Below are 72,089 nucleotides of genomic sequence, written 5' to 3'. Positions count from 1 at the left end.
GTGAAAACAGAATTTAAAAACTAGCTCTGATACCACCAAAACATGTCACACCTTACCCCTCTGTAAGGCATAACATGATCCCGTAGTATACCTAATGAATTACCAACTCTGTCTACTGATAACCTATTAAATACACTACAAGGGATTTTAAAAACTTTTCTTACTTCTTTTACAGTGGTGAGCACTATTTACAGGTGTTAAAAACCTTTTTGAACTGAAGTGATAGAACTAACACATTTGAATTATTTGGAATTTCTGTAAAAAAAAAAAAAAAAAATTTTGGCAAAGTGCCATCTGTATTTTGGATAAAACAGTTCTTTAGAAAACCTGTAAAAAGCACTTTAATATATATTTCCAAATCTCAACTCCAACATATTTCTCAACTCAAATCCATAGTAATTTTTCAAAGACTGAGATAAAAGAAATATAATATAAATTTTACAAATCAAAATATCTCATAATTTACTTTACAACTTCAATGCACAATTTTAATTTACAACTGCTCAAACCAAGAACAATATGTACATACAGTGGTTATACATTACAGTACAAAATGCAAAATGTGGTATACTCGTTATACCCGATAATCTCTCGCTGGATGTACTAGCAGCCTAATCTGCTGCCTACTGCGTCTATCTACTGCGGCAAAGATAAAAGCTATCGCTGAGACAATGACTCAGTGGTGCACAACATTAACCAAATACAACTTTAAATCACAATTCATAAGTTAAATAAATAATGGATACTTAAAACCATAGATAAATTCAAGACAATAATGTCATAAGGAATTTAACACAATATCATAATAAATTTCAGTAATCAAAACATAGTTAAATTCAAAAGACAGTGAATGTCAATAAGAATTTAAATTCCATTTCCCAATCTTACAATACGTATCAATAAATCACACACAGCTTGAAATCATGTTCCAAAGTTCAATTCATCCCAAAAGCCGATGGCTAATGAGGTATTCAATTCGTCCCAAAAGTCAATGACTAATGAGGAATAACATAGCTAGCTAGCAAAAATATGAGTACTCATTCTATTCGTCCTCAACAGGCACACACCTCAACACTTCAGCCAGAGAGGGAATTCAATTCATCCCACTAGACAAGCTAGTGAGGAATACAATCAATGTACATGATAGCAGTGGTTTCAAACCATTTACAGTGCTTTTCAATCAATAAGTATCCATCAAATATCATTCAAACAATTTTTCACAGTTTCACAATTTAAAACAATAATATATAAATAGTCATAATTTATTTCAATTGAAAATAATTCAAAAGAAATAGCTGTTGTGCACAAACCTCTGATAACTGTGTCCTGGTCTTGACTCAGTGTTTCCTTCCCTTTCCCTGAGTCTTTGCTAACTGAGAAACACAATTTGAAGTGTTTCAGTACTTAATTAAACTGTCTCTAAAGATAATGCTAGATAAGTAATTCACTTAATGCTATTATTTGCTTAATCAACCTAATATATCGACCCTCGATGCGTTCTAGGTAAATTAGGTTTTAATGTTATTAATATGTCACATTCGATAGTATTTTAGGGTTGGTACATCTTACCAAGTTCATTTCCGTGTATACTGCATTTTCTTGCAATTTGCTGGGTTCCGGGATACTAGTTTGACCTAGCCAGACGACCTAGTTCCCTCAGTTTTCGGGTTTTGGTCAAAACTACAAACTTGTATATCTATGTCTTATGGAACGCGGGGCAAAATTTCAGGTCATTCTGAGTTAGGTAGACCATGTTATGGTCATTTTACTATTGCTGGTCAAATTGTATCAAAGTTGGTCACTTTAGGTCATTTTAGGTTCGGCCAGTTTTTGGACCCGAACTTGTATCTTGCTTATGGTCATTTCTAGGCTTTGGTGTCTTCATAAGACTTGTAGATATGGGTCTTAACTATTCATGGTCAAAATTTCAGGTCAATTGGACCTGTTTTGAGTGAGTTATGGCCTAAACACTAACTGCTGCCCAAATGGTCAATTTTCAGGCCTTGTTTGCACTTAATCCGGATTTGGTCATTTTTCAAGCTACCTTGCAAGCAGAATTTTGGCAAGCTTCCTTCATGAAAGTTGGCAAATTTTGTGCCTAGTTTCACCTACAATTGGTCTCATACCAATTGGAGCCACACACTTAAAGTTATAGGCCTAAAACTCAAACTGCCTTATTGCAATTCTTGCATACACATCAAGCATCACTTTTAATACTCACCAAACTTAACATTCAAACCAATTCTGGTTGTACCACAACCTAAACATAATTTACAACATATTATAGGTCATTTTGGCAGCTTACAATTACATTCAATGTGCACCAACAAGTGCAGAATTTGTCCAACTCAATTTATAACAATTCAATCACCAATTCATGCTCATTTATATGTCCAACTTCACACCATCATTCATGCACTCAAACTGCCATAACAACCAACACATTTTAACATCATTATTCCATAAACCAAGCATGAATTCCAGCATTCTTCAAGAGTTAACAAATTGCCACAATGGTACATTTACATTCCATTAATTTCCAAGCTTTAAATTTCATTTCATATTTACATATACTAAGTATACATCACCCAAACAATTTTCTACACAATATACACTTAATCAATCATTTGATTCACCATTTACAAGCACAAATAAACTGCCTTCAAGGTGTTTCCATGGCTTCCAAAAGTACATATTCCCATTCAACATCAAACCTCAAAAATTTCTCCATAAATCAAACACCCATAACATCCTTACAAACTTTAACAAAGCAACAATCAAAAACTCAAACTTACCTATGGATGGGACTTCTCAAATCTTCACCAAAACTTCTTGAAATTGCTATCAAACTCTTCCTTGTGATGTGGGGATAAACTTTAATGAAGCAACCTAGGTGTTTGGAGGTGAAATGAAGAGGATGATGAAGCTCCTTCAAATTTCGGCAATGGAGGTTTCTAAGGCTTTCATTTCGGCAATGGTGGTCTTCAAAGGTTGAAGATGAAGTTTTAGTGGAGCAATCTGCCCACTTAATACATATTATAATCCTTAGTGGTCCACTCACATAAAATCAATCATATTTTATGTTTAAATATGTTAATTACCTAATTTGAACCCTATTTTTGCTATTTATATTAGGCACCCCTAATTTAATTTTTCATTATATTTTCCAAGTATAATATTATTTATTTTCAATGTACATTTAGGTCAAAAGATAACTCGGGGTGTCAAATGACCACAATGCCCCTGTTCGGGTTGCATTCTCGATTTTAGGGTAATATCGGGTTTTGTCCGTTTTTCGATTTCTCTCTTTTCTTTGTACTAACTATTTAATTTTTCTTTGATATTTCTAATGATATTTATACTTCAATAAATATTTATTTGAGTCCTAAAAATATTTTTCAGGGTTCCTCGCGGTCCAGGGTTAGTCAACGGTCCACGCCGTGACTTCCCAGTGCGGTCACCCATCGCTAGGGTTCTCAGCTCGTTTAACTTGGTTACATTTCTTTGCTATTATTTTTCCTTTGTTTTTCTTGTGTTTTCTTCTATTGTATTTCATTATTTTATGTCTTCTCACTCATAACGAAGTGTAGTTCTAGGCATCCTAGCTGTCCGGACAACACTGGTCACTGGAACAGTAGAACGCACTACCGAACATAGGGGTGTTACAGTGTGTCTCAGGCCTCAACCTTTCAACTAGAGCTAATATGAGATGCCAATCTAATGCAAAAAAAAACTCATTCAAAATACTCCAATAAAACTACTATCCCTTAAATAAGGAATGATCAATTCTGGAGGGGCATCCAAGTGAAAAATATCTACATGTCTTTTGCAGGTTAATACGTCTTCCAACATTGTACTTTCCCAGATGGACTCTGACTGATGAAGTCTCTAGGGTACATTTATTGTCCTTTCATTCTTATCAAGGTTAATAATAAACTTATTAATCTCTTACTATACTATATTATTACTCTTCTATTGTGAAAAAAAAATGAACAAACATTTATTGTAATTATTACTCTTATAATGTAATAATATCCATTACATTAACAAGTTTTAAAAAAATTACCAGCCACCCACCACTAACCTAAAACCATATATATATAACTCTAAAAATAAAATTTTGTATTTACATCTAATACATCAATTTTTGTTCAAATTTTCATATAACAATAATAATAAAAAAAATTATGTCAAAATAAATATTATCTCAAAATGCTCTTCACCTTACTTTCTCTATAGGCAAAGAGAGAGAAAGAGAGAGAGAGAGAGTCTGAACAAAATGATACTACAACAATTTATAATATAAAATTATTATATAACATCAACGATAAAAAAATTCTTCCATAATACTCATAAAATGCCATATATGAAAAAATGTCCATTTTTTCATTTAATTAATAAATTAAAATATTTCAAAGCAATGAAATAATTTTCTTCACTTTTCTTCTATTATTAGAAAAATGAACAAACATTCATTTTTAATTATTACTCTCCTAATATAATAATATCCATTATATTACCATTTTTTAAAAATTACCAACCACCCACCACTAAGCTAACACCATATATCTACAACTCTAAAAATAAAATTTTGTATTTAAATCTAATACATCAATTTCAGTTTAAATTTTCATATAAAAATAATAATAATAAATTCCATAAAAATAAATATTACCTCAAAATGCTATGCACCTTACTTTCTCTATAGGCAGAGAGAGGGAGAGGAAGAGGGGGAGAGAGAGAGAGAGAGAGAAAGAGAGAGAGATTGTTAGAGTGTTAAAAAAAAATATACAACAACAATTTGTATTATAAAATTTTTATATAACATGAATAATAAAAAAATTATTTCAAAATAAAAATGACCTCGAAATGCACTGCATCTTACTGTCTCTACAGGTACAGAAAGAGATACACAGAGAGAGAGAAAGAGAGAGAGTTAGAATGTTAAAAAAAAATTATACTACAGTAATTTTATTATAAAATTTTTATATAATATGAACAATAAAAAAAATTAGCTCAAAATAAAAAATACCTCAAAATTCGCTGCATTTTGCTTTTTTTATAGGCATAAAGAGAGAGAGATAGAGAGAGACAAAGAGATGGAGAGGGAGAGAGAGAAAGAGATTATTATAGTGTCAAAAAAATTATACTACAGCAATTTGTATTATAAAATTTTTATATAACATCAATAATTAAAAAAATTAGCTCCAAATAAAAATTACCTCAAAATACACTGCACCTTACTTTCTCTATAGGCAAAGAGAGAGAGAGATACAGATAGAAAAAAGGGAGGAGAGAGAGAGAGAGAGAGAGAGAGATTGTTACAGTGTTAAAAAAATTATACTATATCAATTTTTATTATAAAATTATTATTTAACATCAATAATAAAAAAAATTATCTCAAAATAAAAATTAACTCAAAATCCAATGCACTTTATTTTATCTACAAAGAAAGAGAGAGAGAGAGAGAGAGAGAGAGAGAGAGAGATTATTAGTGTGTGAAAAAAATATTACTATAGCATTTTATATTATAAAATGTTTATATAATATGAATAATAAAAAAATAACACCAAATATATTTATGTACCTTTTTTGTCTATAGTCAAAGAGGGACAATCAAATAAAAAAGTGCTGAAATTTTTTCTTTAAAATTTCTCCCCAGCAATTTACAGGGAGAGAGAACTCAGAGAAGTGTTGCAAAAATTTTTTCTATGGCTGAAGAGTAAATGGGAGATGTTTAGAGCGAATTTAAATAGCTGTGGGCAGACAAAATTGTAGCAAGACACTACCAATAATCACATCCATCTATAAAAACCCATGAGCGCATTTCAAGGTAGGCAAACAAGACCAAACATGACATGACGGGCATGCCTAACAAGGTCGCTACCTAGGGTAACGTCGACCCTTCATGCCAAACGAGACCATTCATGCCAAATGAAGGAATCATGCCAAACAAGGAAATATGTGTCCACCTATTAGCTGACATTCGACACCTTTGGTCGCTACCATAGGTAGCATCCTGCTATAGTCCATTTTTTATTTTTTTATTTTTATTCTTTTAAATTTCACGCAGTGCAAGAGATTCCTGTAGTGTGGGTCCCATGTTTAGGTAGCATCCTGCTTTTTAATATTTTTTTTTTCACACTTCAATCCACAAAAAGCTATTTAATTTCATGTTAGCACCTAGATGCTAGTCATAGTTGAGTCTCCCTCTCGCTCTTTCTACTAAGTCATCAAAACCCACCTCTTTTTGATAAATAATTTATACCTCACCCCCTTTTGATAATTTTTCTTTTAATCCCACCTTCTTGGTAATTTGCCTCCAAGAGAACAAACTAACTGAAATGCACGCCGTATAGTTTATAATATACATTTAAATTCTTGCAATATGGAACTAGCCAATAACTCATTAAGGAAACTATGCCTAAATCCCAATATAATGTCAAATAAGTCTCTCTATTTTAAAAGATATAACAAGAAATAGAAATAAGAACAAGAAAAATTGGGATCCTCAATATATAGTTGAATGACTTCGATAATTATAAGGCTTGACAATTGCTAGAGTTGGTGATTTTCTCTCATTTTGGCTAACTGACACAGAGACTTAATTCGGACTAGACTGAAGTTCATTGCTTATATTGCTTTCATCTTCTGTATTATTTGGTTCTACCATCCTCATTTTTTGATACTGTTGCTTGGCTCCTTAATCTTACTATCAGTACCATCATGTTGTCCACCAATTTGCTCTCTATCTTTCACAAGATCACCCACTTCAAATAAGCCTGCATCTGGCCATATACCACCCTTTGAATACTGGTCCTTGACATTAAAATCATCCTCAACAACTAGTCTGTTTTTCATAGGAAAAGAGTTTGACAACTTTGGTTGGTTATTAGCAAGCTGCTCCTGTTGGTAAAGGAACCCCTAGAAACAACAAAATAGAATATGTAGTAACAATGTATATCACGTAAGATTTTTGCCTAATAATTAATATTACCATATGGGCCAAAATCAATTCTTTTAATGTGGCCCGATATTAATTGATATTTACTTTAATTAGTATAAATTCTAATTATATAAGGATTATTTTAATTAAAGTAAATCATAATTCTAATTGTATAAAGATACTTGATGGATGTACTATATATATATATATATATATATATAAGCTGGTCCTCTCTCTACCCATAAGATCACACACATTCTCTTTCATAAAATCAGAGATATTAAGGTCATCTCAAGAAGGTTTTTCATAACTAAAGTTTTGTGTATGAATCAAGAAGGGTCAAAAAGAAGAAATCAGTTTATTGAATCAAATGGTCTCTCTCAACTATTACCATAGTTCAATTAAACTCCGCATCAGGTATGCTTTCTAGATCTGTGAGAATTTATTTATTCAATATCTATTATTAGGGTGATAGTTAAATTTTATGTTTATAATTCACATTATGTTTATTATTGTTATGATCTATTAAGAATTATTATTTTACATGTGGTATCAGAGCTCTAGGTTTTGAACAATTAAATTTCTCCATTAAATTTATGATGATGAACATGATATTGATGTTTTTACTTGTTATTAGATATGGATAGAATTAAAGTGTAGATCATGAAAGTTTTATGATTAATATTAATAATTAAAATAATAATAGTAACAATAATATTAAAATTTAACCCAGTTAAGTTTTGGGCACGAGGATTATTAACATGACGAAAAATCATGATATAAAGAGATTTAAGTTTGAGATCAAGTTCTCTCAAAATAAAGAGATTAAAAGAAACAAAATAATAATAATAATAATAATAATAATAATAATAATAATAATAATAATAATAATAAATTATATATTAAAGTGGCTTAATTGTTTTGGCTATGAATTTTAAACTAAGTGAAAATGTGTTTGTGATGGAAGATGCTTAAAATTAATAAATTAATTAAAGTTTTGACCCAAATTTAGTTACGCCATGAAAGTTCAGCACGATGAAGAAAACGTGTTGGAAAGAATAATTCTTTTGGGAACATGTTCTCCTAAAAGCAAGAAAAGCGAAAAAAAAAATTATATTTTCTACCCAATCTAATTAAAATTTGTAATTAAACCTAATGAATGAATAAATATTAGGTTTATTAAGATACATAATTTATATGCATGCCTTATAATATTTATTTTAGTTTGTTAGTCACCAAAGTGGCCAAACTATGAATGATATTTATATGCATAAAAAAAAGAGAAAATTATCAATTATCTATACTAATAGATGCCTATGATGAAAAATAAATTAATTGATACCCACTAGTCATCAGAACCTAAAGATGTTACCTAAAGTTAAATCAATTATTCTATGAATAGTGAGAATTATGAGAACAATAATATTTTATCAAATATATACTAGATGTCCGAAGACAACATGTATATTTAATGTAAGTTAATTATTATCCAATCAAGTTTAAAGGTATTTAATTTAGGATAATATATTATAGTATCTTCCCAAAGGAGAACTATAATATACTCTAACTATTAAAGTTATCTAAATCTATTTTGAGCATATAAATATCATATTGTAGCTATTTCCCTTCATTCGCAAGCTTAATCTGTTATTGTTTTAATGGGTTGAACTTCTTTGAATGGTTGAGCAAGTCAAGTTTCAATTAGTGTTGTCGCAAGGTATTTTGTGGTCGCTTGGAGGAAAGCTCTTCACTAAAGTGGGAGAAGTGAGGAGTCGCCACTTTAATTTTGAGGGAAATTAAAGAAAACCATTCGTGAAAATAAATTTAAAAGAAACCAGGCGGGGAAGGTGTTAGGCACCCCGCCTTGTCCCTCAATGAAGGTAAACAGATTTAATGTTATGCTCTTTTATAAACTAAAAGGGTAATTAAGGGGTTGGGATAGTGATAATGTTAATCCTTTGTGCAAAATAAAGGGATGTTTGATATTTCACTTATCTTGGGTTGCCCAGGAGCACAAGTTCGTGAGATGGCCCTTTAGTGAACAAGTGTTTGAGTGAAATTGTCTTGTGTATTGGGGTCATGTCATTTAGTTTGAATTTTGTTAAGAGAGCTCGGGCAGGGAACTTCTCCTGATCTCTAGATATATTTTATTAAGAGTTTTGAGTGGGAGATTTCGGATAAGAACTCTCCTCCGATCTCCTTGTTTTAATTTAGGCGAGAATCAGGTAAGAACTCTTCCCCGATCTCTTAGGGTGTTTGGTTTAAATTTTGATGAAGGATCTCAGATAAGAACTCTCCTCCGATCTCCGCATTTTTATTTGAATGAGGATTAGGTAAGAACTCTCCCCTGACCTTTTTAGATCGAGATTTTAAATGAAGGATCTCGGATAAGAACTCTCCTCCGATCTCCACGTTTTTTATTTGAATGAGGATCAGGTAAGAACTCTCCCCTAACCTCTTAAAGTATTGGGCTTAAAGTTTTAATGAAGGATCTCGAATAAGAAATCTCCTCCGATCCCCATGTTTTGTTTGAATGAGGATCAGGTAAGAACTCTCCCCCGACCTCTTCAAGTATTCAGCTTAAAGTTTTAATGAAGGATCTCGGATAAGAACTCTCCTCTGATCTCCATGTTTTTTGTTTGAATAAGGATCAGGTAAGAACTCTCCCCTGACCTCTTAAAGTATTCGTGACATAAGACTGAACTTTTCATCGATCTCGTATGTGACTACCTTACCCGAACTCTTTGGCTGGCTACATTCGATCTCTCTCAGTTACTAACCTGGGGTCTTATCTTGATTCCCGCTCTATTATGTTATTTCTTAGACTCGCTTAGTAGCCCGACCTTATGACTTTTCCCCTGATTCCCTATTCATTCTTTGATTATTTTTACTTATTCAAAAGAAACTATCATGTTAGGACATTGCTACTAAATTACCTATAAGTTACTTGCAGCCGGAACACCTATATTCGAAGGAAATTAAAACTAAGGACAAATAAATAACGTGAACTTATGAAGGGAAAAAGTAAACTCAAGAGAATAAATATCGGCCGGAGGGATCTACATGGGATCTTTAGTATGACTGGATTTAATGAAAATTTCGAGAATAAAAGCAAAGAAAGTAAGACGCGAGCTTTCAACAAAATGACAGTCTGGGCACTTACCTGTGTGAGGTCAAGGATATCAAACTGACTCTGGAGATCACAAGTATTGTAGAGTTGAAAGCTGGTGATACAAGGACCAATGCTTACTCCGAGATTGCAAAAACCAGGTTAAAATGCAGTTAAACCGAAGCGACGGAAACCGGGTCAGAATGAAATCAAGTTGAAAGAATAATGTGTTGATGTTGGGGTGATGAAGACGAAACTGAACGGAAATGGTGTAGTAGAGTGATAAACAAACTGAAAATGAAGGATTTCAGGGTTCGAAAACTCTCTATCACTAGAGATACTCGAGAAAACTAGTTTCTGAAGTTTCTCAATTTTCATGCAAGCTTAGAATGGCAAAGCAGCAAGACTGAATTAAATTTCAGAGCCTTTCCACTATAATCACCACCACCTTTTTTTTGTCCGTCCCTTCTACAGTATTGCATGCAGGTATTTATAGGGAATGGGTGCTACTAATGAAGGGTCAGGATTTCCCCCTTGGGGAGACGGAAGGTTTGGATTTAAAAGGACATAATCTGACGTCTGAAAATTAAAGGGAATTAAAACAGACGGCTGGGATCCTATTCAAAATACTTGTCCTTTCTCTTCTCAATCCAACGGCTCAGGATCTTGCCTGTCAGGACAGATCCAAAGGCTGGGAATAAAAGGCGTCGGACCTATCATCTGCCTTTTGATCCAAGGGCTCCGGGTTCGTCCTTACAAATATGATCAACGGTGGAGATTGTGATGTACAGAACTATCATAACTGTTTTTGGCATCTGTCAGCAATGTGGGTGATTCTACAAATGAGGCCTGCGGTGAAGATTTGCTCATGCCTGCAACGCTTTAACTACCTCGGCTCTAATTATGTAGAGAGTTATTGGAATTCATCTCATCCTCTTCGAACTTTTCGATCTCTTTGTTATGACCCTTTTCTGATCTTTCATATTGGGCCCCACATCGCTTTTCGATCTCTCCTATTCCAGAACCTTCCTCTTTATCCGATCTGCCTTAGTTAAAGCAATTAATTCTTCAGTTACCGATGCATCCGCTTCGGTTTCTGTACGCATTAAATGCGCAGGCCCTATATATATGCACCAGCAAGAAAACTCTTCCACACTTCATTTCTCCACCTTTCATTTCACCATTTCCCCTGTTCTAGCTTCTCCGGTGACAATTCTGATTATGGTGACTGCTTTTCATTTTTTTTTTACTGTTCTCTTTGCTCCTCGACTGAAAATTTATGATCCCGGTGATTGGAGAAACATGAGAATAATATCTGATGACAGTGAAGGAACCTGACTAATTTACTGATCAGGATCGAGAACGATGATCATGCCGATCTCGAATCGGTCCACCAGTATAATTGGTGTGCCGATCTTGGGCAAGAGTACTACTAATTTCAATCTTAATATCGGTGACCGCCTCTTGAAATTCATTTGGCTCCTCACCACATCGGGCGTCCCGACTGCAGCTCGGTTCTGGTCGATGACATCGATGATAACTCCACTCACCATCATGAGAGTCATAGTCACTCCATCTGAGCTGCACATCTATCCAATGCCTGTGGCTGGCTTTCTGATCAAACACATCTTTCGATTCAACCACGAGACTAGGCTTTGACATAGGTCCTTACTAGGTAGGATGTAGTACCGATCTTTAAAGATCGCCCAAATGATGTAATCTGACCTTTAAAGGTTCTCTTAATGATGTAATCCGATCTCTTGAGATCGCCTAAATGATGTAATCTGACCTTTTGGAAATGAAATGAAATTTTATTTGAAGGTTATTATTTAATTATTGCATTGGTTATTTTCCAATCTCTGATGTGCATATCCGATCTGATCTCTAACTAAATCGTCATTAGCCGATCTGCGGCCTTGAAAATTTGCACAATTCGATAACCCTAACTAGCCGATCTCATTTTATTCGATTTTGTTATTATGTTTCTGGAACTTTCCTACGACGTGTCAAGAAAGCGGGTCGATTCCGCTAACCGAAACCCCATTTGGGACTTCGTGAGTATTAAATGCTTAGACGGGTATAAATAGGGGGAGTGTTAGTCAGTTGCTCTCTTATGTCATTTTCAGCACTTTGCAAGCGACTTCAAAATTCTCTCGTTTCTTCAAGTTTTTCTGGCACCAATCACACTCCGGTAAGGGTTTTAATCCTTCTCTTAGTTAAAACTTCTCTTATTTCACTGAAAATGAGCGGCACAGAGGGTCAGGGAGCTGCGGACCCGCATTCTGTCCATGTTTCGTGGACCTTGGAAGAGGGTGACAAAATCAGATCGGGTGGTCAAACCAGCACAGCCCTCATTCCGGTAACCGGTCCGACTGCCAGATTGAGGCGAAGGGGATCTTTAAGGAGAGACAACTTGCCCATTGATGAGTTGCCCTCGGTTCTGAGGGAAACCGATCTTCAAACTATAAGCCAGGAGTACAATCTGCGGATCAACTCATTTGAACTAATCAAATGCCACGGCGATCACTAGGCCAATCACTTCTTTGATAAGGGCGATCTCATCATGGTGTATGAAGAGCAACTGAAGGCTGGGCTCCATTTTCCCTTAGACGAATTTTATAGGGCCGTCCTAAAATTTCACCATGTCTCGGTAACCCAAGTACATCCGAACTCCTGGCAGACTCTAACAGCCTTCTGGGGACTCTACCGAGCTAAGGGACTGGAACCCACAGCCAAAGTCTTTGCCAAGCTACATAGGCTCGCCCGCAGGAAGGATGATGAGTTCTGGTTCTTCCAAGCTAAGCCCCATTGTTCTCTCTTTACCGATCTCCCCTCTTCATTGAAGAATTGGAAGAATCGGTTCTTCATTTTAAGGAGCAAAGTTTGGAACAGCTTTGAGGGCATTCCACTGAGTCGGCAACATCTGGTCGCTCCGATCCCAAAAAAGATCTCTCTATATAAGGACGAAGGCGCCGTGGTGAAAGAGTTAAAGTCTCAGGCGTCCACCCAGAAGTTCTCTTGCTTTGATGCGGTGATGGCCGAACTGAAGTATTGGATGATGCGGCTAATCACTGATGAAGAATACAAGCTTTAGCTCTCTGACCTTGGTCCTGGTACCTTTTATATCTCTGATCTCTGAACCTTAGCGAACTCACTGACTTTTCTTTGTGCAGGTATGGCAGGCGGCGATGCTTCAAAAGAGAGCCGAAAGCGAAAGAGGGAGGTCTCCAGGAAGGTACGAGAAATCAAGATCGCAGCGGCATCACAGATGCCAAGGCGAGATTCAGGAGAAGCACCGGGAGACTCGTCCTAACCTTCGGGACAATCGGTCCCAGAAGTAGAGATAGCTCCTTCTCCCCCTCGATAAGAGGAACCACCACCTCCACCTATTCCTTCTAGTGCAGAAGGTGGGCCTTCTCAACCTACTGTGAGGACCCTGTCTCGAGATGCCCAGGTCCTCATTCATTCCTTGGAGAAGAATCGATCAGTTCGGGAGAATCCGGGCTTAGCCAAAGTTCTGGGAGCTTCCATTTGCCTCCAGGAAGATCGGAACAGGTCGACCCTGGGTAGCATTGACGATCTCCTAGCTCAGACGATGAGTTTGAGTGTAGAGAGCCTGGTAAATCAGCATATAATCAGGGAAAAGGCTCATCTTCTGAGGCAAGAAATTCTAAAAGTCGTCCAATACGCAACTTCTGCCCAAGCCCAACTTTCATCCGCCCATGACTATATTGCTGAAATCGAAGGTCGGATGAAATCTTATGAGGATAAGTTGGCCGAATAGGCTCGTGAACTTGGAGAAGCTCGGGCTCTCCGAACTGCCGATGTTGCTCGCCTTACCGAAGAAATCAAAGTGAAAGAAAAAGAGGATGTGGCGAGGGAAGCTGGTGCTTATGTGAATGCCCACAATGATATTCTGGCTGAGCTCAAGAGGTGTTATCCTGGGGAAGACTTCTCGTGGATGGTGGATATGGCTCCTCAAGATGAAGAGGAGAGCGAGGAGGAAACCGAGAGAGAGAGAGACTGAGCGAAATGTCAATGTACCTGGAGAATAGGCTGGGGGTGACCCTCTAGCCGAATGACTTGTAACCTTTATTTTGATATGAAATGAAATCCCTTTTGTTCAATTTCTTGATGAGATCGGAAAGTTTCTAAATTGTATGAGTGCTTGATTGTTTGAACGTATTAGGACATCAAACTTAAAAGCGATTATTAATCTAAGTATAAGAGGTCGGAAGAACATTGTAACCATGAGATCGGCCTAAGCCGAGACCAAACACCGGATAGAACTTTAGATCATTAAAATTGGAAACTTTATTTGAACACTTAAGATCGGAAACACCATTAAGTCAGACTGAAACCTTAACTTTATTAAACGATTTTCCACAATATTTATAAAGGAGAGATCGAAAATAAGACTGGATGGCACGGAGACCAGATATTGGTTTGATCTCCTTTGACGAGAGATCGGAAATGAGATTGGATGGCATGGAGACCTGATATTGGTGTGATCTCCTTTGTTAAGAGATCGAAAAGCATTCGATTAGATGTGGGATCGGTTTATTTCCTGATCGAGTTACTTGTAACCGAAGAATGTCAGTTGGGGGTCAATTTTCAAAGTTCATTGACTTCGGTGATCGGCCAAAATATGGTATCGACAAGTGTCTTAGACCTTAACTTTGCTAACTCACTGCTATCATAGATACAAGCAGTGAGGAAGAGAAGTTATACCATAAGCAGTGGGAATAATTAAGCAAATTAAGCCTTATGTTTTTTGTGAATGACTATTGCTAACATCATAAGGACTACAATTCCACGGACTGAAAATACAAAAGAATACCTTAAACTTATGAACCTTAAACTTATGAAATATATGTTCCAGTCTGAAGTTAAGTCACTTACTAGTACTCTAATGGCATAACTCATAACCATAAAGTATGATGAATCAAGGAGTATGCAAGAGCACATTAGTGAAACGAGTAATATTGCCACAAAACTAGAAACCTTAAGGATGATAATTGATGATTCCTTCTTAGTGTAGTTCATTTAAGCTCATTTTCTCCTGAATATAGGCCATTTTAAATTAATTACAACACTATTAACGATAAGTGGAATAGTAATGAATTGGCTAGTAAGCTAGTTTAGGAGGAAACAAGATTGAAGAATCAAGGAACTCATTCCATCATCATTATGGGTTAAGAAGCTGATGAAGGACTTAAAGTTAAAGCCTACAAGTTTAAGAAGAAAAAGAAAAGATCTTCAAATGGTACTTAAGCTAAGAAAATGAACAAATGGTAATATGTTACTATCAAAAAGATTGCCTAAAAGATGAAGCTTGATTTGAAAAGAAAAGTAATCTTTATGCTTATGTATGTTTCAAATCAAACTTATTTGAAGTTCCTAATAATATTTGGTGGCCTAATTTTAGTGCTACTATTTATGTATCCAATGTGATGAAAGGATTCCTGATGGTCCAAAACAAAAACCTAAATAAGACTTCCTATTTATAAAGAACCAAATGAAGGCTCCAATTGAAGGCATAGAGACTTACCGTTTGGTCAAATAATAGCTATCAACTAGACCTATTACAAACCCTCTATATGCCTTCAATTTCTAGGAATGTCATTTTTGTTTCAAAACTTGATGAATTTGGGTCCAATGTTAAGTTTGGGCATGGATGTTTCAATTTATTTAATAATAATGATAATTCCATTATTGTTTCTGGAGTTTTTACTGATGATTTATATATACTAAAACTTGATGATACTTTTGTTGAATCCTTACCTGTCACTTACAGCAATATTGAAATTAAGCATAGTAAATTGAATGAGAATTCAATTTTCTTGTAGCATAAGTTTTTGGGTCACATATCTAAAGAAATATTAGAGAAATTGATAAAGAATGAGATTTTATTGAGTATAGATATTACTGACTTGATGTGCATGATTGCATTAAGGGAAAACAACCAAACACAATAAGAAAGAAGTCACAAGAAGCAGTCAGCTTCTTGAAATAATACACACTAATACATAAGGGCCTTTTGATGCTAATCTTTTAGTGAAGAGAAATACTTTATCATCTTTATTAATGATTTTTCACATTATAGATATATTTAATAAAAAATCTCAATCAAAAGATGTACTAGAAGTTGAGGTAGAAAGGTAATTAGATAGAAAAGTGAAAATAATAAGGTTAGATAGAGGTGGTGAACACTATGAGAAACATAATGAATTCGGACAATATATCCCGGTCCATTTGTAAAGTTTTTAGAAAGTCGTGGCATATGTGTACAGTATACTATGCCAAGTACTCCTCAATAAAATGAGATGGCTGAAAGGCAAAATCAGACTTTAATAGATATGGTTAAGAGTATGAAGAGTAACTCTACTTTACCTATATCTTTGTGGATGTATGCACTTAAAACAACTATAAGGTTCCTAGTAAGTTAGTCTCAGAAACACATTATGAGTTGTGGACTAGAAGGAAACCTAGTTTAAGGCACCTGCATGTTTGGGTTATTGAGCGGATGTAAGAATTTATAATTTACATGAAAAGATATTAGATTCTCGATATTTTATTGGTCATCCAGAGAAATCTAAATGGTATAGCTTTCATGTGCCAAACCATAGTCCGAGAATTGTAGAAACTAGTAATGTTAGATTCCTTGAAGAATGATGAAGTTAGTGGGAGTGTCAAAAGACAGAATGTGGATATATATAAAGTTGATAAAGTTGATGAAGTTAGTGGAAATTGATAAAGTTGATTTTTTGGTCCCTATTACTGTTTCTATATCCACCCCTACTCCACATGTTATTCTAGTAGTTGTTGAATGTTATAACAATGCTACATAACATGATGATGAAACACACCCTTAAGAAGCTAACCTATGAAGAACTAACGAATGTGAACCAACAAATGTGAACCACAAAAAAAAAACGCCATTATGAAGATCTCAAAGAGAAAAGAGATTACCAATCGCTAATAATTATGTGGTTTACTTGGAAGAGTTAGATTTTGATATAAGGAAGTAATAAAGATTCAGTTTCATTTTCATAAGCCATAGGAAAGTACTAAGCCTGACAAGTGGTTTGACTCTATGAAAGATGAGTTAAAATCCATTGAATGAAATAAAGTATGGAATTTCGTCGAATTGCCTAAAAGATTTAAATGAGTTCGTTGTAAATGGGTCTTTAAGACCAAAGATGACTTGAATAGTAAAATCAAACGATATAAAGTAAGACTTGTTAACAAAGGTTATACTCAAAAGTATGGTGTTGGCTATAATGAGACTTTTTCACTAGTTTTAAAGAATTAGGCTCATTATGATTTAGAGTTACACCAATGGATGCGAAAACAGCCTTTTTAAATATAGAACTTAAAAAGGAAGTTTATATAGACCAACTTAAAGGTTTAAAAAGACCATATGATGTGTAAACTTAAGAAATCAATATACAGAGTTGAATAATCTTTCCAACAGTGGTATATTAAGTTCAATAATACAATAAACTTTTTTGATTTAAAGAAAAAGTCATTGACTTGTGTATATATCTTAAGATCAATGGCAGTATGTTTATTTTCTTAATTCTGTATGTTGATGATATTTTACTTGCTACAAATGATTTGGGCAAATTATGTGAGACCAAAGATTTTCTCTCAAAGAATTTTGAAATAAAACATATAGAAGAGGCATCCTTTGTGATTGAAATCGAAAATTTTTGTGATAGATCACAACTATTAGGATTGTCTCAGAAAATCTATATTAGTAGAATTCTAGAGAGATCTAATATGCATAAATGATCAACAAGAATTGTTCCCATATAGAAAGAGAACAAATTTAATCTCAATCAATGTTCAGAGAATTATATGAAATGTAAAGGAATGGAATCAATTCCTTATGCTTTAGTTGTCGGCAATTTAAGGTATGCTTATACTTGCACAATTCCTTATCCTGGAATTGATCACTAGAAAGCAATAAAGAAAGTTTTATGGTACCTACAATGAACTAAAAATTTCATGCTCACTTATAAGAGATCTAATCATTTAGAAGGTGGTTGGATACTCAAATTCAGATTTTGCTTGATATGTTGACAATAAAAGTCTATTTTGGCTACTTATTCCTATTAGCTGAAGGAACAATATCATAAAAAAATGCCAAAAATAGTCTATCATTGCTTCATCCATTATGAAAGCAAAATTTGTAGCATGTTTTGAAGTTATAATTCATACATTATGGATGCAGAATTTTATCTCAGGACTTGAGGTAGTCGACATTATTAGCAAGTCGCTAAGAATTCATTGTGATAATTTCATAGCAGTATTTTCTCCATAAATGATAATTATGCCAAAGGTACCAAGCATATGGAATTAAAGTATTTTGTCATTAAAGGAGGAAGTTCAGAAACAAGGAGTGTCTATTGAGTATAATAGTATTAATCTCATTATAGCAAATCCGTTAATTAAGGGTTCACAATCTAAGACATTTAAAGAACATTTTCTTACAATAAGTCTTGGTTGTATTGACATATAATGTATTAGCTTTGACACTCTAAGCTCATTAATGTGTTTCTGACATACATTAAAGTATTTTATGTTTCTCATGATTGTGTATACATAATACTTTGAGTGAATGATGATAGGAAAAGTCTTTTAAGACATTATTATAGACCACGATGTAATATACATATATATGTTATGAACCTACTATGATAAATTGCTAGTGCTGGTATATATAAGGAAGTATGTGATTAAACAATGTACAATTGCCATAACCCACACTTAGTAAATTATTATAGGAAGTAATTATGAAATACATTATGAAAAGGATTTATTTATTCCATACAAGCCTAATGTTTATATTATTAAAGTTTATATCACTTAATTATCGTGCCAAGTGGAAGAATGTAAAATTTTTGCTCAGTAATTACTATTACCATATAGGTCAAAATCAATTCCTTTAAAATGGCCTAATATTAATTGATATTTACTTTAATTAATATAAATTCTAATTATATAAGGATTACTTTAATTTAAGTAAATCTTAATTCTAATCGTATAAAGATACTTGATGAATGTACCAGATTAAGTCTTAAATATATATATATATATATATATATATATATATATATATATATATATATATATATATATATATATATATATATAAACTGGTCATCTCTCTACCCATAAGGTCACATGCATCTCTTTAATAAAGTCAGAAATATTAGAGTTATCTCAAGAAAATTTTCCATCACTAAAGTTTTATGTGTAAATCAAGAAGGGTAAAGAGGGAGAAATCAGTTTATTGAATCAAAAGGTCTCTCTCAATTATTAACATAGTTTAATTAAACTCCGTATCAAGTATGCTTTCTAGACATGTAAGAATTTATTTATTCAAAATACATTATTAAGGTGATAGTTGAATCTTATATTTATGATTTATACTATATTTATTATTATTATTATCTATTAAGAATTATTATTTTACAGATTAATAAATTAGTATTTAAGCCATCCTCCCAAACATTACAGAGGAGAAGCAAGAAAAGCATTGTCCACTCTAAGACAAGAGGATTGGAGGACTATCTGCAGCTATCAAGAAAAGCATTTTGCAGTTGGGACTTGCATTCATATCATTGTTCCCCTACATTTTCTATATAGTTTACAAAATAATAGAAAATTTAGAGTTATCAATAAAAATTCATGCTAAATTAAAGAGGCATTATTCACTTGTTATTTATACTAACCAAATTGTAAAAGAAAGAAAAATAGAAAAAAAAAAAAAAAGAAAAAAAATACCAGAGAAAAAGAGCTTGATTATTCTCACATGTATATATATTTCAAATACACTGAAAAGACAGAATAAAATGATCACACATGTACAGGCATATTCACGAGCACCATTGCAGCATATAATCACAACATGCACTCTCCTTCGAGCAGTAAACATATCATGTGATCTAGATTATTTCAAATATAATCAATTTTAAACCCTTTGCAAGATGACCAATAATTGGTCATTTGAATTAATAAAACTAGTAACAATGCATACCGGTCTCAATCTTCTATCAGATCAGGTCTCCCTTGCCCCACAAACATTTTCATAAATTTTTTAATAGGTGTATTAAAAATTAATTTTTTTTACTAATTAGTCTCAAAATTTTCTATTGGCCACTCTAAATATTTATAAACAATAAATGTAACAAATTTTATATTTTTATTAGTTGACCCCTCAAATTTTCTCTCAGCCCTTAATTATTTATAATTTATTTATTATGATTTAACTTCAAGCATCAAAATTACTTTGTTGTTATAAAACTAGTATAAAAAGTTCAATTAAAAATTAATTATTCAAACATTTTATATTTATAAATTATTTTTTGTTATTTAAAATTAAATATAAGTCAATATAATAATTGTCACGACCCAACCTATAAGCCGGACTGGCACTAGGACCTGGGCCGGCATAAAGCCCCCAAGGCCCGTAGTAAGCCTTACTGTTCTCAAATCCATAACCAAACCCACAATTTAGGCCCAATATGCATATAAAATAATTTAAATCAAACTGCTATAATTTTATTTCGGGCCAACTTAATCCAGTAATTATCAAAAACTGAAATTAGGGGAGCCCAGCTCAACCCTGTTACATCATTTACAAACTATTTAAAACTCATAAAAAAATTTTCATTTATTAATACAAAAAAACTTAAATTCACGCAGTCCCTGACAGGATTAATACTACTAATAGTACATGCGGAGTCCTAAATTACAAATTTGGAGAATAATAATACAATTAAGTAATCTTTTCATAACCTAAGAGGAAAGGGACAGGTTATTGTGAAAAATGTCTCCTCCTGTAGCCTGAAAAAATATGGTGAACAAGAGTGAGCGTTCGACTCAGAGAGTAAAATATCAATTTTAACTATAATCTCTATAACTATCTAAAGCTAATGCACCCTATAGAGTGAAATGCAACATCAGCAATATTTTCACATCATAACAGCAAAAAGGTAATTTGGAGCACTCACACACCCAGTAATATCAATCATAATATATGGGAGCTGATCCCCTATACAGCTCTCTTAATCCAACTTTGTACGTGAAGAACTCAAAGACGGACTTCCACTTAAATAACCAAATCGGGGTCCCAGCGAAGAACTCAAGCCGTGTCTACCCCGAAGGACCGGGTCCCAGCGAAGATCTCAAGCCGTGTCTACCCATCCTATCCATAGTCCACACCACATTACACGCACGCCAATGCACGCACACTGCTCCAAATTACCACAACAACATCCATGGCACTTTAACAGTTGTGAATGCAACATAAAACGTGCCTAGAGTTTAACTACATAGATACATACATATAAATGATGCATGGGCATGCTTAAACATATAATAATATCGAAATTACAATTAAAATTAATATTTTACTCACAGTACACCGATGACTATTGTGGCTGCTAGATGCAGAAAAATAGCTGACCTCGATCACCTAATAATTAAATTATAAATTTATTAGTACTAAGTTAAGATAAAACTCTAAAGAGACAATAGACAGCCTAATTCATGCCGAAAATCCGGCAGAGTTTCCCCTATACCTGGGACCTACCCAACCTGCAAAAAGGCTCAAATAACACTTCTAAATTCAACTCATATCTCATTATCATTATATGGCCCCTCCTGGGCCCTCCAAACCAAGCAATACTCAAAACCTTAAAAATTACGTTTTAGTCCCTATAATTGACATTTTGTAAAAATCTACTCAAACAAGCTCTAAAATTCTAAAATTTTGCCCCGCGGTCCTTAATAATATTATAAGGCTATTGCAAAATGAATTGTAATTTTCTAATCACCCATGAATATTTTATTCAAGAATTTTACTCAATTCCATAAGTTTCCAACGGCTAACATATTCTTAATTTAACCCAATTCAATATTAATATATTTAAACCTCCATCCTCAAGCTTCAACCAATCATATAAAATTTAAATATATTAATTTCAAATAATCTTATATGCCCATATGCTAAAAATCTAACTAAAATCCATCTATATTTTTTCAAAAATATTCTACAATCACTCAAAAATTCAACAAACACCATAGAATATCTCCAAATAATTTTACTTTCATCATATATTTTTCTTATAATTTTTCTCTAATTTTTCCTGTTTAAGAAACACTGTATTTATGCTCCACACACAGAGAAATAATAAAAATAGTCTTACCCGAAGTTTATCTGTGTCTCAAAAATTTCAAAAATTTATGAGGAAGCATCTAGAAGTTGAATCATCTCCAAAGCCCACCGAAGCCACCGCCGAACCACCGCGCACGTGGTCGGCAGCCGATCGCCAGCGACATTTGCCGGATCTGATCATACCATCATGTTCCTCCCCTCTTCCTCAGTCCATATGTGGTCTCGGATCGTCCTAGATCTGACGAAAAAGCTTGAAAAACCCGAAACTTCTATCCTCCATATCTCACTCATCCGACCTCCATTTGCTACAAAATTGGTATCAAAAGAAAGCTCTCGAAACAAGCTTTCTAACGCCACCTGAATCCCCTCAATCGGACGTCGGATGAAGCCGGAATCGCGCCGGAAAGCCGCTGCCCACGTGCGCGCGTTTTCTCTCTCCTCCCTCTCTTGCCGCCGTTTCTGGTGGTTCTGGCCATCGCTGGAGGGTCTCCGACCGAGTGGGGAGCCGCTTGGGAGGTCGCCGGCCAGTCACCGGAGAAGGAAAGAAGAAGAAGAGAGGGGAGGAGAGGAGAGAAGAGAAATTGGGGGGGGGGGGGTCCTCCCGATTTTTTACCCTTTTTTTTTTTTTTTTTAAGTTGGCAGTGACAGTGGAAATCCACTGTCACATGCCAAAGTCCCATCTACCTTTTTTTTTTTCTGGTTGTTACATTCTTCCCCCCTTAAGAAAAATTCGTCCTCGAATTTTAGAATAAACAAAGAAATAAAGAAAAGAAGATTACTAGAATAAGTGCAATCATTACTCCTCCAGCTATGCAGAGATTGGTAAAACATTTATTCTTTAAACTCTTCGTATGTTATATATGACATTCTTCCGCTCTCTGATTCTACTATAGTGTCCTATTTGTCATCATCTCTTTCTAGATGGCTTTTATCTTATAACTATTCATTGACCATTTTTTTGACATTTCAAGTATTCGCTATACCTCACTGTTCTTGACTTGATGTCTCATAACTTCAATTAACTTTGCTACTTATCTCACTTTTATTATGCCCCAACATGTCTCTTGGTGACTTCAGTCCTCATTCCTTTGTTTCAATAATCTCTGTTTCCCCAATGACATAACTTATGTTCCTTATTCCATGGTATCCTATGAGTAGCTTTCCTGTAGCACCTAATCTAGGCATCTTGTTCGAGATCTTCACTCTTCTTATGACCTCAGTGGTCAATACCTATAAATCTTCTCACTCCCATGATACTTCAAATTTTTAATTTCTTTTGTGTCATTACTAAGATACTTAGACCAACCTCTATCCATCTTATGTAACTAGTTAGGTAGAGTCTCCTCCAAGGGCCAAGTGTATCATTTATCAACATTGGAAAGTAAACTGGGTCTCTCCTTCTAGGTAACAAAAGTGTTTATATTCCCTGACAACTCAATCCATGCTACTTTATCAATTCTCACTCCTTCTCTGGAATGGAAATATCTAGACTTCTTCCTTTAGCTTCTTAGTATGTGGCCTACTTCTGACACATTAGCACCCAGATCGAGGCTCTACTACTCCTTTAATCTATCATCTCATAATAACTTGTTTTAAACATCTCTTAGTGTGTTCCTAGCATACCTATTCCTCCTTATCCTCATCATTAAAACTAGCTCTACCGAGCTTTCTTCCTATCCTTTAGATCTCATCCACTTCCTTTTCCTATTTCTGCTATTGTTGATATCTTTTCGACCTGCTGCATTTATTCCTAAATCTTAATCCTATTTCACCCTTACACCTTTTCCTTCAAGAATGTCCATCCCATCATCAACTTTAACTTTCATTTTATTTCTTAGTCTTATCTTGATTACTAGTTCTATTACTTCGGGAATTCTAACCTTACGATTTACTCCTACCAGCACATTCTTCACCTTTTGTAACACTTATAATTAACCATAGAAAATTCTTTTTGTATCCCCTTTCCCAACTTAACTATCAGAACATTATCATTCCCTACCAGCCTTAGTAAGAAATTGCTCATCCTGGATGGATAGGAGCCCCATAAACTATAAGTTCCATCTGAACTAACACGGCTATGAGAAATGTGTGCCATGCCTTAATTCTAAAAAAGATACTTCACATGTTCATTCTCCTTAATATAATCACATATACTACCCATAGCTTTCCAAACTTCAGTCTCAAATTTTCCCATTAGCAACAATTCTATTCACTGTAACTCATTAGCAATTAGCACTTCCTCCAGCTTATAGTTCAAAAGGGTTGTAAGCCCTAGTAAGTAGCTCGATTTAACTCCTGTTATTACTCTAATCGTCCTTTCATACTTAACACTAAGTATGCACTTACTGCCATTCTCATATCAGGAAATTGTGTATGAATCGGTGCCTACCAAACTCTCAAATAACTAGGTCTCCTTGACTCAGTTTCTGTTCCTTATATAACGCTCTAGAATAAAAAACACGAGCTAAACTTGAAAAGAAAGAAAAATATTCTCTTATATTCAACTATGACAATTGTCCATATAATAACGTTTAACCTATGTTTGTTGGTCTTTCTCTTCAAATTTCATCATCTCTTAGCACAATTGTGCTCTACCTATAAGGTATCATCTGCATGAACCCTTTACCGTACCTTTTCCTTCCTGACATAATATTTTATAATTTATTAACTTTACTTATACTCGACCTATGATTCATATCTATCATCGTTTATATTGTGCCCTTAACTTTTGTTGATTTCTGAAAGATTTCTCTCGCTAAATAGATTCTTCCAACACTAATTCCACCCTTATCTATGGTCATTAATTTGATCCTTAAACTTTTTGGTGATTTATAACCACCCAGACTTGTCATCCGACCTCCATTTGCTACAAAATTGGTATCAAAAGAAAGCTCTCGGAACAAGCTTTCCAACGCCATTGAATCGCCTCGATTAGACGTCGGATTAAGCTGGAATCGTGCCGGAAAGCCGTTGCCCACTGTGCGCGCGTTTTCTCTCTCTTCTCCCTCTCTTGCCGCCGTTTCTGATGGTTCTGGCCGTCGCTGGAGGGTCTCCGGCCGGGTGGGGAGCCGCTTGGGAGGTCGCCGGCCGGTCACCGAAGAAGGAAAGAAGAAAAAGAGAGGAGAGGAGAGGAGAGAAGAGAAATTGGGGGGGGGGGGGGGGTTCCTCCCGATTTTTGACCCCTTTTTTTTTTTTTTTTAAGTTGACAGTGACAGTGGAAATCCACTGTCACACGCCAAAGTCCCATCTTCCTTTTTTTTTTCTGGTTGTTACAATAATAATTTTCTATCATACGATTTCAAATTATATAAGATTTTTTCAATTTATATTTTTGTTCTCCCTCCCCTTCCATGGGTATAAAATAAAAATTTTCTTTATCTTAACTCTCATTTTGTTTTTTATTCTTTATATTAGTTAAATTTGAAAATTACTTTGTTTATATTTGTACAAGCAAGGACGGAGCTAATTCTCAATCAATGAAGTCAACTGAGCAGCTAAAATTTAGTTTTTTTTTTTTTTTTTAAGATTTCGCATAAATATATTTTTTTTTTCTTAATGCCCCAATAAATTTTATTTAATGTCTCATTGAAAATTTTTTTCTTCTAATCTATATAAAATTTAATATATCCAAAATTTGATCTAGAATATATTAGAAGTCTTATTTTATTTAATTATTTATTGAAAAAATAACTTCAAAATCTTTTATTGAGATTATTACATTTAACAATTACTTAATTATAAGTAATTATATGTAAGAGTTAAAGTACATATTTAATATGAATACATTGCTTATATAGTTTAATTATTGATAATTAATGATTAATATTGGTATATAATATAAAATAAAAATAATATATAAAATAAATATACAATTATTTTTTATTAATTTTTTATAAGGTTATAATAAATAACATAATTGAATATTTTACATTTCATTTCAATATAAAGTTTAATAAATTAAATGTTAACATAATTACATTTTATTAAAAAGCATATTTAATTATTTTTAATAAGTCAATATTTTATAAATAAAAGAAAATATTTTTTGAAAATATCTTATAAATATAAAAAGATAAAAAAATTTTACCCCACTGAGTAAAAATTTTGGCCCCGTCACTGTATACGAATAGACAAGATTAGTGATATTACTCTTACGTAAATTTTAATAATTGATTACAATAAATGTAAACTTAGGTCAGGTTTGATATAACATAATTAAAGTTGTAATATGGTTGTAATTATATTGAATATTTGATTATGTAATATAATAACATAAAAACAAAAAATTGGTGTAATGAAATAACAATAATATACTGTAATCAATTATATTTAAAATAACATAATCATTATTATATATAAAAATGAAAACAATTATAATTACTTATTTTGATTTTTTTTTATTTATTATCAATATCATCACCATCACCGTTATCACTATTCAGCCACCACTGCTAATACCAACATTTATCCTACCTTGTCATTGCAATCACCACCACCACCTTATTATTACCATCACTATCACAACCAATATCACTTGACCATTGCTACCATCACTTAACTACTGTCACTTCTACCATCACTTGGTCACTATCACCATCAATACCTCACATTGCCGCCACCGCCACCGCCACCACCACCACCATCACTTAACCACTGTTATCGCTACCACTGCTATTATCGCTCAACTATCGATCACTGTAATCACTACCACTTATTATTAACACTATAAATAAATTAAATTTTTCAAAAATATCATTACATTATATTATTTATATTTTTATTTTGTAACCAGACATAGGAATATAATGATAGTCACATCACATTACATTATAATTTTAATTACATCATATAATTTATTACATTACATTACGCTCTAACAAACATAACCTTATTTCTGTCTCATATGTTTACTTTATTGTTTTACTAATTTATAATTTTTTATTCCTCTTTAATGTTAATGATGATTATTTTTTTTATTTTTATATTATTATGACATATATTCTAGCTATTTAATATTTATATTTATTTTTTAGTTTTTGGATCTATAAATTTTATGCAAGGGTTTAGTACAATAATTTGATGTCAGCTAATTTTTATAATTTAATTAATACTATTAAGTTATGATGGTTCTTCTATTAATAATAAATTATATTTATTATTTCTTATAAATAAAAAATATTACAAAATTATTTTTATTAATAATTAATGAATTAATAATAAAATATATATTCAATTGTATATTTTTTAATTTATTAAATTCAATTATTTCTCAATTTCAGTTATTTAGTTAGTACTTTAGAATCAATAAAAATTTTGATTAGTCGAAAATTTAATTCAATTAATCAAATATACAGCCTTAATTGACTCTAACAAAAATTTTCTACCTCCACCCCATGCCAAATAAAGTGATAATCTACCTCCATTTATTTCATCCTTTCATGAAAACTAGTTTTGAGCAAAGTGTAGTGCTTGATTCTTACAAAATAAATGACATTTCACATTTCAACTCTTGAAGAAACTGCTCTAACCAAATAAGCTTGCATGTTGCTAGGATCATAGACAAGGGCCGACCTACTATGCAATGAACCCCACTCAATTATATATATATATATATATATATATATATATATATATATATATATAAAATCGCATTAGAATAATTTTTATCTCATTAAAATATTATTAATATTTAATATATTCACTTATTATTTTGATATTATAATAATTAGCATTTAGATTAATAATTATAGTGTATTGATTAGTTTATTGGCTAGTGAAATTGGCATTGAATTATTTATTGCAATTAGAAGTGTGAAAGAGTATTTCTTGCAATGAAAATTATGAAGGCAATTATATTATAGAGCTAAAGATCAGTTGTTGAATGATTATTTGATTATACATATTGAAAGATATTTTTAATAGCATTAATAATGAAACAATCAAATAAAACTTTCAAAAAATGAAAATTTATGAAAGATAATTATAAATTTAAGATTATAGCAGAAATTTTTTATTTTATAAAATTATTTTTTTATTAGATATCATTATTACATATTTATGTATAATTTATTATTATATAAATATTATTTTCTTTTTCTTTAAATTAAGCAAAATAAAATTTTATTTATCGCACACTTAATTTGCTAGCTCCATCCTGACCATGGCTTAATATCTAGGCAACATCCTACATTTTACTCTTCCATGAAATTGGATCCATGCACCATGGTCTCAATTTCCAAATTCTTGCCAAGACTCCTCGTAATGGCCTAGGAGTGAGTATTGGCACAGTAAGTCTTATGTTCCTATGTGTGTCTTACGAAAGAAAAAGCTAAAACCTGAAAGGGTGCGGTGAGTTCCCAGTGTGGTCTAGTGGTTGAGGTCCGCGAGTTGGTGGGTGTGCCCATTAAGGGTGCTCAATGAGGCTGAGCTTTCGGACTTTCACATCGATTGTGGATGTGTGTGTGTGGATTCATAAGCGTTGCTAAGACTCCTCTCAGTCAATAATTGTCTGAGAGTAAATATTGGTACAGTAAGTTTTATACTCCGTGTATATATGTGTCTCACGAAAAAAAAAAAATCCAAAGTCTTCGTTTATTTTTTTTAAGGGAATTAAAAGTTTCATCCACTTATAATTATTAAATAATTTCTCATAACTAACTCTTAAAGATATGAAAAAGAAAAATCATATATATATATATATATATATATATATATATATATATATATATATATATATATATATATATATATATATATATATATATATATATATATATTTTTTTTTTTTTTTTTTTTTTTTTACTTATGTTCAGATTTCTTATCCGTCCATCTCACTGAAGAGACCATCGCAACCACCATTGTAATTATATTATTATGATATTTAAATATTTTAAAAGAATTGAGGATATCGATTTTTACATTTTATAATTTTTTTATACAATAAATAAGCTTTTATTTAATTCATAATTCAATAATAATAATAACTTTAATTCAATGATAAAATAATATTTTATACTTTTTCTAATTATTATAATTAGCACAAATATTTAAAAAAATTAAAATATAAATTTGAAATTTTAGAAAATCCATTAATTAATTATTAAAATATTAATAACGTTGTAATTAAATTTGGTAATAAAAAAACTTTTTATTTTATAATTTAGAAAAAAAAAAACCATTATTGTTTCCAAAAGTCTTGTTCTACCTAACGACTGGGATTTTTTAATGGGGGATCCATGCACCATGCTTTCAATTTCCAAAAGTCTTCGTCTACTTTTTTTTTTTTTTTAAAATAAATTCTTCCTCTACTTGAATTATAAGCAAGCTGCTAATTTCTCATACCCAACTCTTAAAGATATGAAAGAAAATAATAATAATAATAATAATAATAATAATAATAATAATAATAATAATAATAATAATAATAATTTTACTTATTTATTCAGATTCCTTATCCGTCCAACTCATTGGAGTGACCATTGCAACCACCATTGTATTTATATTATTATGATATATAAATTTTTTAAAAGAAATGAGAATATCCAATTTTAAATGTTAAATTCTTTATATTTAAAATATGCATTTAACTATTTAATTCATAATCCAATTATTATATTAATTAGTGTATATGATTAGCTAATGAGTCATCAATTATTCACTTAGTTTACTTATTTTTATTTTAGTTTTTTACTTGTTTTATTTTAATTTAAAAAGTAATTAATTACATTATAAAAGATAATTAATTAATTACTTAATCACTCTGGCCTGGAGAAAAAAAAAGGAGGTATAGTAAAGTAAGATTTTATAAAATAAAATTTTTTAAAATAAAATTTTCATAATTTTTAAAATGTTTTAGACTTACTAATTTGATAAGTTGAAATATAAAATTTTTAAAAAAATTTCAAAAACCACAACAAAGTCATATTTTAAAAAACTTTTTACTCTCTCAAACACAAGTTTAAGGTTTTTTAATCTTAAACCTCATCCTAAACAAAGGCTTTAACAAAATTTAGTTGTCTTTTACCCTTAGAGTTTTTTAAATTTATTTTTATGACTATAAATTTTAAAAATATAAATCATTAATTTTTTTTAACTTTTTAGGATATGAATTTATTAATTTTTTAATTTAATTAAATAAAATCTACATTTAAAATTTTTGTTTAAAAAAATTGTTAAGTGAATAATTATGAAAGACTTGAATATATAGCTATATTCAATTAAAAATTAAATTTTTATGATTGATAATTAATAATTACCTATAAACAAATATTAACAACACAATTTTGTTTAATTTGTGTTAAAATAAGGAAAGAATTATTATAATAAAAAATCCAAGTTTTTTAAAAATATTTTTATATTTAATTGATTTAAATTTAATTAAATTTTGCCGATTTGCCATGAAAGACTCTCTCTCTATATATGTTCCAGCTCTATTCATTACCTCAGACCCCAGGTCTGCTGAAAGTCGATGAGCGGCAAAGCAAGTAGCCAACAGATCGTCAACGACGTTAGGTAAGATGAGGACCAAATACATTTTTTAATCTCCCACTTGGAGCAAGCTTTCGCAAATACATTGTTTAAATATACGCCTTGGTTTTGCTCATCTTCTTCACAGCAACCTAAATACTTCAAACACTGTAGTTTCCTTTGACTTTGCAAGAAATGGCAGAAGCTATTCTCTACGATATTGCTGGTGAAATCATTCTGAAACTTGGTTCTCGAGCTCTTCAAGAGATTGCGCTGTGGTGGGGTGTCAACGATGAGATTGACAAACTCCAGGACACAGGTTCCAGGATTCAGGCGGTGCTTCTTGATGCAGAGGAGAAGCAGGCATGGAACAATCAAGTTAAAGATTGGCTTGGGAAGCTGAAAGAGGTGGTTTTTGATGCAGATGACTTGCTTGACGATTTTTCAACGGAGGTTTTACGTCGACAAGTGATGGGTGGGAATAGAATGACAAAGGAGGTACGCATTTTCTTTTCAAGATCAAACCAGTTTGTTTATGGTCTTACGATGGGTCATAAAATTAAGGCCATTAGGGAGAGGCTGGTTGACATTTATTCTGATAAGGAGAAACTTAATTTAGTGGTTCGCCATGAAGAGAGAGGTCATATGAATAGGTTGAGGGATCAAACTAACTCCTCTATACCCGAAGTTGTTGTTGGGAGAGAAGGGGACAAAGAGGCACTCATAGGTCTTTTATTGGGTTCCAGCTATGGTGAAAATGTCTCAGTCATTTCAATAGTTGGAATTGGGGGGTTAGGGAAGACCACACTAGCTCAAGTTTTATACAATGACGAGCGAGTCAAAGCTCATTTTGAGTTAAGACTATGGGTGTGTGTTTCAGACACTTTTGATGTAAAATTGATTGTTAAAAAGATTTTGGAGTCTGCAACTGATTCAAAACCAGAAGATCTTGAGCTAAATACATTGAAAAATCGACTGGATAAATGTTTAAATAGGAAAAAGTTCCTACTTGTGTTAGATGATGTATGGAATGAGGATCGTGAAAATTGGGATAGTTTAAAGAGATTATTAGTGAGTGATGAAATTGGAAGTAAGATTGTAGTAACCACACGTTCTCAAAAGGTTGCAGCAATAACTAGCACATTATCAACTCAAGGTTTAGAAGGGTTATCTCAGGCTGAGTCGTGGTCTTTTTTGGTGCAAATAGTTTTCAAGGGACAAGAACCAAAAAACAAACGTGTGATAGGAATTGGAAATGAGATTGTCAAGAAATGTGTTGGAGTTCCTCTTGCAATAAAAACAATAGGAAGCCTGTTATCCTTTAAAAACCCAGAAACTGAATGGCAACCCTTCTTGGAAGATGAACTTTCAAAAGTAGCTCAAAATGAGAATGGTATTTTACCTACACTTAGGTTGAGCTATGACTATCTTCCTTCGCACTTGAAGCACTGTTTTGCATATTGTAGTTTATTTCCAAAAGATTATGAGATTGATGTCAAAACATTGATTCATTTGTGGATTGGGCAAGGGTTTATTAAGTCATCGTATTCAAGTGAATGTCTAGAAGACAAAGCACTTGAGTATTTTATGGAGTTGTCATGGAGATCCTTTTTCCAAGAATTAAGAGGGGATGTGTTTGGCACTGTAAAAAGTTGCAAAATGCATGATCTAATGAATGATCTTGCAACTTTGGTGGCTGGGACTGAGAGCAATGTAATGAATTTGAATGTAGGAAACATTGATAAAAAAACTCGTCATGTATCATGTGACTTTCATTTAGATTCACCTTCGCAAGTTCCAACCTACTTGCTTAATGCAAAACGGTTGCGAACATTTCTTCTGCCAAGTCAAGTGTCTAGTTCAGGTGCTTGTGGAAGATGGGATAAGTCTAGTCATGAAGCTATTTTTTCAAACCCTAGGTGTTTGCGTGTGTTTGATCTACATAATTTAGGGATTGAGAAAGTATCGTCTTCCATTAAAAAGTTAAAACACCTAAGGTATCTTGATATGTCAGAAAATAGTGAACTCAAGGCACTTCCAGATGCTACTACCAAGCTTCAAAATTTGCAAGTGCTCAAGCTCTCTGGTTGTCAAAGCCTTGAGGAATTGCCAAAAGAATTTAGAAGGCTGGTTAATCTTAGGCATCTTGATTGTGAGGGATGTTGGAGTTTGACTCATATGCCAAATGGGATTGGGCAATTAACTTCCCTTCAGACATTAACATGGTTTGTAGTGGCCAAAGATAGTTCTGTGCTTAAACATTTTGGTAGCTTGAATGAGCTGAATAGGCTAAATGACTTGAGAGGGAGGCTTGAAATTAGAAATTTGAGATTTGTGAAAAATGATGCTGTAGAATTTGAGGCTGCCAATTTGAAAGAGAAACAACATCTTCGATCATTGATTTTAAGCTGGAATGAAGAAGTTGATAATAATAGTGTGTATGCTAAATATTATGCGAGATCATTGCAAAGCCTCCAAGATAGCAATGCAGATGTTGGTTATGATGAAAGGTTATTGCAAAGCTTCCAGCCACCCCAAAATCTTAAAGGATTGAGGGTGTATGAGTATGGAGGTGTGAGGTTCCCTAGTTGGCTTTCTTCCCTCACAAATCTAGTTGAGATTTGGATGGTTAATTGTAAAAGATGTCAGTATCTTCCATCTCTCGATCAAATCCCTACTCTTAAGGAATTATGGATTAGTGAATTAAATAATCTAGAGTACATAGAAAGTGATGGGAATAATAGTCTCACTGAAGGAGGAAGAGAATTCACATTCTTCCCCTCCCTGAAAAAGCTCTGGATCTGGAAATGTCCCAAACTGAAGGGATGGCGGAAGAACAGGGATAATAATGATGATAGAGCAACAGCAGCCGTAGCAGCAACAGCAGCAATGGACTCTGGCCTTTCTTTGGTGGAACTCTGTGATTGCCCTAGATTGACCTGGGTGCCGATGATTCCATTTCTCAAAGGGAAGTTGTCTTTTGAAAAGGCTAGCTTAGAACCACTACTACAGATAATGAAGAAAAAGACGATGCCAACGCAATTTGGAGGCAGGAGTTTTACGAGTCAGCTTTCACGACCTATCAATCTAGTGACAATTTGGTTAAAAGATTGCGAAGGATGCCAGCATTTTCCACCACTAGATCAAATCCATTCTCTTAGAGAATTGTCTTTTGAAAATTTAATTGATCTAGAGTAGATTAGTACGGGGGATAATTCTCTTGCTGGAGGTCGAGGAACATTCTTTCCGTCCCTAAAGAAACTTTGGATCTGGAATTGTCCTAATCTGAAGGGATGGAATAAGCAGGTGGATGATGATTCAACAACTACAACAGTAGCAAAACTGCCGTGGTTTCCTTGTCTTTCTTTGTTAGAAATAAAGAATTGCCCAAAGTTGACTTGGATGCCATTATTTCCATCACTTGATGAAAGGCTATACTATGTCAATGCTGGGATTCAACCACTGCAGCAAACTATGAAGTTGAAGGTGATTTCTCCTCAGCATGAAGATCCGAAGTTCAACTGTGCTTATTCCCTCGCAAACCTTCAAGAATTATGGATTTCTGAGTTAACTGATTTGGAGTATATAGATAGCGATGAGGATACTTGCCTAAGTGAAGGAGGATCGACAGTCTTCCCATTCCTGAAGAAACTCTGGATCGACAATTGTCCTAATTTTAAGGGATGGTGGAAGAAGAGAAATGAGGTTGATGATAGGACAACCATGATGGCAGCAGAGCTGCCCCATTTTTCTTGTCTGTCTTTGTTGGAAATAAAGAATTGCCCTCAGTTGATTTGCATGCCACTGTTTCCATCTCTAGACGAAAGGCTATATTATGTGAATGCTGGAATAGAGCCACTGCACCAGACGATGAAGATGAGGTCGGCTCAATATGGAGAAGTGGAGTTCCCAAGTTCAACTTCTTCCCTCGTAAAGCTTAAAGAATTATGGATTTCTGATTTGCCCGACTTGGAGTACATAGATAAGGAGAATATCTGCGAAAAAGGATCAGTATTCTTCCCATTCCTAAAGAAACTCTGGATCGATAATTGTCCTAACCTAAAGGGATGGTGGAAGAAGAGATTTGATGATCCAACATCAAAAATATCAGAGCTGCCCCAGTTTCCTTGTCTTTCTTTGTTGGAAATAAAGCATTGTCCTAAGCTCTCTTGGATGCCATTGTTTCCATCCCTTGATGAGAGGTTGTATTATGTAAATGCTGGCATACAGCCACTGCTGCAAACGATGAAGATCAAGACAATGCCAAGTGAGCTTGAAGGTGTGCAGTTATCAAACAGGGTTTCTTCCTTCACAAAACTTAAAGAATTATGGCTTTCTGAATTAACAGATTTAGAGTACATAGATAGTGAGGGGGATTGTTATAGTGGAGGGCAAAGAGGATCAACTGTTTTCCCATCCTTGAAGAAACTTTGGATCTATTATTGTCCTAACTTGAAGGGATGGAGGAAGAAGAGGAATGATGACATGACTACCACAACAGTAGCAGATCTACCCCTGTTTCCTCGTCTTTCTCTATTGGAAATAAAGCATTGTCCTAAGCTTTCTTGGATGCCACTTTTTCCATCTCTTGATGAAAGGTTGTACTATGTGAATGCCGGCATAGAACCATTACAACAGACAATGAAGATCAAGACGGTGCAAGTCAGCTTGAAGGCAATAAGTTGTCAAATGGGTTTTCTCCTTTCACAAACCTTAAAGAATTATGGATTTCTGATTTAACAGATCTAGAGTATGTAGATTGTGAGGGGATTTGCTTCAATGAAAGGGCAGGAGGATCAACAGTTTTCCCATCCTTAAAGAAACTCTGGATTTATAATTGTCCTAACTTGATCGGATGGTGGAAGAAGAGGGATAATGGTAGAACAGTCACGGTTGTGATGGAGCCACCCCAATTCCCTTGTCTTTCTTTGTTAGAAATAAAGCGTTGTCCTAAGTTGATTGGGATGCCACTGTTTCCATCTCTTGATGACAAGCTGCATTTGGAGGATGCCAGCACAGAGCCATTACAAAAAACAATGCAGATGAAGATGAAATCTTGGGCATCTTCTTCTTCACGTGTTCACCCTCTCTCCCAGTTGAAGATATTGTGGATTGTGGCAATTGACGATCTTGAATCTCTACCTAATAGATGGTTGCAAAATCTCACTTCTCTTCAGGAACTATATATTCAGGAATGCCCAAGATTAACTTCTCTACCTCGAGAGATGCACCATCTCACGTCTTTACAGAAATTACATATTAGAGGGTGTCCCCTATTGATCGAAAGATGTAGAAAAAATGATGGTGTGGATTGGCCTAATATTGCAGGCATCTCAAATATTGAAACTGATTGGTGAGGAATTCAGTGGGAACGCTATTGTACTGCAGGTATCTCTTCAACCTCTTAGGTTTACATTGCAACTTTTATCAGAATTCCCTTTCCTTGTTATTCTTCTTTCTTTTTCATTATTCTCTGTCTCTTTTGCTTAAATTGTGATGAGACTTATATGTGCAGAGAACAGAGAGAAAAATTATGAAGACAAAGTGAGACCTTATATATTGCAAATCACGTGGGCACTATTCTTCAACAAGCAATAAAGTAAGCTGCAAGTATCTTTCCTTCCATCAATTTTCAAACAATCAATTGTTTTGACTTTCAATTGTTTCATCATTCACAATTTATTTGTTTTTGTCAACCATGACTTTTGGTGTAAAACTTTCCATCTCTTCTGCTTGACATTAGCCAAAGTTGCTAATAAAAATTTAAGATGGTCTATTATTTTTCTTTTTTTGTTTTCTGGTTTTGTTCCAATATTTTCCTTTGTAAATACCTTTACTCAACCCAATAAATGAAAATAATATTTAAGTTAGAATAGAACCCTATTGATAGATAGTACTTTCGCAACCGAGCAGATACCATGCTCATATTAAACATTGTAGAGGAGACATTAAACCTCTCTTGAAAATTCTTTCTGCAATTCATGTTTTTTTTTTTTTTTTTTCATCTATAATCTGAAGCATTCAATATATATATATATTGACAGAATAAGCCATGTATAAAGTGGGCTGCATTATGTAATTCAATATATTAAGCTGAACCCTATGAAATTGAAGTAAAACGTTGTTATCCCATTTGCTTTTTTTTTTTTGGTCTATTTCTAATTTTTAACTCCCTTTCCACATTCTACTGTCTTGTGCTATCCTTTTTCAGGAATAATGATGTTTAATTCATTAGAGACTTGGTATGTTATTGAGGAGTTTGATGTGTTCATCAACATTATATGGTCTCAAAGTACTCTCAAGTGGATTTCCAGTTATCTAATAATGTTTCAATTCAGCTCTTTTGACTTGCAAGGATTGGATGATGATTAACCTACAGTTCACAATTCCCTAAAATTTTGAAAATTTGAAAATCGCAATGATACAAAGAATGTACTCAAGGGCATCGTTAAGTATGTGTTTCTAACCACATGCTTCTTTTGTTATGCGTTTTCTATTCTTCTCTCTTTCCAGGGTTTAGAAAGCTCTGTCCCAATTTTTTTTTGCAGAAGAGATAAGAGCACAATTCACAAAGGCAAAACAAGATTTCATGAGCTTGAATCACTGCTGATATTATTACTTTTAAAGATATTCATTAAATAGCAACAACTTCAATGGTATATTTTGTTCCTTGGTCTTTTAATTTTCCTTTTTTTTTCTTTCTTTTCATTTTTTTTATTTCCATACAAGTCAAACACAAGTGAATTCTTAATGTGGACGATTATGCAGAAAATTGAGCATCTGGAATCTCTTCTGAAGTATGAAGTCGTCATTTTGTTGGCCCTAGAACAAGGCACAGAACATTTCACTTTCCTTATGATGCTAGCGACTCTATGGGACCAAGTCTGTCAAGTTATAAAGGTGAATTGCAAAGGATGCTTTCCACAAATAATAAGCTAGGAGAGCTAACTGGAAGGGTGCTGATATCCCAAGCATCTTCAGATCTTCCGACAAATCTGTCAGTTTCTACAAGGTGAATTTTAAAGCCATATAACAAATAAAATATTATCACTTAAATTTCTTGATTGCTTAAGTCCCACTTATTTGCATTATTAATGCCATTGTATTTTGAAATGATTTTCTTTTTCCTCACCAAAATGCAGATTGCCTTGCAATTGCTGCCTTCAGTGTGTGATTGTGGTAAGGAATCAATTCTAACAAGTAATCACTTGTAATTTGCTTTATGTGGGTATTTTTGTTGCTTAATTCTTTATTTTGGTTCCATGAATATCTTTTCAATCTGTTAGTTGAGTTATCATGTACTAAATGACCTGTGGTCTGTTCTATGTGAAACAGGATTAATGTTCTCCCTAATTCCTAAAGCACCTCTATATATAAATTATCCTAATATGTAAGATGATGGAAGAAGAGGGATGATGATGATAAAACAATCAGACTGATAATAAGGCTTTCCCAATGTCCTCCCCTTCCTATAATCAAAGAGCCAATATCTATTGGATGACAAGCTACCATGCACTGCTACCACAAGTTGGTAACCTCATAGTTCATCTTGAAAAAGTAATTGGAATTTTCTTTCCTATCATTCTCAGTGTTTTTTTCCCCCTTATGTTTTTGCTGGTTTCTAAGTTTAATAAAAAGTGTAACTTATCGATCCTCAATGCAGAAAACAGTAATAATTTAAGTCATGAAAATGTAATGGAGGACTTTTAGATACTGAACCATCTGGACAGTTTTCTTTTGTAGCAAAGAGAAATGCATCAAGTTGTAAGTATCTAAGTTGTTCACAAAGTTTTTCCAATTAGTCAATTTTCTGATTCAATTATTTCAACATTCAGGATTTATATGCCTCATGTACATGTTTTACTCCCAAGTATATATATATGCAATATATTTTCACATGAATTGTTATATTTTTCTTCTTTTTTTCTAATTCCAAACAATTGTCCCCTTGGCAGGTGTTTGATTAAGACTGCATTTAATGTTGAGCAAGCTTTAGGGATCGTACCCGATGGTGGTGGTACACTTTCTAAGTCAATACTAGCTCGGCTCATTCCAAAATAGTATGTGATAATATACTCTTTCGTGCAAATTATTTTGCTAGTCTTCTCATATTTTATCTAATATCCAAATTATTTATTTCTCGGCTCAGTCCTTCAAGTAGATGGGGGATGTGAGGAGGATGTTAGTCATAGGATTAAAACCGGATGGTTGAAGTGGAGACGTGCCAAGGGAGTTTTATGTGATCGCAAAATTCCCAATAAGTTGAAAGGAAAATTTTCTATGTTATATAGTAGTGAGTGTTGGGCATTGAAGGAGTCGTATGCGTCTAAGATAAGAGTTGCAGAGATGAGAATGTTAAGGTGGATGAGTGGCCATACTAAACTAGATAAAGTCCGTAATGAGAGTATTAGAGAAAATGTAGGAGTGGTACCAATTGAGGATAAGTTGAGAGAAGGGAGATTGAGGTGGTTTGGTCATGTGAAGCGTAGACATACGGAGGCTCCAGTTAGACAAGTAGAGCACATTAGGTTAGAGGATAAAAAGAAAAAAAGGGGTAGACCTAAATTGACTTGGAGGAGAATAATACAACATGACCTAGAAGTATTACAAATTTCGGAGGATTTAACCCAAAATCGTTTAGAGTGGAGAAAGCGAATCCATATAGCCGACCCCAAATTTTTGGGATAAAGGCTTAGTTGAGTTGAGTTGAGTTTATTCAAATTATTTATTTGCTAGAAGTAGGGCATTTCCTCATCTTGAATGAGCGAAGTCCACTTACTGCAAAATAACCCTGTGGGATTGAGTGGCCATTGGCCTAGGATTGCTCATCCTGAAAATCTTCAAATTCTTTGCATATATTACCTATTGACAATGGATTTCACTAAGTGAATTACAAATTCCTAGAAGAGGACAAATTTTAGTTTTACATGTCTATTTCTTAATTGTTTTGCACAAGGTATCTGTGCATTAAGCACTAAAACCTACGCAAATCTCTTATCGTCCTCTTTATGAGTTTTGCTCAATATACTTCTATTTAAATTTGGGAATTAATGTATTTGGTTGCCACTTTGATCACTGACATGCAAAACTTTTGGCATCTATTTGGAGTGGACAGCTTGCATAATCAATATAGAGAACTATTCCCTTAGAATTATCTTGAAGTAGAATTTTTGGTTCTTAAGCTCTTTTATTAATGACTTGCATACATGTTTGCATAAGATAATTTGAGTTACCCTGTATCAAGTTGTTAATTTCTAATGTTATTTTTCGCTTCATTAACAAGAAACATTTAATGAGATGACTTACAATTTCTCAAAATTTCTTGTTTAGAAGCTTTGTTTGAACCAAAAGGCCAAGAGAAAGTAGAAATAAAGGCTGGCCAAAGAAGCTTACATGCCAATTAACGTGTTGGTTTCTTTTACAGGTTCATACAATCCCTTAATTTGAAAGTTTTCATGTTAGTCCTTAGCAAATGAATCATGCACATATCTTACTGTTTTTCCATCATAATTCACTGTTCAGAGTTTTCATGTTTGATGAGTTTAAGCTGCACAATTCTGTCTGCAGATGTGAAAATAATATGTGAAAGTCAAAAGCAATGTTGGTTTAAGCTATTTCATACCAGAATTGTTTTGCTATAACAATTATGCAACAGCTCTCATGAATGGTAAGTGCCAGAGATTTTAAGTCTTTTTCCAATATTTCCTCTTCCTAACAACTAGTTTCTCATAAGTTTTAACAATCCTAAGGCCCTTGAGCGTGTAGAACTTACATTGTGCAAAGAACTTGGTTTTTCAGAGGTGACATCTGGATTTGTAGAGTTTTTCACAAAGTAACTGCAAGACAACACTAATCTGCAGCTTTTGCAAATGCACAACACTATAATTATGACACCCTTTTCTGTTTTTATCAGGAAATACTATTTGGCTACCTTAGGTATCAATCTTTCTTCCTAATGAAATTTGGATTTAGAACCTCTGAGTTTTAAGTTGTTAAGTTCAAACAATTTAGGTGTCTCCTTTGAACCGTAATGACAAAGCAGCTTCACTTGATAGCGAAGCTTATGTCACCTTCGGCTCCCATTATTCTGTGTAGCTTAATCCATACTACCCAAGATGTACGATTTAGTAATTTTTCCAAATAATCAATCCTTAGATGTGCTAATATGTAAGTTGATTTAATATTTGAAAAATAGAAAAAAAAAATAGACTAAAATTTCATGCATCTGCTGGAACCAATAGTGCCTTCAAAGACTCTCAGGTAACCCTTCACTCAACATGAACCTCTAATAGCAAATTTTAATAAATTAAAACATGAATACAGGTGTTTCTTTTGATTGTTGTGACTTTGCAGTCTCAACTAAACTCAATAATATGCATGTGTTATTCTAACTTGGAACAAATTGGACTGGTATCAGTGGGATAAAACATTTAAAAATGTTCTATTGGCTTTTGATCTTTTATATTTTATTGTAATAATTGCAAGAAATCTGGCATGGTTAAATGTAGATTTCTCAGAATAAGCTTAATAGCTACTTAGTTATATGCTAAATCTTGCTGTTAACATTTCATGTCTTTTTCTAATGCTTTCTCTTTTACAAGTTGAAAATTTTTTGGTGATTGTTTGCTGGTTATGATTGCAACACAATGACCAAAACGAAAGTATGGTTTTGTTAGGTTTTGACTTTTGAGCGACAACTTAGACGAGCATGGATGTTATGCATATTCTTGTCTCCACGATATACTGGAATAGAGCTAAGCTTGAACCCTGGAAGTGAACCATGAAAAGGGTGAAAGTGATTTTTGGGTGTGTGACAGGATGCATATGAGACATAGGACTTTGGTTTCAATGTCAAAAACTATATATGTTGTACTATCTAATTCTTTCATGGTTGGCGAAGAGCTAACTTCACTTCCTGAAAAAACATGCAAAGGTTGGCAGTTGGTTCTGGGGTTTGTAAGAGGGTTCACATGGGATTTGGGATTCAATCTCAAATTTTATTCTTGTACTTTTATGCCCTTATAGTGAAGAAAGAATTTATCCTATCCGTGGACGTAGGCAAAATTTTGCCGAACCACGTAAATTCTTGTGTGCTATTCTTATTTGATTACTTTTCCCCTTCACTATAGTGAATCATGTTGAAATAATCACTGTAATTATGCCTTAGATTAGAAATCACTTTGTAATTACGAATATTTGTTATATGCCTAAGTAGTGCCTACTATATAGTTTGGTTTCCGATTTTGTTTCTTGTAATAAGTATTTAAATCCGCATAGGCTTGAGGGAATAATCAAGTTAATTGGCTGTAATCTTCCTTCAAATTTTCTAGCCCATCCCACGCATCAGCACGTGAGCTCACTTTCAGCCACCTTTTTGTGATCAATTGCAGTCGACCATTCTTGAGTCCGACAACCCTTTTCAACCTCTCACCGGCGTCTTATTCCTTTCGATTTTTGGATCCTCTTTATCATAGTAGCTTCCTGTATATTTTAACCTTCCGTTTCTTCTCAGCCTTATATTTACTTTCTAATTTCAATTAAAAAAAAGTTCCAATTTCATTCTCTATCTTCAATCATGTCTGAAAAAGAAGCCACTTCAGCTACAGTTGTTTACTGTTGTAAGTTTACAAGGCAGTAGTAATTACATATCTTAAGCAGCTTCTGTAGAATTATGGTTTATTAGACAAAGATATGACGATCATTTGACAAGGAATTCTACAGATATTGCTGCTTCTGATCGAGCAGCTTCTGCAAAAGTGGATGCACAAGATGTAGTCTCTTGTGGTATTCACTTAACCCAAAGTTGCATACGCTTTTTAGTCCTGCAAATCTTGTTACAAAATCTGGACTAGCCAAGACACCATACACAAATGATGTCCAACACATAAACAAGGTTCTGTCCAATATTGGGGATTTCTACCAAAAGGGTATAATCAAAAAACAAATTATACTAAAAAGGGTGGGTTTGAGTTTAATTACTAAAAAGGAATGAATTATGCTGAGCTGAAAGAGCTGAGGGCGGGACACTAATTATAATAATATTTTGAGAGTCCGGATACTATTTATAATAACGTGCACCGTTTAAACAAAATAATTAAAAATTTTAAAAGAAAGCTGGATACTATTTATAATAACGTTCGACTTTTCTTTAAACTTTTTAATTATTTTATTTTATATTTTAAACAAAATATAAATATTGTTTTAATAAACAAAATTATAATAATTAATATTATATATTATAATATTTTTATTATGAAAAATTATTTTTTTTAAAATAAAATTAAAACTTAATGATATAAAAAATTAAAAAAAATAAAATAATTAAAAAATTTAAAGAAAAGTGGGACCGTACAACTTTTCTTTAAATTTTTTAATTATTTTATTTTATATTTTAAATAAAATATAAATATTATTTTAATAAATAAAATTATAATAATTAATATTATTTATTATATTATTTTTATTAAAATTTAATAATTATTTTATTAAAGTTGAACGTTAATTTATTATAATATTATTATTAAAATAATATTTTTATTATAAAATTTAAAATTTAATGAAATGAAAAATTAAAATTAAAAAAAATAAAATAATTAAAAAATTTTAAGAAAAGTTGGACATCCAACTTTTCTTAATATTTTTTATATATTATATTTTATATTTTAAATAAAATATAAATATTATTTTAATAAATAAAATTATAATAATTAATATTATTTATTATATTACTTTTATTAAAATTAAATAATTATTTTATTAAAGTTGAACGTTAATTTATTATATATTATTATTAAAATAATATTTTTATTATAAAATTTAAAATATTTAAAATTTAATGAAATAAAAAATTAAAATTAAAAAATAAAATAATTAAAATTTTTTAATTTTAAATAAAAAAATATTTTTATAATAAAAATATTATAATATATAATATTAATTATTATAACGTTATTTATTAGAATAACATTTATATTTTATTTAAAATATAAAATAAAATAATTAAAAAGTTTAAAGAAAAATTGAACGCTATTATAAACAACATTCAGTTTTCCTTTAAAATTTTTAATTATTTTATTTTATTTTAACGATGTACGCGATCATAAATAATGTCCGAACTTTCAAGACGCTGTTATAATTAGCGTCTTGTCCTTAGCTCTTCCAGCTCAATACAATTCATTTCTTTTTTATAATTAAACTCAAACTTACCTTTTTTTATATAATTTTTTTTTATTACACCTCTTTGATAAAAATCCCCCAATATTGTTCATCTGTAGTAAGATCAAGATATGGCAGGCTACTTGGGTCAAATATGAACACTTAAAGACGAGTTCAACTCTCTCACGCCACTTACAAATAATCTCACTTCCCAGGAACAATAGATAGATAAACAAAATTTTCATGGTCCTTGCACTAATAGGACTGTTATTAGATCTTGATTCAGTACGATGTTCTGACTAGCCCAATCAATCCCATTATCGAGATGTCTTTGCTCGACCCCTAGGCATATCCTTGATTGCCAATAATGTCACTAAGGTAATTTCCAAGGACTCATCTATGCTGGCAGCACAATCTAACAATCAATAAGTTGGGTCTCGAAAAGAGGAAAGAAAAGAGGAGTGCACTTACTGTGACAAAGATGGAAGGGATAAGCAGCCCAACTCGGTAATTCATTTGCTTATTTAACACAGCTTACATCCATTGGGTCAACTTCAGTTTTATTTGTGCTTGAAAGTCATATTAATTACATTTTGATATTATATTAAATTGGCAAAAAAAAAAAACTGTGTAACTTTTTTTTTTTTTTATTTCTTTGTGCCGCCGGGGGGGGGGGAAAAGATAGGAAAAAAAAAATGACATGATTCACAAAGGACTGTATCAGTTTATTGCTAATGCTTTGTTTTTTCTTTTTTTTCTTTTTCTTTTATAGGATTGACTTCATTTAGGACTCGAACTCAATACCTCACAATTCTGGAGATGACTCTAGTATCATTGAATGAAACCTCATTATTGCTAATGCTTTTTCCTTTGATTTGCTTTGATTAATGAAAGAAAAAATTATTATTTAGTACCTACACGTTAAACAAAACTAACTACTTAATCTCTGTATTTTGAAAAATATATTATTTAATTCTTAATTTTATTTTCATTAAATTATTTAGTCTCTTTGTCAATTTATCTATTAATCAACAGATTCTAATACAGTCAAACTATTATTTAATCCCTCTGATTATTTTTTTATGCCTAAACTACCTTCACCCTCTTCCCTTATTTCTTTCGTACTCTCTTTTATTTCTCTCTTCTTTATATTTTTTCTCCTCTACACCTACACCCTCCTCCCATCTGTTAATTTTTCTATTAGTTAACAAATTTTAATATTAATCAAACTACTATTTAGTCCCATATTATAGCAAAACTAATTAATTAGTCCCTACAATTTGATTCTATTAACTCTTTAATCCATCTGTTTATTTTTTTATACCTAAAGTACTCTGACCCTCTCCCCCTTATTTTTTTACTGCCCTTCCTTATTTCTCTCCTCTCTCATTATATGTTTTTCATCTTTTGATAGAAAATGGTATAAGTTGGTATAAGTTGTATGTACAAAAAGGTTAATCCATTCTTCTAGATCTCCATGTAATTAAGACAATAATATAAGAAAATTATTTTCCAATAAAGAAAATACACAAATTATGTTCAAAGAATTGAATTAAAATACTTGAACAATTTAAAAAAAATACAAATTCGGATTTACTTTCCACAAAGCAAAATTTTCATTTTCATCCAAGAATATGTTTTTTAAAATAGTGATTTTCAAAATATAAAGGCCAATTAATTAGTTTCACTGAAATAGAGGGACTAAATAATAGTATTTTTCAAAATATAAAGAATCAATTAATTATTTTCACTTAAATAGAAGAACTAAATAGTAATTTAACTGGTATTAAAATCTATTGACTAACGAAAGAATTGATGAAGGGATTAAACAGTTTAACGGAAATAAAATATAAGGACTAAATAATATATTTTTTTAAAATAAAAGGAACAAATAATTAATTTTGTTAAACAAAAGAATTAAATAATAATTTTCCCTTAATAAAAATATCTTCTTTCCTTTTAAATAATAATAATAAATAAATAAATAAAATCAAAAAATAAATAAATAAAACATGAGGAGAACAATCAGACTGCCAAATTGGTATATCGTATATGACATTTAAGACAAAGAAAATGAAGCATAATTGACTTCGTCTAATACAACTACGAGACAATTTCCAAATTTGACCAATTCACTTTGACCTAATTATATTTGTTTTCCAAGTACAATAAGCAACATCGCAGATTTTTCTCTTTATTTAACTCGAAGATTTCCTTATTATTTAATTAATGCTCATTCCTACCCCGGAATTTCAATCCGAATCAAGAATTTCACATTGTTGAAATATAACGGTTGACAATCTACAGTATATGCGTTAATGGTGCAAGAGTTCTCGTTCCACCATATGCAGCCTCCCTATTTGATCCTTTTCAGACTCAGAAAGGAAACAGAAGGAAAAGGGGCTACAAAAATGTCAGATTATATACCTAAAGAAGTCTTGATCGAAATTTTCTTAAGATTGCCTGTGAAATCACTCCTTAGATGCAGATGCGTATGCAAATCATGGTACTCTCTAATCTCCAACCAGAACTTCATTTCCTTGCACACCAGGAACACCATTGAAAGCAGCAGCAAAAACAAAAACAGAGATTACCTGCTCCTGAGGCACTATTCCAGAGTTGACAAGAAAGAAAGATTCACCTTACACTTGGATGATGATGATTTGTTCGGTAAGTATCAAGAACTTGATTTTCCATTGAATAGTAGCTGGGATTATTTTGAGATTGTTGGTTCTTGCAATGGAATTGTCTGCTTAACTGATAATCATTCACACATATTGAAACGCATAGTTCTATGGAATCCTTCAATAGGGTTATCTGTAACCCTTCCCCTTCAGCGATTTAGCTATAGAGTTTCTAATGTAATTCTTGGGTTTGGATTTGATTCTTGGACTAATGACTACAAGGTCATCAGAATTGTGTATTATTCCACCGATGGGGGTTCTCTGATGGTTCCACCAGATGTTGAGATTTTTGAGCTAAGTAAAGGGGCTTGGAGAATCAATAATTCTGCATCTTCTCCTGCTTATGTTGTCTCGAAATATTCATCACAGACAGTACTAGAAGGGGCTATCCATTGGGTTGGATATTATAATCCAAGAGGACTAACAATAGCAGTATTTGCTGTGCATGATGAGGAATTTAAAGAATTCAAGATGCCTGATGAAATTGTTACCACAAATGTGCAACATTTATCAGTCATGTTATGTAGTCAATTGCTTTCTCTGATACAGTATAGGAAACGAACAGGTCATCTGTGTTATGAGAGTTGCAGTATTTGGGTAATGAATGAATATGGTGTACATGATTCCTGGAATAAATTGTTCAACGTGGTTGTCCCTGGAGGTTTAGGGAAGACATTAGGCCTTAGAAACAATGTTGAGGTTCTGCTAGTGGGGGCTGATGGGGAGCTGATTTCATATGACCCATGGAACCAAAGAGTAAAAAGATTGGGAATCAATGGTGAATCATGCTCCTTCTATGCAGATCTATATATGGAGAGTCTAGTTTTATTGAAGGGTAAAAAAGGGGTTTTGGTGCACTCAATTTCTGGGACTGCAACAATTTAAAGATCATGAATTTCGGCTAAAATAAAGCAGCTAAAGGCTAAAGGAATAGTGAAGCTCCTCAAGCTGCTGTTTTATGCTGGTGGGATGGCAGGCAAAGCAGACAGGACAGGCTCCCATGGAAATAGAGAGATTGATTGAGCATCTACCATTACCAGTCTCAATACATGCATGAAAGGTTAAAAAATAATAATAACAATAACAAAAAGAGCTGTTACAGAATGAGTAACAGAGAAGTGAAGCAGAGTAAAAGATGTGTTTTCTTTTTATATGGTGGTTTGTTTCAAAAACTCTGTTATGATCAATTGTAACAACCCTACAAACAGATAATAGAGTTACAATTTTATTTGCAGAAACTTACCCTTATGCATAACCTTTTCTTGGAATCTTTCTCTTTTTCCTATAAATCAAACAAATAAAAGATCCAATAAGCAACAGGAGACTGATGCTGAGGTTAAGGGCAGCATGTGTCGATTTTTAGGGCTTACTCTGTTTCTCTGCAGAGGGTTGCGGTAAGAGCACTAGTCCGAAAAACCAAAGATTCATAAAAATGAATCACAAAACGAGATCAATCAGAACCCATCATCATCCACTGCCATTTTCAAACAAGCTACTTCAAAGAGCTACTTCAGTGGTCAGATTCAGACATGGTGCTAGTAATGAGTCGATCAAGCCATAGAAAGGAATCGACACAACATGGAAAAGGCTCAGAACCCAAATGACAAAAATTGGCAAGTTCTTGTGATAATTAATGCTTTATGTGATATGGGTTTTGATTATTGTTTTCTTTCCAAGTTTATGATGAAATTGTTCTTGAATGATTACATGCATATAATTTGAGGGGAAGTCATTTCTGGCATCTTCACTATCTCATTGCCAGTCCTAGGCAGGCCATTCCCTCGAACCCAAATCCCCTACTTTGACCCACAACAATAGTCGCTCTGTTTTTCTAATTTTTGTGGAGTTTTTAAATTAGTGATTTAGAATTTTTTTATTTTTTGTGCAAATTGATTTTTTTTTTTGACATTTTTAATAGATGATAAAATATGTATTTAGTTTTGTCAATAAATGGAAAGACATGCGTAGAGCTTGACACCGAGCCAGTTCCAGTTCAAACTGGTTCGAAATCATTGATTTGTGATTCACTAAAAGGGTGAAATTGAATCGGCCCTTAAATTTCCTTAAAGTTTCAGTTTTGATTCTAATTTCAATTCAGATTTTGATTTCGATTCTAGCTTCAATTTAATCTTATTTTATTCAAATTTAATGGTCCAATTTTTTAAACTTTTTATTTTTTGTAAGTGAAAAATTCAGTTTGGCTTGAAACTAACATGATGGTTTCGGTTTAATTTCGTTCCAATTTATTCACGTTTCGAGTCAAACACAGGTTTGATCAGTTTCGGTTCTAGATATGTGTGTTGTTGATTATGGTTTATTAACGATTTGATTTGAGAGAGGGAGTGGGAGAGCGAAATGGAGCGAGAGATATAAAAATGAATAGCATAGAGAAATGAAGTGAGAAAAAATAAATAAATAGAGATATAATAGAAGGGAAAGGGAGGGAAATTTTAATTTAATTAATAAAATTTGCTTAATATTAAGAGTAATAATATCTTTTTATTGGGCATGAATGATAAAATTCACATAAACGCTAGCCGCTGGATCAACATTGATCTGGGTTAAATTTGGGATTGATTAGGTCTGAATTAGTTCGGAACAAAAATATAGAAGCCAATTCCGATCTCTCCGTCTTTGAATCTAAATCGAAATTGATTTAGAATTGTCAATTTGAATTAGCAGTTTTAAACTGGAACCGGCTCAATTTATAAAATTTATTTTTCTTTTAGAAAAAATTATATTGAATCCTTTTAATTTTTTTTTTTTCACATTTGAACCGAGATCGAATTGCAAATTGAATAAAAATCATATCAAATCATTTCGAACCAACCGAAATCCTTTTGAATTAAAACCGATCTAAACCTGGGACGCCAGTTCGGGTCCAGTTCTAAGGACTAGGATATTGAACCGATACATGGCTCACATAGCATAAATCTAATAAAACAACCACTAGATGAAATAATAAAATAAAATAAATAAATAAATAATCTACAAATTCACCGATCAAACGACTTCGATTTAATATAAAATATATGGTAACATAATTTTAATTTACTCTTATTTTATTTTATTTTATTTTCTAAAAATTACTGAGAAATATTTTGCGAATCTGTATATGCTGAGATTCTTGTAAATTTGTGAATTTGTCATAGAGGAGAAATTGCTAAGAAATCTTTGTTAAATTTGAGTTTGTTAATTCATGGAGGGGGAAAAAGGTAAACTAGATAAATTTTGGCTATGTTGCGTTGATAGAGAGAGAGAGAGAGAGAGAGAGAGAGAGAGGAGAGTTTAGGTATTTTGATAGCACAAATGAGCATCTTCAAAAACTCTTGGAGTGCTCCACAGAAAAAATGTAAAAAATTTGAAGCTGAACTAGTAAAATTCATCAACTTTGGAGCACTTAGAAAAGCAAAGAACTGAACTACAAAAGCAAACCAGCCCTCTTCTCAAAATGGCTTTGGTAATTGTTGAAAAAGCCTAGAAAATATACATTCGTGTAAGCCATCTTAAAAAGTTACACACATCCCACTCTAAAACCCACGTGTTTTCCTACCAAAAACAGCTAACAAAAGATAACTTTCCTTTCCTTTCCTTTCCTTTCCTTTCCTTTCCCACTTTTTTTTGCCTAATAATCGACACCAAAATTAGCAGTGAAAACCTTCTCTTGCTTTACCCTGTCTTTTCTACCCACTTCTTACCGTTTCTGATCCTCACTGTCAAAATTATGAGTTCTGGGACAGATGGATTCACTGGCACTGCTATTATGTTGTTGATTATTTCCCATGACAGGTGACCAGTAATCTGCACCGTTGCAGCTTGCCACGTGTAGGGTCAATTCCACTGGTACCAGACACAACCCTCTGCTCCTCAGGTCCTTTCTTGGGTCTTCTCCTCCAATTTCTTCACCTTCCTGGTCATTATTTACCACAGTAAAGAAAACAACACCACCCATCTCAGTACCCACAGGACATCTCAATCACTACCAACTTTTATAGGCGATAGTATTTGATATATGCAGGACCCACAAGATCAGGTAACATCAAGACCATTGACAAACTATGGGACCAACATGATATGGGTCCAGGTGCTGACGTGGAAGCAAATGAGAGTGAAAAAGATCGAAAAGGACAGAGATGATGTGGGGCATGGTGCTTACAGCTGGTATGTCTTGCAGGTAAGGAGAACACAGCACCTGAACTTGGTCTTGGAGAAACCTGATATATCCCATCGCTTCATGTAGAACTGATGCCGTATCAGTCTGCAATACATTTCAATTCTCTAATGAAAATAATTTTGAGCAATTAACAGAATTATATATAGTTTTTGTACCTTGCCAAATGGTGATACAAGCTGCTGCAATGCAGTGACGCGTTCTCCTAGCTTCTCTTTCCTCACCTGTATTATTACAAAGAAATTTATCAGTAAATTATGAAGCATATTGAAATATAATTATCTATACTTTATAAGAGTTCCAGATGTGATAAACATTTGTGCAGTGACATGCATGCATGCAGATCTTTAAAAAGCAAATTTGAAACCTTTGGATGTGCAGGAGAAATGCGAGTCTCAGTTTTGGCCTTTTTACTAGTTCTGTCACTTGTCAATTGAGCTTTGGCTATGGTCCTAGTGCTCTGCACAAGTTTTTGGCTTGACCAATTTTTTCCCTGCAATCCGTTGCTAAAAATGAGTAGAAAAAATTTTTTTTTAAAAAAAACCCAAAAAGCGAAACAACTTTATAATAATTACAATCCCTTACATATGATCTGGAGGCAGTATTGACATTGACATTGACATTGTTGCTGCAGCTGCTGTTATTGTTTGCAGAAGAAGTAGAAGACGAGTCACTGCATGTGACCCCAGAAGACTTCTGAAGGGAACTCATGGTGGGTTCACTAGGCACTAGAACATTAGTATCAGCTTGTTTTATGTGAAGATGGTGAAAGCCTCCAAAACAGAGCATTTTAGGAGGCTTTCCAGTGGTAGCGGAAGAAGAGTAATGAAAAGCATGGCCAATATCAAGACCAACTACGTCATTATTATCATCATCAGAGAACAGCAACTGCGAGAAACTAGTAGTGCTCGAGCGTCCTCCTTCTCCAAGATGGTTCTCATCGCTATCAGCCATGACAATAAGAACACTCAAAACCTAAGAAGGTGACGGAAAGCAACTTTTCTGCTACTTTATGCCTGTCTCTCTAATTCTTGAAGTGGATTGTAGCGGTGGCCGTGGCGGTGGAGGGGGACGAGGAAGAGGTGGAGAGAGCACCAGCAGCCGTTTAGAGAAGTGGGAAAATGTAGTGTGGTGATGTGGGGGCTGTTTTTTCAAGATTGGCTTTGGTATTTGGAGTATTTTCAGTCAAAACCACCGGGCCCGAGAAAACCGTGGTTGAGTCGTCCAAAGCAAATTGGTTGGGTAAAAGGGCAATTTGGTTTCTTCCTTTGTTTCTTGATTTCTTTTGGTTACCTGATAAACCATCCCACCCACTCAAGAGTTCGACTCTTGGAACGGACTGCACTTTGATTTTGAGCTTATTTAGTATTTCCATTGAGATTTTCTTTAATATATTGATTAAAAAATATATTATTTAGTCTGCATTTTAAAAAAATTAATTATTAATTTTTTATTTTAAAAAATATACTATTTAATTTTTTTAATTTCTAGTCTGTAAATTGTCTAATTCGTTTGTTTTAAAGCAAATTTTTTATTAATTAAGTAGTAAAAAATTTAAATTACAAGATTAAATACTGGATGAATTTAAATTATGAATAGTAATAGTTGTATTACTCAAATGTTGATAAAAAGATTTTGCTTTAAATTAACAGAAAGGTAAAATAGTTAACGAACTAAAAATGTATAAAATAAATAATATATTTTTTATAATAAATTAATTAAATAATTAATTTTATTAAAATGAATAGATTGAATAATAATTTTTTAAAAACATTAATAAATAATTTTAATAGTAAAAGAATAAAATAATTTTTACACAACTTTTAAAATAATATTTTTTAGAAATATATTTTTTTATCCTTGAAATTCTATATCAAACTAATCCTTGATCATCACCTGAAAGTTTACGTGAGTATGCATGTATGCTAGGATTCTTTCTAGCGCGATGATGATGGAGGCCTTGTTTGATTGGATAAGTAGAACATGAAAGTAAATTTACTGATAAGTGTAAAAAATAATTTTATTCTATTTATATTATCAAATCATGCTCTCATAAAGTAGAATACTTTAATTCTGTTATGTAAAAAAAAAAAGTAATTCATCTAGATAAAATTTAATAAATTGTATTTTTTTAGTTAAATATAATGAATTTATTAATTTATTTTTTAATTTATTACACTTCAAATTATTTTATGAATAATATTATTATTTTTTTACAACTTAAAAGTAAATTAATTACTCAAAAGTTAATTTGTATATTAAATATATTTATATTATATTTTTAAAAAATAAATTTCCTATAAATATATTTTTTCAAAAAATATATATTTTGAAATCGTGAAGTTATATAAGAATTTTATATAGAATAATAAATTTGTAAAATAAATAAATAAATAAAATCATTTAAATTTAAAAAGAAATAATAGGCAATAATTTTTTTTTTAAAAGGAAGCAGCTCATTTTGTTTGTAAATAAGACGGTGACGTTTTAATCTTGCCGCTTCCATCACCAATCACATAATAAATTAATATTAATTCATCATTTCATTTTAACGGTCATACATAAATTATAATTTCATTATATAATTTCTCTTATAAAAAGAGAATTAAAAAAAATATTAATTTTTAAATTTAAAATCTTACAATAATAAAACCTTCAAACTTTAATTTATAATAAAAAATTCATTAATAAATAAAAATTTTAATGACACATAATAGGAGAAATTATTAAATTTATTCAATTTATATATATTATTTCCCATAATCATATAAAATATATTTTTTATATTATAAAAAAATTATTTTTTATTAAAATAAATATTATTTTTTAATACTTTGAATTTATATAATGATTAACCTAATAATAATCAGACCTTTTTATAATTATGTTGCTGGTGTTGCATAAATTAAAAATAAAAAGCCTAAACGTACTCTTTTACCATTTAATAATATCTCTTACCATATTCTCTCATCTGTCTTTCTTCACTACCCGCTCGCCATTCCTCTTTTGCTTCTCTCTCAGTTTCTTTCACCCCCTACAGGTTCCTCTCCTTTCACTTGCTCATTTTCTCTGCACCTCAAAACGCCACTCTCTTCTCATCTTAGTCTCTCTCACCCTCTTATCTTTATCTCTCTCCTCGTCTCCATTCCTCTATTTCTTTTTATATGTATCTCTCTCTATCTCCCCATATCCATTTATTTTCTCACCCTCCTCCCATCTCCATCTCTTTCCTTCTTTGTCTCACTCTCAAGTCTCTATCTCTCTTACCCTCCTTCCACTTCCATCATTTTCCTCTATTTCTCTCTCTCAAATTACCAAAAACAAAACAAGGAATGAACAGAATAAAAAATAAAAAATAAAAAATAAATAAACTGCTAATAAAAATTATAAATAAAAATATAGTAAAAAATAAATATTATGAAAATATTATTAATAATTATTAAAAAAACAAATTACTAACAAAAATTACCATAAAAATATTTATGATAAAAATTTACTAAAAATAAACTACTGCTATAAATTAATATTAAAAAATAAATTACTAATAAAAAATACATTAGTAAAAATTATTATTTTATGACTAATAAAATTGACTATAAATATATTATTAAATTAATATTAATTACAAATAAGTTGAATTAGGGTAGCTATTTAGATTAATTGGTTGTTTTCGTGTCATGTCAATATAACATAAATAATATTGAAGTTAACACAAATACGATACAATTAATAAATCATATTAAAAATCTAAATATGAACACGACTTTTTAATTATATAAATCACTTAATACAATATGCATAATACGGTTAGTATTAAATCATGTAGAGTTAATTCAATACAACTTAACTCATTAACATGCTTTGAGACTACTCAAACCATTTAATATGTTTTGACACAACTAAACATAACTCCTTCAACAAAATTTGAGACAATCCATCACTTTTAATCTTTATGAAATAATATATAACACGAAATTTACACATTAATTTTAATCATGCACAAATTTAATAATATATGTGTAACACCCCTATTTGTATAGCTAGGTATATTTCACTGTTCCGGTGACCGGAGTCGGTTCGGACAATTAAGGGGATTAGGACCACACTTAAGACAACTAGATAAGTTATAAATACAAATAATTAGTAATTGCCAATTAGTTGAGTATAAATAAGAAAAACGGAACACAAGAAGTTAAACGAGCCGAAAGTCACAGCGATGGGTCACCTTCTCGGGAACGACTGCGAAGTCATTTTAAACTCAAATTTCGAACCGTAAAATATGACGCCGCGGTCCTTAGGACCCTTATGAACACAGTGGAAAAGAGAAGATCACGAAAAAGAACTGTTAAGCCAGTCAAATAATTAGGTCAGGGAGCCGGAAGAAATATTGAATTAATTGCAAACCGGTATGAACCGGCAAGGGGCAATTTGGTCAATTGACCCCGAGAGCTGACTTCTAACCTAACTGTTAAATAAGATCGGAGAAAAGAAAATTTCGGAATCGAGAATTAAATTAAAGAACTAATAGAAAAAAAAAAAAAAAAAAAAAAAAAGAGAAAATGGAAAAGTCAAAAGGTGATGACATCATGCATGACCTCATGCATGATGCCATAAAGAATAAAATTAATTTATTTACTTATTTGGATTTTTGGTCTTCCTAAAGAGATAAAAGACAAAATAAAAGAAAAGAAAAAAAAAATCATTCTTCTTCTTCAAATAAAAAACGTGCATCTCTCCTCTCTCTCTTTTTTCTCCTTAGTTTCCTCTATAGCCATGAAATTCAAGCTTTCAAAGCTTGAATCAACCCCATAAATTCCCCAAAAATTTCACTAAATTATGATTAAGCTTTGTTTGGGCTACTAGAAGAGGAGATTGAAGAAGCAAGAAAGAAGAAAAAAGGGAAGAAAATTAGTGATTGGAAAATCAAATAAAGGTTAGTATGTAAATTTGAATTCTTTTGTTAAATTTATATGTTCTTAGTTTAATTAACTTAGAAAGTAACTTAAAATGAAACAAAAATAATTGTGAGGGACCAAAGCTGAATTTAGGCCAGCTAGGGTTTGATGTGTGTATGCATGAATTTGATTGAATTCAATATGTATGGAAGCTTAATTGAGTGATGGAGTGATGTTAGTATGATTTGAATTGGTTAAATGCAACAAAATTAGTGAGTTAGGGTTTTGAATATTAGGGTTTAGAGACCAAAAATGTGAGAAACTTGTAAATGGTGTCTTTGACCTAATGTGAAGTGAGAAATGGTCATTTGTGACCTAATTAAGTGTGTTAGAAGTGTTGGAATTAAAAGCCAATTCGGAATGGATAAGGTCATGTTGCTGCAGCAAGACAAAAATCAACTTTGAGGGACCAAAAATGAAATTTTACAAGTTCAATGGATATGGGACCAATTGGGGATGAAAATAGGCACTAAATGACACAATTTTCATTCAGGAAGCATGCCCAAAAAGTGACTAAAACCTAGTGAACAAATTGATCAAAGTCGAAAAATCGCAGGCTGCCCTGCACAAACTAACTAAATGACCTGAAATTTGGTCATAACTCGAGCTAGGCAGGTCAAAATGACCTGAAATTTTACCAGTAGTTAGATGAGATATAGATCTAAAACTTTCATGAAGAACACAAACCTAAATTATGCCATTAACCCAATCAAATTATTGAGCAAATTTGAGTTACTGAATCTGCAAAACTGCAGAATTGCCATATGAGCAGTAAAGTTTTAATGGCTATAACTCTCTCTAGAAAACTTCGATTTAGGTGATTCTTGAACCGATGGAAACCTAAGGAATAGTAGAACATTTCATATGAAGAAAATCAGACCAAATTATGGACTTAACTTGATCAAATTGCTGAACGAAGTTGGATTAATAAATCTGCAGAACTAAATTCTGCAGCATGAACAGTAAACGTAAATTGCATATAACTTGAGCTACAAAACTCCAATTGCAGTAATTCAAAAAGGATAATAAACTTAATACAATAAGGAACATTTTCTATGAAGGAAGTTTTGCCAAATTCTAACAGTAAAATGACCAATGGAACAATGCAACCGAGACACCAAAAACTGAAAATTGACAATTTTGCCTAAAAGACTTAAGTGTTGAGAAAATGACCAAAACCAACAAGTTTAGTGACCAAAATATGGTATATGGGTGAAGTTAGAATTCCCATACCTATTAAGCCTTAGAAAGTCAATAATTTGACTTGAATAGTGTAGTGAATAGTAAACCGAAACACAAAATTTCAAGAACGTCGAATTTAGCACGTTAGAGCTAGGTAAAAGTGAAGTTAAATTTATTTTTGGATTTATACTAAGTTATGGTACTGAAACACTGTGAAACTGTGTGTTTCAACTGAAAAAGACTTGGAAGCTCTGAGAGACTGAGTCAAGGCCTAGAGGCGACTCACGTCAGGTTTGTGCACAAAAATTTATAAATTATAGTTTCACAATGAAAATTGATTTGTTATACATTGTGAATATGTTTTATTCATTATGAATTTTGAAAATGTTGTTTTTCCTATTTTACAATGGAAATTTGAAATGAAAATTATTTATTGATTTGTAAGGAATATTTGAACAATATGGTTTTGAATTTAGTTATGGCTTTGGAAATTTTATTTGAGAATTTGTGTGTTGCCTACTTTGCAAATGGAGATTTGAAATGAAGCTTGTTTAATTGTTGCATCAATTATAATTGAACATCATATTTTTAAATCGATTTAATTCACACTTGGCATGGCAATATTAATATGTTCCTCATCCACTTGTGGGGTGAGTTTGACATTTGATCAATTTCCTCCCTCTCTGGCTTCCCAGTCTGAGGGGCGAGTTTGGATGAGTACTCATTAGCTAGCTAGCCACCTCCCTCATTGATTTCGATTAGTGGGGGTGTTTGCCTTGTCGTGATGTACACACGGCATGTTCGGAAATTTTGTGTCATGGCCTAAGTTGTGTTATTGATTGGCAACACTATCTTTATTGAATTATTTGATCAAAGTTGTGTTGTGTTAAGCTTTGAAAATTATGATTTGTTATAAATGTGATTTGAAAATTTGAAATATGATTGTGAAATATTTGAATTATGAATTGTTCATGAATGTTTTAAATTATACATTTTACGTTTTATTGTGCACCACTGAGTATCTTTATACTCAGCGATAGCTTTAACTTGCTGTCGCAGATAGAGAAAAGGACATAGTAGTAGAGTGAGCTGCTACAGTCAGAGAGGAGCACGGTTGAAGAAATTCTGTACGGGTATTGTCTATACCCTGGTAGTTTAGTTTGATGTAAATACGATAGTATGCATATGTATCTCTGTAGTTTGAGCAGTTGTACAAATAAAATTGTAATAATATTATTTTTGAGATTTTATGTTTGTAAATTAAATAGTGAATGTAAATTAAATATTTAAAATGCAATGTGCATGAGTTTATGAAATGTTTTGAGTTATTAATTTTTGATTTGAAATTTGGATTTTGAGTTGAAGTGTTGCCAGTGTTGTTGATTTGAAGTTTGGTGGTTGCAAATGAAGTTGTGATTGAGTAATATATTGGAAGTGTTTTTTTATTTTCAGGTTTTGAAGAACTGTTTTCTCAAAATATAGACGGCACTCTATCAAAATTTTTGTAAAAATTGCGGAGATTTCAAATATCCAAAAATTTGATTTGTGTTTGGACTTTAAATAAAGGTTTTTAATAATTGAAAAAAAAAATTTACCCACCAATTCCATAATGAACGAAAATTGTTTTAAAATCCCTTGTTGTATATTTAATAGGTTACTGGTAGGTGAAGTACGGTAATTCATTAGGTGTACTACGGGAACATGTTACATCTTACGAGGAGTAGGGTGTGACAATATGAAATATGAAATCTATCGAAAAAGTAATATTTCAATTTAATTGATATTTTAGCCTACAAAAAAATATAATTATAAAATAATATCATTTTCAATTTATTAAATAAATTCATCAACTAAATAAATTTTAATAAAGGAAATTCACAAATAAAATAGCAAACACAAACTAACTAGAATAAATAATAAGTCTCAAATAACATACATAATTAATAACCAAATGCTTATATCTAGCAAAATAAAGAACCAAAATGGATCATTACAAGTCAAAACAGGCTAGCAGGTCGTGGGTCAACACGTAACAAGAATAGTAAGGTGAGTCACAAATATATCAAATTGGATTATTAGTTCAACCTAAAACATGACATGATTATTGATATATTACAAAGAGGTTGACAGAATTTTGAAACAAACAAGAATAACTCTACCCTCACACTCTATTTTGTGTCACATTTGAGTGTTGTTTATGGGTTGTATATAAAATTGCTACCCATAAGTTGAATATACTTCTTATTACTTTCTAAGAAATGAGATTAGAAGTCCAAGCTTATCACTATCCTTCATCAAGGTAGTGGAAAGCATGGAGAAACATGACAAACACAAAGGTGTTAGCTCAATAATGCAGAACACTCAGAAAAAGGATGTATTGCTTTATTATTGAGCATTATTCCAACTTCCAATTGAGGTCAAGACAATTGAGTGAAAAGATTTTCCAAATTGCATTTTACCTCCATAAAATCCTCAAATTTCATGCATGTAGGAAATTTATGCATGCGCATGCATGAAAGCTATACATGAGAATGTTTCTTGAGTAAATATGGTACAGATAACAAAATATAAATCATTCCAGCCCTGTTTAGCACGACAGAAAGTATAGGATAGAATAGGATGGGACAGGATCTACCTCATCATATCCTACGTTTGGTGCTAAATCTCATAACAAATCTACACAAGTCTTTCAAAAGAAAAATATAGAAACAAAACGGGAAAAAGGTGACTTATAGTTGTTGACAACTTTGCTTATCAGAGTAGTACTGGTAGCCTTGGATAACTTCTGTCACTAGTAGCATTCAACAAGCCTAGCAGCCATTGGCAATGATAATCTTTAGTCCTGTACTGCTGTAACACCCTCCCTGCAGCAACTCCATTCATTCTACTATTCCGGTGATCAGTGTTGGTCCGGACAGCTAGAACATCCTAAAAAATATTTAAACTAAAGTGAGGAATCATAATTAACTCAAATATTAATAAGAACAATTTAGGAAAAATTTTAGAAATAAAATACAACCAAGTTAAATGAGCCGGTGTCCTAGTGATGGATAACCCAGTGGAAAGTGGCGGTTTTCGCAACTAGGAGCCCTAGACCCAGGAGAAATTCATAAAATAATTTTTTGGACTCTAGAGAAGAGTCATTAAGGTTTCTATGGCATTAGAATGCCAAGAAAATGCTTAGAAAAATTTTTAAATCGATACAGACGATTTTGGATCAATAAGCCAAACGGAGAGCATTTTGGTCATTTCGTCTTCAGAGATGATTTTTGGCCAACTTGTCCATTTAAGTAAATAATTATTATGATCTAAAATATGAATAAAAATTACTAAAAATTTAATTGAAAATGAATAGAAAGAGAAGAAAAAAAATAAAGAAAAATGGGACTTTTGACATCATGCTTATGCAATTAAAATCCTCCCACCCAATCACATTGTGACACATGGTAATAACTCATTTAAAATGACTAAATGGGCAGAAAATGAAAGAAAACAAATCAGTTTCTTTCATTTTCTTCAGCTGCAACGAACCACACTCTCACCTCCACCATTGTTGTCCCTTAAACCAAGCTTCCTTTCCCACCTTAAACCCCCTCAAAACCCTAACTTGCCTACATTAAAAATTATCTCTACCATTAGAGCAAGCTTTGGGCAGCAATTTGAAAGGAAGAAAGTCAAGTTTTTAAGTCTTGAAAAGTAACTAAGTGAAGGTTAGTGCCACTTTTGTTTAATTTTTCTCTTATATTTGTCGCAAAGGGTTTTGCGGTCGCCTGGACGAACACTCACCGAAGTGGGAAAAGTGAGGAGTCGCCACTTTAATTTTGAGGGAAATTAAAGAAAACCATTTGTGAGAGTAAGTTAGAATAAAACCACTTTAAAAACAGAGATTCTAGGTTCGGGGTCCATGAACGGGTGGGGAAGGTGTTAGGCACCCCACCTCGTCCCTCAACGAGGGTAAGCAGATTTAACTTCACGTTCTTCATAGTTAGGAGGGTTTGAATGGAAATGTTAATCCTTTTGACCGAAAGGAATGTTTGATTTTTCACTAATCCGGGTTACCCAGATACATAAGTAAATGAGACGACCTTAGTGAGTTGCGGTTGCATATTAATTTTCTTTTAGAGGGAATCATCTTACATATTTGTTGAAATTTAATTTGGAAATCGGATAAGAACTCTCCTCCGATCTCCTTTAAATATTTATTAAAATTTTTAAGCTTGAGAATCGGATAAGAACTCTCCTCCGATCTCTTTTTTAAATGATTATTAAAAAATTTTAAGCTTGAGAATCGGATAAGAACTCTCCTCCGATCTTTTTTTAAATGATTATTAAAAAATTTTAAGCTTTGAGAATCGGATAAGAACTCTCCTCCGATCTCCTTTTTAAATGTTTATTAAAAAATTTTAAGCGTGAGAATCGGATAAGAACTCTCCTCCGATCTTCTTTTTAAATATTTATTAAAATTTTTAAGTGGAAACCGGATAAGAACTCTCCTCCGATCTCTTTTATTTTAATAGGGATCGGATAAGGACTTTCCGATCTCTCAAAACTTGATGACAGCTACCCGTCATGAAATCCTAGAACTAAGGGTTTTGGCATTTAAAGATGCAGGGGCTTGGAATAAGGCTTCTTTTAATTCATTGGTACCTTGTATCCAGTCAGGAGATACCAAATCGAATTTTCCGACCTTCCTATGTGGTCGCCTTACCAGTACCTTTTGATATCCGATCTATCCCATTTATCTATCTTAAAGTTCGGTTTTACTCTGCCTTGTGTTGTTTTACTCAATTATCTTTTGCATTATTCTAGTGATTCGGCCTTACTATTTTCCTGACTCATTGTTTAGACCTTTTATTATTTTTAAAGAGATCCTTTAGATACGGTTACCTACATTTTACCTGACCCCTTATACATTACTCGAGACTAGAAGACTTGCGTTCAGAAATAACAAAGATTAATAAAAAGAATGGACTGATCAATAAAGAAGTAAACCCGAGAGTAACCTTTTGGTATTCTTTAGCGTAATATAAACTTAGAAAAAGAAAAAAAAAATACGTATATAAAAGAACGAAGGAAATACGAAAAATGAAAACGAGCACTTAATAAAATGGCAATACGAGTACTCACCTGTAGAGAGCCAAATCTACTAAACTAAGTATTGAATCACAAAGCTTAATAGAACTGCAGGTTGGTAACCGGAAGATTAAGGTCCGCCTTGAAATGAAGGATGCTTCGCTAAAATGCAATCGGGTCGAAATAATACCCGAGTTTAAATGAGGTTGAGCCTGGACAATGGGAGTGGAACTAAATAAAACAAAGAGCTGAAAATGAGAGCACCACAGGATAACGAACGAACTGAAAATAGAGAGTTTCAGTATTCAAGAATCCCTTTTGCAAGAAAATACTTTAGAAAACTGGTTTCAAAAGTTTTTCTTATGAAAGCTTCAAAAATAGCAGAGTAACGAGCTAAATTAAGTTTCAGAGTTCTTCCACTATAATCACTATCCTCCTTTTTTCGTCCTCCTTGAACAGTTTTTCATGCAGGTATTTATAGGAACCGGGTGCTCCCCATGAAGGGTCAGGATCTGTTTTGGGGGAGATGGAGGGTTAAGATTTTGAAAGACATGATCTAAGGGCTCAGGAATTAAAGAGAATCAGAACGGACGACTGGGATCCCTTCTAGAGTATTTGTCCTTTTCTCTCTTCTAATCTGACGGCCCAAATTTCTTGTCAAGAGCGATCTGAGGGCTAGGAGTGAAAGGCGCTGATCTTGTCATTTTTCTTCTTCGATCTGAGGGCTCCGAGCTCGTCCTTACAAGTAAGATCAACGGTGGAGATTAGGATGTACAGCGCTGTCCTGACGTACTCTAGCACATGTCAGTAGTGCGGGCGATTCTGGGGCGTGCGGTTGAGATTTCACCTGCAACGCTTTAACTACCTCGGCTCTGATTATGGCGATAATCGGCAGGAGCTGTCTCATTCTCTTTGTCTTCCGACCTTCCCTCCTTTCTAGTCTTTTCAACGTGATCTTTTTCCGATCTCTCATACCGGGTTCCCCTCTTCCGATCTCTCCTGACACGCTCTCTTCTGATCTTTCATGCCGGTCTCCCTTCTACCGATCTTTACCACACCAGTCTTCCCTTTTATTGGGTTCGGTCCAGTCAAAGCATTTATTTCCCTCAATTCCCGAGGCGTCCGCTTCGTTTTCTGCTTGCAATAAATGCTCAAATTTTCCTATATATATACCTTCAACCGGGAAGCTCTACCTCACTTGACTTTCTCCCTTATTCTCTTCATTTTCCTTGTTCTAGCTGCTCCGGCAACAATCCCGGACAAAATGACCGCCTTTAATCTTTTTCCGGTTGTCCTCTTTGTTCCTTGCCTGAAAATTTACGATCCCGATGATCGAAAAATTATGATGACCTTATCTAATGACAGTGAGAAAACTGGACTAATTAACCGATCTGGATCGAGGACCTCGATCATGCCGATCTTGAATCGTTCGCCCGATATAATCGACGAACTAGTTTCGGGCAAGAAGACTGCTAATATTCCCCTCAACACCGATGACTGCTCTTTGGCGTTCATCTGGCTCCTCTCCACACTGGGTGTTCCAACAGCGGCTCGGTTTCGAGCGGTAACTTTGATGACGACCTCTCTCATTCTCATGAGAGTCATAGTCATCCCAGCCGGTCTCCTGGTCAAACACATCTTTTGACTCAGCCACGAGACTAGGCTTTGACATAGGCCTTTTAGATAGGATGTTCTACCGGTCTCTAAAGATCGCCCTTATGATGTAATTAGACCTTTAATGTAATCCGATCTTAGAGATCGCCCAAATGATGTAATTAGACCTTTAATGTAATCTGATCTCCCGAGATCGCCCAAATGATGTAATCAGATCTTTTCGGAAATAAAATTTATTTTGACAACTGTTATTTTATTATTATTGCATTGATTATTTTCCAATATCTGAAGTATTTATCCAATCCGACTCTTAATTTGAATGACACTTATCCGATCCGTAATTCAAAACACCTTAATCTGCCGCTCTATAGTTAACCAATCTCTTTATGGAATCTCCGGAATATTCGTGAGACGTGTCAGAACAGCTGGCGAGTCCCGCTATCCGATGCACTACCTAGAACATCGTGAGCATTAAATGCTCGGTCGAGTATAAATAGGGGTGGGGTTAGCCAGTTGCTCCTTTATGTCATTTTCAGTCTCTCGCAAACAACTTCCAAATTCTCTCGTTTTTTCAAGTTCCTCCGACACCGATCAAGCTCCGGTAAAGGTTTTGATCTTTCTTTTAGTTTAAATTTTCTGTTTCCCTTGAAAATGAGCGATGCCGAGGGTCAAAGAGCAGTAAGCCCCCCTTCCATTCAGTTCTCGTGGTCATCCGATGAGGTAGAGGTGGTCGGACCAAGCGCGCAACCTGAACTTCCTAGGGTCTCCGTTCTAGCTCGGGGACAACCAGCACCATCAAGGCATGTGCCTTCTTCAGGGAGGGAAAATCTTCCCATGGACGAGCTGCCATCAATCTTGCAAGAAACCGACCTGCAGTCGTTCAGCCAGGAGTACAACATCCGGCCTGATTCCTACGAATTGATTAAGTGTTACGGCGATCTTTGTGCCGATCACTTCTTCGAGGAGAACGATATGATCGTGGTCTACGAAGAACAATTAAAGGCCGGTCTGCGGTTCCCTTTGGACGACTTCTTCAAAGAAGTTTTGAAATATCACCAAGTGTGCATCGCTCAAGTTCACCCGAACTCGTGGCGGATCTTGGTAGCCTTCCGAGGCCTATGCCGAGCTAAAGGGCTCCGACCCACGTCTAAGGTGTTCGCTGAACTGCACCAGCTAACTCTTCGAAAGGACGACGAGTATTGGTTCTTCCAGGCGAAACCCCATTGTGGGCTTTTTACCGATCTACCTTCCTCCTTGAAGAATTGGAAGAACCGCTTCTTTATCTTGAGGAGCAAAATTCCGAACGCTTTTGAGGGCTTCCCTCGGAGCTGGCTGCATCAGGGTCCCTTGCTTACGAAGCACATCGCCCTAAACAGGGAAGAGGGTGCAATGGTGATGGAGTTGAAGGAACAAGCGTCCAGAGAGAAGTTCTCTTGTTTGGATGCAGTGACGGCCGAGCTACACCATTGGACTATGCAGCTGGTCACCGGTCAAGATCGCGGGCTTCAGCTCTCTGATCTCGGCATCGGTATTTTCCATATCTCAGATCTTTGGACCTTAGCGATCTCACTGACCTCTTCTTTATGCAGGTATGGCAAGCGGCGAAGCCTCTAAGGAGAGCCGGAAGCGGAAGAAAGAGATCTCCCGGAAGGTGCGGGAGATGAAGCGGGCTGAGGAGATGCGGACACCCAGTCATGAGCCCGGGGAGATTCAGGGAGGCTCGTCTCAACCTTCTGGACCTCCGATCATAGAAGTGGTCCGATCTCCTCCTCGCCGAGAAGAGCCGCCTCCACCTCCTCCAGTCGCTCTGAGTGCGGAAGGGGGTCCTTCCCAACCTCCTGTAAGGTCCCTTTCCAGCGGTGCCCAAGTGCTGATCCACTCGTTGGAGAAAAACTGCACGGTTCGAGAGAACCCTGGTTTCGCCAAGGTCTTGGTGTCCTCCATCTGTCTTCGAGAAGATCGGGATAGGCTGTCTCCGGATAACCTTGATGATATCTTGACTAGATCTATGAGCCTGAACGTGGAGTGTTTGGTGAACCAGCACATGGTCCGGGAGAAGGCTCATCGCCTGGGTAAGGAAGTCGAGAGGATGAGTCATGAGATGTCTTCTCTCCGATCCCAACTTTCGTCCGCTCAGGACTACATATCTCAAATTGAGGGACGAATGAAGTTCTATGAGGACAAGCTGGCAAAGCAAGCTCATGTTCTGGCCGAGCGAGATCGTGTTCTCGAGGGAGTTCAGGCGCTCTGAGCTGATGAAGCTGCTTAACTCGCTCATCTTGCTGAGGAGCTCAAGGCGAAAGAAGAAGAAATGGTGACCGGAGTGGTCGGCGCTTATGTGAATGCTCATAGAGATCTTCTGGCTGAGCTCAAGAAGCGTTATCCTGAGGAGGACTTCTCCTGGATGGCCAACCTGGCTCCCGAGGACGAAGGTGAGGATAGCGAAGGGGAGGCTGAAGGTGAGAGAGAAAATGAACAACATGTAGTTCAGGCTGGGGGATCGAATGACTTGTATAAATTTTGAAATAAAATGAAATGAAAGTTCCCCTTTTGTTCAATGATTGATTGTGATCGGAAAATTTCTAAATTGCGTAAGCACTTGATTGTTGGAACATATTAGAATGACAACTGAAAGTGATTATTAATCTAAGTATAGGAGATCAGAAAACACAATATGCATGAGATCAGTTACGAAACGGGACTTAATTAAAATTAGAAATTTGGCTTTGAACACTTAAGATCGGGATCATCTTTAAACCGAGTCGAAACCTTTATCATTCTCAAATTTTTAAATGAGAGATCGGCAATAAGACTGGTGGTACGATGGCCTTATGTTGGTTCAATCTTATTTGACAAGAAAGATCGGAAATATGATTAAATGATCAGGGGACTCGAGAATTGGATTGAGGGATCGGTGAGGCTTTAAATGACCTGGAGACTTGGTATTAATTAAATTCTTTTTGAGGGGAGATCGAAAGTGTGGTCGGTTGGCAAAGGGGACTGTGTTGGGGATCGGCTTCAAAGTTTATTAATTTCGGGAGATCGGCCAAAATATGGTGTCGACAATATTCTTTGTTACAACATTAATCTAAACTAGAAAATATGAAAATGGAACAAATTAAAATTGTGGAGTTAGGGTTTGAGAGAAATCTAGGGTTTGCTCATGTGTTGGTGAATTAAAGTTTGAATGGTCAATTAGTGACCATTTGGCTGTGTATGATGAAGAAATGAAGAGAGTTGTGGCTTGCTATTTGAATTTAGGTGAGCTGCATTGGCTGCCCTGCAGGTCTGGATGTGAGTCCAGCAGGTTTGGGCAGCTATAAATGGAGTTGTAGAGGTTCAATTGGTGCAAGGCCAATTGGATATGAAACTAGACACATAATGGCACAACTTTGGTATAGAAACCCTACCCAGAAAACCAAACCAAGTTGACTTAAAAATTGCCCTAATCCGGGTGACCTGCATTCTGCCTAGGCAAAATGACCAAATGAACAATGTTTATTCATTTGGTCATAACTCAGTGTAGAAAGGTTCAATTGACCTGAAATTTTACCAGCAGAAAGATGAGACATAGACCTACAACTTTTACGAGGAACACAAATCTAAATTCTGATCATAACCTAGTCAAATTGCCAACCAAACTTAGGTTACCAAATCTGGCAGAACCAGTTTTGCCCAGAATTTTGGATTCTATCCAATCCGGCCAGTTATGGTGTTTAGGCCATAACTTGAGCTACAAAACTCCAAATGGAGTGATTAAAAAAAGGAAATGTAACTAGACAAAATAAAAAACAACTTTCATGAAGACAATTTTGCCAAATTCCTACTGTACAAATGACCAATGGAACAGTAAATATGAGGTTTGAAATCTGAAAATTTTGAATAACTAATACTAAGCTTAGAAATGGTATTGGCCACTAATACTAACAATTTTAGAATGCAAAATATGGTATGTTGGGAGTATTAAAACCAATGTACCTATTGTCTATGCAAAAGTCAACATTTTAGTTGACTAATGAAATGAATAGTAACATCTAAACTTAAATTTCAAGAATTGTACAATTTAAAAGTGTAACATACCCTAGTATACCTAGCAAGATTGGTTTGGATAGGTTGGCATGCCAATAGAGTTCAGTTAGCAGTGCTGCACATGGCATTATGCCATTTTGTGATTTCATGGCCTTTAGCCATCCTGACATTGTGTTGATACTTGGCCTTGTGCCTAATGTTATTACAGCTTATTAGCTGTTCTGTTGTACACTAGGAGATACATATGTGACCGATGGTGTGACGGCCCGAGGTACTTGATACCCAGTGCCAGTTTACCCGTTTATCCAGTCCAGTCGTCTAGTATAGGTTACTTGGGCAACCAAAAATAAAAGTGGATCAATTTAATGAAATTATGAATATAACAAGATATAATAAATAAGATTACCAATAATGATCGAAAAATTGTCTGCATAAGACATCAGAATATGCACCGCATATTTATTTTTCTGTTATTTCTTTTTATTCTACTATTGGCACCACTAAGCATTATTGCTTAGCGCGTTGCTTTTGCCACGCGTAGGTTCTGGAGAGACCGATAGAGAGCCCAGTAGACCACAGACTGTGTGAGATCATCTGCAGCCCTGCATAGTGTCCGTGTCACCTCACCGTCTTCAGTGCATTGGTAGGACACTAGGTTTCATTTTGGTATTATGTAATCAAACTTTTATTTTCTCATGTATAATTAAGACTTATGTAATGTATTTTGATATTAATGTAAATAGTGAAAATTGTGTTTATGAATGGAACATTGAATATTTATTTATGACTTGTATATAAATATTATGTGAAATGAATGAATGAGGAATGGAAATATTGTTGAAAAATATTGAGACATTGTTGATGAAATGAAGTTTGGGAATGACTGAAAACATATTGGAAGTGTTTTTCTCAGGTTCCGAAGAACTGTTTTCTCCATTTTTAGCCGGTACTCTGCCGAATTTTCCATAAAATTTGCGGAACCTCAAATAAATTTATGATTTCAATAAATGAATGAAATGAATTACATTTCACAAATTGTACTTCATAACTAAAAAAAATAATAATAATAATAAATTAGGAAGAATAAAAATTATTTAATTAAAATAGGGTGTTCCGGTACACTGTGTGGCATATCTTGCTCGGCTACACTGTAGACGGGTAAGGGGTGTCACAACTGCTGTATGGGAAAGAATATAATAGATAAATAGCACCTAAGAAATGTATTTGGGTAGCTTATTTAGAACTTTCCATTCCAAAGTTCCAGCATCATATTCTTTTTTCTCTGCCTCCCCTTTTTTTTTAGTGGGAGAAAATCAAACTCAATTACATTAACATAAAATGTTGGCATGGTTGTTCTAGTAAAATACTAGGAGTACTAGTAACGTAAGGAACAACTACATGAAAAAGTGGCCATCATACCCGTTCAAAGACAAAGGCCTAGTGTAGCTCAATATTTTTTTTTTTTCAACATTATAACATGCTAATCAAACCACTAGTTAGTGTTGCTAAATGCATGTTTTCTTGTGACAAGAATCTATCATGTCCTATAAGAAAATTTGGCTCAATAAGCCCACTCAAAGTCTCAAATGCAACTTTCAGTGTCATCTGAATATGATGCGGATCAACTAAGTCAATTCAAAGTCTCAAACAGCAAGAAAATGGGGTCTATTAAATTCAGAAAGAGTGTTGGGAAAATTACACATTAGCTTATTTTAATATGAGCTTATATAAGTAATCAAGTTACTTTACATGTTAAAATGATTAATCAAGTTAATGTTGCAACCCAATCATGTAGGACTTAGATTCCCAACAATCTTATTGGGTAATACGTAATCCAAATTAAACTATCTACAATTACTGTACCAGCTGGAAATTTTAATATTTTGTTATATCAAAGCTACCAAATAACATAAGGATGGACATCATAGCTATTTGAGGGAAAAGACTGAGCTGAAAAGTGCCAATGTAACGTCAGTTGGAATTAAAGCATGAAGTGAGTCGGTAGAACTGTACATGATATATCTAGCCTACCTACATAAATTCATGCCCAAATTAATATGCTCTGTCATAATCTAAAATAAGCCCAAATGAAAGAGATTTTGAAACAAGAACTTTATTTATCATCTGCTACATTCCAATGAAGTGGAAGTTAATATTGCATAATAACTACTAGCAACATTCATATCATACAATACATAAATTGTTGCAGCTCACCAGTAATTGAAACATGGAATGTTCTTAAAAAAATCCAAAATTACAGCATCAAAAAGATGCAGCAAGACTAAACTAGTTCAAATGAAGAAACTGAACTTAATCAAACTACAATGATCAACTAAGCTTAACCCATTATGAGAAAAAAATTATAAACCTTTTAACACATGTTTTGTAATAAATCCAAAGGGAAGAGAGAAACTGTATAAACTCAAATTTAAAAGGCATAAGAAAGCAAGCAGTCTACCCATTTGGGCATAACAACAAACACTTTGGTTACAGACTCTTTCTTTTCTTGTTTTGCTTTCAACCGTAACAAATCTGCTTTAGCTTATTAACAGCTAATTCATCAGCTGAATACTGCACGGAAAAAAAAGAAAAAAAATCATAAGAAATTCAAAACCATCCCAAGTAGATTCATAAACAAATTATTAAAGACATAATAGAAAAAGACGTTATTGAGGACCTAGAGGGAGCGATTGTAGGCTTAATGGAAGAGCTCATCGAGGGAAGCAGTGTCATTGGCATCGACCTCTCTGTAGTTAACGAATTTTTTGTGCGCGTATTTGGCATAATAAGGCCTCTTGTCCTCCGATAGACGCCTTACTAGCTTTAGTTAGAACCTCGCCATACACTCTCAATGCTTTCTATATCTCTTTTTGCAAGGACCAAGCATTTGCTGTTCAGCCAATTCTGGAAGTTGTTGCCCTTTATAATGTTCTTGGCTCACATAATGCACTCATGGGCTAAAAGACCACCCAAGTAACACACTCGGCTCACTGCTGGGCACACCTAGGCTTTTTCTTCTTGGACTAGCAACCTTTAGAATTCCTTGACAATTTCAGAGATATCTCTTGGTGGGGCCATTGGTCTTGGGTAACCCACTCACGCTCAATTTGCCTTCTTAGCAAAGCTGAGAAACACACTCAATGACACTGCTATTTCTCTAAATTATCCTCTTTTCAGTGGGGATTATCATCTTTTGCCCCTCTATTCTAAAATCTCAGTTAGTTTTATTAATTTATTATGATTTTCCTTTGGCTTTGTATACAATTGTTTGATATTTCTTATGTTCTTCTTTCTGCCAAATTTATGGGTTTGGTTTTTTCTTCTTCGTTTGTTTTTCTTCCCTTCTACACCTGCTTATTCCCAGTTTGGTTTCTTTTTTTTTTTTTTTTGCTTTTTCTTTTAATCTGTTGGGATTATCTAGTGTAATCATTGAAATTGTCTAAATGGGTTTGTTTTAAATGAGGTAGTGAAAGTTGCAGTAGCTTCCTTTTTTTTCTTGAGCTTAGACTAAAGATTGGAGTCTTGAGAAATAATATTTAGCTTTAGCTACCAATATAGAGTTAATGACTCTTACATAGTTATATTAAGATCACATTACATTAATGATTTTAGGCTTCATGAATTTCAAATGATGAGGTATTTAAATTAGATATATTGTGTTAGAAATTTTGCAATTTTCTAGTTAGAAACCCATCCAAATCCTCAATCATTTCAAATACACACTTATACAAATGGAGTACAAGAGAATTATGAAAATTTCAAAACTTCATCTTTATCTGGGAATTCTATTTTATGAACATTCAACTCTAGCATTGATTGGTTTTACAATTTACTTCTTATTAAACCTTTTCATATTTGATTGATTTTAATGTTTTGTGTTCTCTCACATTTCTATCATTTTTTTCTTTCCTTTCATTATGGAAGTTTTTGTAAATCAGGCCTTCAAGACATCAGTAGTGATTGCATATTGCCAGTATTTAGTTGTAGTAAAATACTAGTCTTTTTTATTGATGGGATATGATTATATTTGTGGATATGGTTCTTGAGCCAATAGGGTTTTATTTTACCATCTAGGATAGGTGGCATTGCCTTTCCAAAGTGTTTTATTTGGGGAATTGTGTTCCTACACTGCTGGTTATGTACCTTGTCAAGAGTCTCACATCTAAAGAGAAGAAATTCTAATGGGTTTATAAGGGTCATGGGCCGACTAACTAATTGCTTAGTTTTAACCTTTTGGTAATGTTAAGTCCAAGCCCAAGTAAGCCCATTTCACACTTCATGAACTCTTGTCTTCGGTTTATTCATTCTCCTCCACCCTTTAATTCCAGTTTGTGAAAGATTTGGAATAATCATGTTGAATTGGCAGAGCAATGACACAAGAAAAGCATGCTCCAAATAAATTATTAAGGACTAGGAAAATTATCATATTTTAAAACCAAAATGAGGAGTCCACCTTATTCACCATTATGGATAATATGTGCTACCAAATTCCTCATTGTTACTAGAGGATGGAAA

General features: G+C 33.5%; 3 protein-coding genes and 1 long non-coding RNA gene across 12 annotated transcripts; 2 read left to right on the top strand and 2 right to left on the bottom strand.

Annotated features, from left to right (window-relative positions):
* The first annotated feature begins 30,646 nt into the window (after window positions 1-30,646).
* LOC110643651 (putative disease resistance protein RGA3) lies at window positions 30,647-41,950 on the top strand. 9 transcript variants are annotated; one of them, XR_009143219.1, is made up of 11 exons: window positions 36,921-36,953; window positions 37,050-37,163; window positions 37,260-37,367; window positions 37,480-37,723; window positions 37,854-37,890; window positions 38,047-38,268; window positions 38,375-38,475; window positions 38,667-38,771; window positions 40,042-40,135; window positions 40,279-40,378; window positions 41,388-41,950. XR_009143219.1 is itself a non-coding variant. In XM_058134069.1 (10 exons), the coding sequence occupies exon 1, from the start codon at window positions 30,907-30,909 to the stop codon at window positions 33,907-33,909; it is 3,003 nt and encodes a 1,000-aa protein (XP_057990052.1). In that variant the 5' UTR covers window positions 30,685-30,906; the 3' UTR covers window positions 33,910-36,099; window positions 36,227-36,310; window positions 37,050-37,163; window positions 37,260-37,367; window positions 37,480-37,723; window positions 37,854-37,890; window positions 38,667-38,771; window positions 40,045-40,135; window positions 40,279-40,378; window positions 41,388-41,950. The 9 variants fall into 9 exon arrangements, 7 of the variants coding, with proteins under 7 accessions (XP_057990046.1, XP_057990052.1, XP_057990051.1 ...); XM_058134069.1 differs by lacking the exons at window positions 36,921-36,953; window positions 38,047-38,268; window positions 38,375-38,475 and adding exons at window positions 30,685-36,099; window positions 36,227-36,310 and having other exon boundaries at window positions 40,045-40,135; XM_058134068.1 differs by lacking the exons at window positions 36,921-36,953; window positions 38,047-38,268; window positions 38,375-38,475 and adding exons at window positions 30,685-36,099; window positions 36,227-36,310.
* Window positions 41,951-46,062: 4,112 nt separating this feature from the next.
* On the top strand, window positions 46,063-47,788 carry LOC110643650 (F-box protein At3g07870-like). Its single transcript, XM_021796108.2, has one exon. It carries the CDS (start codon window positions 46,185-46,187, stop codon window positions 47,433-47,435), a length of 1,251 nt encoding a protein of 416 aa, XP_021651800.2. The 5' UTR covers window positions 46,063-46,184; the 3' UTR covers window positions 47,436-47,788.
* A 2,143-nt stretch (window positions 47,789-49,931) lies between these two features.
* LOC110643643 (transcription factor bHLH113-like) lies at window positions 49,932-52,068 on the bottom strand. Its single transcript, XM_021796102.2, has 5 exons — window positions 51,307-52,068; window positions 51,089-51,214; window positions 50,880-50,945; window positions 50,707-50,808; window positions 49,932-50,460 (listed from the first exon to the last, which is right to left on the bottom strand). The coding sequence occupies exons 1-5, from the start codon at window positions 51,673-51,675 to the stop codon at window positions 50,245-50,247; spliced, it is 879 nt and encodes a 292-aa protein (XP_021651794.2). The 5' UTR covers window positions 51,676-52,068; the 3' UTR covers window positions 49,932-50,244.
* Window positions 52,069-69,662: 17,594 nt separating this feature from the next.
* LOC110643644 (uncharacterized) lies at window positions 69,663-70,924 on the bottom strand. The gene is made up of 2 exons (XR_002492682.2): window positions 70,252-70,924; window positions 69,663-70,145 (listed from the first exon to the last, which is right to left on the bottom strand). It is a non-coding gene; the product is annotated as an uncharacterized LOC110643644 (long non-coding RNA).
* Window positions 70,925-72,089: the final 1,165 nt, after the last annotated feature.

This window comes from Hevea brasiliensis, chromosome 14 (assembly GCF_030052815.1).
Source record: "Hevea brasiliensis isolate MT/VB/25A 57/8 chromosome 14, ASM3005281v1, whole genome shotgun sequence".
NCBI lineage: Eukaryota > Viridiplantae > Streptophyta > Magnoliopsida > Malpighiales > Euphorbiaceae > Hevea > Hevea brasiliensis.
This window is presented reverse-complemented; position numbering and strand designations above follow the sequence as displayed.

Bases quoted from the DNA above. Each gene is read 5' to 3' on its own strand.
- LOC110643643 (XM_021796102.2), bottom strand. From the start codon at position 51,675: ATGGCTGATAGCGATGAGAACCATCTTGGAGAAGGAGGACGCTCGAGC. The intron at 51,215-51,306 runs GTAAGGGATTGT...AACGGATTGCAG, and splicing joins ATACTGCCTCCAGATCATAT to GGAAAAAATTGGTCAAGCCA. The intron at 50,946-51,088 runs GTTTCAAATTTG...GTAATAATACAG, and splicing joins TTTCTCCTGCACATCCAAAG to GTGAGGAAAGAGAAGCTAGG.
- LOC110643651 (XM_058134069.1), top strand. From the start codon at position 30,907: ATGGCAGAAGCTATTCTCTACGATATTGCTGGTGAAATCATTCTGAAA.
- LOC110643650 (XM_021796108.2), top strand. From the start codon at position 46,185: ATGGTGCAAGAGTTCTCGTTCCACCATATGCAGCCTCCCTATTTGATC.